Source organism: Drosophila persimilis, unplaced genomic scaffold (genome assembly GCF_003286085.1).
Source record: "Drosophila persimilis strain 14011-0111.01,24,50 unplaced genomic scaffold, DperRS2 tig00000622-arrow-arrow-pilon, whole genome shotgun sequence".
NCBI classification, from domain to species: Eukaryota; Metazoa; Arthropoda; class Insecta; order Diptera; family Drosophilidae; genus Drosophila; species Drosophila persimilis.
In genome coordinates, this window is record NW_020825326.1 from 688,442 (window position 1) to 754,998 (window position 66,557).

At 43.2% G+C, this 66,557-nt stretch overlaps 4 protein-coding genes across 5 annotated transcripts; 3 read left to right on the forward strand and 1 right to left on the reverse strand.

The window, feature by feature from the left end:
- Positions 1–233: 233 nt before the first annotated feature.
- LOC6600233 lies at positions 234–8,332 on the forward strand. The gene is made up of 10 exons (XM_026990819.1): positions 234–1,624; positions 2,443–4,482; positions 4,550–4,800; positions 4,860–5,209; positions 5,272–5,513; positions 5,579–5,769; positions 5,841–6,002; positions 6,084–6,621; positions 6,686–7,059; positions 7,123–8,332. The coding sequence occupies exons 1-10, from the start codon at positions 437–439 to the stop codon at positions 7,295–7,297; spliced, it is 5,511 nt and encodes a 1,836-aa protein (XP_026846620.1). The 5' UTR covers positions 234–436; the 3' UTR covers positions 7,298–8,332.
- A 25,478-nt stretch (positions 8,333–33,810) lies between these two features.
- On the forward strand, positions 33,811–34,387 carry LOC6600234 (cytochrome c oxidase assembly factor 6 homolog). The gene has a single exon (XM_002025176.2). It carries the CDS (start codon positions 33,984–33,986, stop codon positions 34,260–34,262), a length of 279 nt encoding a protein of 92 aa, XP_002025212.1. The 5' UTR covers positions 33,811–33,983; the 3' UTR covers positions 34,263–34,387.
- Positions 34,388–34,521: 134 nt separating this feature from the next.
- LOC6600215 (molybdenum cofactor synthesis protein cinnamon) lies at positions 34,522–37,353 on the forward strand. The gene is made up of 8 exons (XM_002025177.2): positions 34,522–34,711; positions 34,765–35,534; positions 35,598–35,776; positions 35,835–36,104; positions 36,161–36,319; positions 36,390–36,552; positions 36,941–37,039; positions 37,111–37,353. Exons 1-8 carry the CDS (start codon positions 34,681–34,683, stop codon positions 37,252–37,254), a joined length of 1,815 nt encoding a protein of 604 aa, XP_002025213.1. The 5' UTR covers positions 34,522–34,680; the 3' UTR covers positions 37,255–37,353.
- Positions 37,354–37,429: 76 nt separating this feature from the next.
- Positions 37,430–53,370, reverse strand: LOC6600216 (uncharacterized oxidoreductase SSP0419). 2 transcript variants are annotated; one of them, XM_026990815.1, is made up of 4 exons: positions 53,230–53,370; positions 52,950–53,004; positions 37,911–38,695; positions 37,430–37,838 (listed from the first exon to the last, which is right to left on the reverse strand). In XM_026990815.1, exons 3-4 carry the CDS (start codon positions 38,683–38,685, stop codon positions 37,621–37,623), a joined length of 993 nt encoding a protein of 330 aa, XP_026846616.1. In that variant the 5' UTR covers positions 38,686–38,695; positions 52,950–53,004; positions 53,230–53,370; the 3' UTR covers positions 37,430–37,620. The 2 variants fall into 2 exon arrangements, with proteins under 2 accessions (XP_026846616.1, XP_002025214.1); XM_002025178.2 differs by lacking the exons at positions 52,950–53,004; positions 53,230–53,370 and adding an exon at positions 45,399–45,486.
- Positions 53,371–66,557: the final 13,187 nt, after the last annotated feature.

The following is a 66,557-nucleotide window of genomic DNA, read 5'->3' on the forward strand; positions in this document are numbered from 1 at the left end:
GCAGCAATCTTATCGCTAAAGAAGCCAGCCCACACTAGTACCCTCGAGTACCATATTGATGTTGATGTCGATGCAATGTTAATACTATGGTGATGATGGCTTCTCTTCGCTGCGTAGCCAGTGCGTTTGGGGGGAGGGGAGGCTCTGCAAAGGAGCGCTCTCCGTGGCGTTGCTGCTGCCGAAGGCTGCGTGGTGAAAATTAATATTGATTCCGATTCCATATTTTGCAACAGCAGCAGCAGAAGTAGCCGCAGCAGCGGTGGCACCACTGAATTTAAAAGTGGAGAAAAAGAATCCACGACAAATTACTCAAAGAAGAAGAAGAAACGTACAAGTCAAGAAAAAATCTTCAATAGGGAGCATAGAAAGAGGAACGTGTTCCGCATTTAAAGAAAGGGACAGAAGAGCAGTCTGCTCCACAAAACGCCCCTTGAAGATGACGGACGTTGTGGAGTTGCTTAATAGCATGTCCAGCACGTTCAACAGCGACTGCGCCACCACTACCGCGGAGGGGGGCACGCTGCTCAACCTGGATCTGGCCGAAGACAAGACGCTCAAGTGGCGCAATCTGGCCAACAATCAGTTTGCCTGCAAGGACAAGGATAAGAAGCAGAGCCGGGCCTGCGACGAAGTGGGGTCGGAGGAGCAAGCCACGCACAAAAGTGGCCCTCAGGAGGAGCTGCTGGCCAAGCAGAAGAAAGGTGCGGAGGAGGACAAGAAGCCGAGCAAAGCGACGGCCACGTCGGCAGCGGAACTGGTTCCGACAGAGGACATTGAGGACAACGTCAAGGAACTGCTTGCGGATGTGGTGGACGCCGCGGCCGTGAAGCTAGAGGAAGAAGAAGCTGCTACGGCGGTTGAGGTAGAGGCGAAAGCTGCAACAGCGGCAACACCTGAAGGCCTGCCGAATGCAAATGAAGCGTCAGTAGAGGAGGATGCGCCAGCTAAAGAAGAAGAAATAAAAGTATCAGAGACAGCAGAAGTAGGGACGGCCGAGATAGAAGCAGAGACAGAAGCAGCAGACAAACAGGAAGAAGAGAAGAGACCCGCCGCAGCTCCCGCCGAAGCTCCCGCCGAAGCTCCCGCCGAAGCTCCCGCCGAAGCTGCTTCGGCAGCCGAGGGTGACGACGACGAGCGCAATGCCGAAGTGAAATGCATTGGTAATGAAGCAGGCGGGGAGGAGGCGGCAACTGCAGAGCAGGAGCCGCCCGCCAATGGCAGCGATGACAACGCCGCAGCCACAACAGAAGCGGCAACAAGCAGCGGGGTAGCCGACATCAGCCCATTTACGGTAAAAGTGGAAAGGGAGCCAGGGAACATGGCTGCGGATGGTATCAAGACTGAGACCGTGAGGGAGAATGATCAACCTCTGCCAGAGCGGAGGGCAGGAGCGGCACCAAAGCAGAAGGAGCTGGAAGAAACAGCACTTACAGCCGCAGCCACAGCATCATCTCCGACTCCACTTGTTGTCAATTCTGCCAGCCTTAGCGTTGACGTTGACTGCTGCGCTGACGCAACAGAATCGAATTTGATGAATGCTGCTACTGCTGGCAGCAACAGAAGCAGCGACCAGGCAGAAGCAACAGTAGAAATACCAGCAGCCGCAGCGAGTGCTGATAAAAATGTACGTATGTGTCATGTATAAATGTGTGTGTGTCCGTGTGTGCCTCAAACCCGAGCCTCAGCCTGTGTGCTCCGCACCATTTATTTGATTCACTTTCCGTTTTATTTCATCGATGGGCCATCGTGGAGGGTAGCCATCAGGTGCAGGAGCAAGTGGACAGGCCCCGTGCTAAGGGAAGGGGCTCCCCTGTTTCCACAAATCTGAGGAGGGGGTGCAACTGTGCATGTGTCTTTGCGCGTACTGTCTGTGTATCGGAATGGATTGCTGCGTTATCTGAGGAGCTCCAACAAATGTCCGATGCAAGAAAAAATAAAAGCTTTCACGAATCGCCCATGCGAGCTTAAAGCTCTTTGATCGCAGCATAGTGAAGTGAAGTGTACATACATATGTTGATTACAAGATCCACAGTACGACGCACAAATAACAGCTAAGATATTCATATGCATGTACCGACCTTAAGAAACTGCTGTCTGAGATTTCCCTAGGGGATATCGATGTCCTCTATTAATTCGTACATTTTTCTGGCATACCAGATAAACCAAAATCTAAAATGTATTACAATGTTATTACAATTCGGTAAATGTACATATTGGAAGTACAATACATACATACATCTGTATGTATTGGCCCACTCCTCTTTGCCCCTATCTTTCTGTTCGCCTGGAGCAGTTACCGGGGCAACCATGAAAGCTAAGGGCTACAATTACCTCCTAAACTACTAGAATCCCAGACTCCGTTCAGGACAATTAAGTGCGTGCTCGAATAAATTAAGTGCTAGAGGCTCCAGGATTAAATCAGTCCTTACATCCCTTTTACAGGAAGAAGCGTCGCCTGGCTGTACGCGGCGCTCGCGTCGTACTCCTCGACCCTCAGACAGTCACATCCCCATCTGCATCCCCAGCAACAGGAGCAGCACACCCACTCCCAGTCCTGCAAGCGCTAACGAGCCACAGGCTGCTGCTGAGATTGCACCACCCACTGATACAGAGACGGAGCCAGAAGCTGCGCAGGATGTCCAGGAAAGCCCAACTCTGGAGGAGAGCAGTGAGGTGGGCAATGCGAAGAAGGAGTCAGAGAAGCCGCAACCGGAGGATGCCTCCAGCGGCGTGACCACTGCCAGATCCCCGCCAGCACCCAAGCGGGGACGAGGTCGCGCAAAGAAGATCAAACTCGATGCAGAGTCGGATGCGGCCCCATCTAGCGAGACGCCCCCACTCATCGATGAGCCCGTCATCGAGCGGAAGCCGGGCCGCAAGCGGAGGCTGCCAGAGGAGCAGCAGGATCAATCGCAGGGCGAGCTGGTGGTGGTGAAGACGGAGCATGAGGAGGCATTGGAAACGGCTGCCCCAAACGCTGATCTCAAGCGGATGCGACGCAGCGTTCGCCTGGGTAACCGGCATCCCGCGGACGGTCCCGTCTGGGAAGAGGTGAAGACAGAGGCTCTGCCTTTGATGGCCGACCTACTAATGCCTGAGCTGGTCGGAATTTCGGGCGCCGCTGCCGTGCTGGACGAGAAGACGCCACCCAAAAAGCGCGGACGAAAGGCCAAGATACCGCCAGTGCCCAAGACGGAGGCGCACACTTCGTCATCCGTATCGGGCAGCGGCAACTCCAGCATGTCGCTTCCCGTGATAAATGGAAACAAGCGCACCCTGGCCTCAACCCATGGGGGAGGCATGGGGATGGCTCCTGCTGAGGTTCAGCTGCCAAAGCGCTCCAAGCGGCGGATCAAGCCCACGCCGAAGATTCTGGAAAATGACGAGCTGCGCTGTGAGTTCGAGACGAAGCACATCGAGCGCATGACCCATTGGGAGACAGCGGCTGAGGGTGACGCACACTTCGAAACGCCGCTGCCTTGCGGAAGCAGTGGAGGCGGCGGTGGATCCAATTCCTCCACGTCGCGTCAGAAGAGCGACAAGTCGGATAATAGCGGAGTCGATGGGGGCCAGCATCCGGCCGGGACGAGTGCCATCAAAAAGCGCCTGTTCTCAAAGTCGCTGCGCGACATTGAGAACTCGGGAGCAGCCCTGCTGGCCAAAAGCCGCATGAAGCCCTGCCCGGACGTCGATCAGTTCCTCTGCGACATCAAGGCCGCCAGGTTGACCGCGAACCGCTCTCCGGAGGAACGCAAGCTAAACAAGAAACAGCAGCGCAAGCTGGCAAAGCAGAAGGAAAAGCACCTAAAACACCTCGGCCTAAAGCGCAACAACAGCGAGGAGGCCTCCGACAACGACAGCTCTAACACCGACAACGAGTTTGTGCCCACCACCCGCGTACAGGTGGGCAAACCTAGTGTCACCTTGCGTCTCCGTAATGCCGCCGCCAAGGAGCAACTGCCCACAACCTCAGCAGCAGCTGCAGCGGGGGCAGGGGCAAGGGCTCCTTCATTGAAATCGCATCCTCCCCAGACCACAGCGAAACTGACACGACGCTTGGCCGTTCGTGGAGGGGCTGGAACAGGACAGGCACAGGCAGTGGGAAGATCCGCAGCCCTGGACACTGAACAGCTCCACTCACTGAACAGGTCCATTTTGGCGGATGTCCCCGCATCTTTAGACGATGCTAGTGCCGACGCCGATGCCATTCCCACCACCTCCAAGCTGGCACTGGCCAAGTGCCTCTGCCTGTGCCAGAAGAGCTCTCAGTACTACGCCCGCAACGCACCGGACTCCACCTACTGCTGCGCCATCGACAACGTTGACGAGCAGAAGATTGGATGCTGCAACGAGCTCCCTGCCGAGGTGCACAACCTGCTCCGTCCCAGTCAGCGGGTGGGCTACATGATTCTCTGTGACGAGCACAAGAAGCGCCTTCATGCCCACAATTGCTGCGCTGGCTGCGGCATCTTTTGCACGCAGGTGAGAGGCAAAACAATGCAAAGCATTGCAAACACATCCGCCATTAACGCATATGAATTTATTTCAGGGAAAGTTTGTACTGTGTAAGCAGCAGCATTTCTTTCATCCTGACTGCGCCCAGCGCTTCATCCTCAACAGTCCCTACGATGACCAGCAGCAGCCGGGCGGATCAAGGTCAGGAACAGGCAGTAAATTCAGCAGCCCCATGCTGGTACTTAAGTGCCCGCACTGTGGCTTGGACACACCCGAGCGCACCTCCACGGTGACCATGAAGTGTCAGACCCTACCCGTCTTTTTGGCCACCCAAAAATACAAGATGTGAGTGGATTGGTCAGAGTGGAGAGTCAGGGTTCATCTTTCTTACTTCCTTCTTGCAGCAAACCGGCTAAGCTGACCACCTCTTCGCATCTGGCCCAGTTTGCAGGAACCGGCCAGGCCAACGCCAGCGCCAAGCCAAAGGGAAGGACCTCTTCCACAGCATCAGCCTCCACTTCCGGAACGAAGGCGAACGGAACATCGCGCAGCGTCAAGGGGGCTGCCGTGGGGTGCCGAATCCAAACCATCAACACCATCAATTTCGAGCAGCTGATCCCCGACTCGGTGATGAATGTGGTGCTGCGGGGACACGTGATGTCGGCCAGCGGGCGTGTAACCACGGAGTTCACCTCCCGCGATATGTACTATGCGGTGCAGAACGACGATCTGGAGCGGGTTGCCGAGATTCTAGGTGAGTCTCTAGTGCTCTAGTGAAGATCTCCCATGCTACTCCATCTGCTACTCCTCGGACAGCTGCGGACTTCAATGTGCTGACACCGATCCGGGAGTACTTGAATGGTACCTGCCTGCATCTGGTGGCCCACTCGGGTACCCTACAGATGGCCTACCTGCTGCTCTGCAAGGGGGCCAGCTCCCAGGACTTTGTCAACATCGTGGACAGCGAGTTGCGGACGGCGCTGATGTGCGCGGTGATGAACGATAAGTGCGACATGCTTAATCTGTTCCTGCAATGCGGTGCAGATGTGGCCATCAAGGTAATGCTTCTTTCTTTGCCTTATTAAGGAGCTCGAAATTGAATCTCTTGGGTCCCTCCCCTCAGGGTCCCGATGGCAAGACGAGTTTACATATTGCCGCGAAGTTGGGTAGCGTGGAGGCCACGCAGCTGATCGTGGAGAGCTACAAGGCCTCGCGGAACATTACCAACTTCCTGAGCTTCATCGATGCGCAGGACGAGGGCGGCTGGACGGCCATGGTATGGGCCGCTGAGCTCGGACACACGGACATTGTTAGGTGAGTGCGACCGTCCAGAGGCTAGTTTAAATAGAAAGAAGTCGCGTAATACTGCAAAAAATTCCCCACAGCTTGCTGCTGAACCAGGGGGCGGATCCCAACCTCTGCGACAACGACAACAACACGGTACTGCACTGGTCCACGTTGCATAACAATGGCTTAGACACGATCACGGTGCTGCTGCAGGCAGGGGCCGACTGTAATGTTCAGAATGTGGAGGGCGATACACCGCTGTAAGTCTCTTTCCCCCCTTACCTGTCCACCCTTCATTAGCAGCAGCAGGAAGAGAATAACCAATCAAAACAAATCCATAGCCACATCGCCTGCCGTCATTCGGTGACCCGAATGTGCATCGCTCTCATCGCCAATGGAGCGGATTTGATGGTGAAGAACAAGGCCGAGCAGTTGCCCTTTGACTGTATACCCAACGAAGAATCAGAGTGCGGCCGCACCGTCGGCTTCAACATGCAGATGCGCAGCTTTCGGCCCTTGGGTCTGCGCACCCTTGTCGTGTGTGCTGACGCTTCAAACGGGCGAGAAGCGCGCCCCATTCAGGCGGTGCGCAACGAGCTGACGATGTCGGAAAACGAGGATGAGGCGGACACGCTGATGTGGCCAGACTTCCGCTACATTACCAACTGCATCATCCAGCAGAACTCGGTGCAAATTGACCGTCGCGTCTCCCAGATGCGCATCTGCTCCTGCCTAGATAGCTGCAGCAGCGATCAGTGCCAGTGCAATGGAGCCTCCTCACAGAACTGGTACACGGCCGAGAGCCGGCTTACGTCCGACTTCAACTACGAGGATCCGGCGGTGATCTTCGAGTGCAACGATGTTTGCGGATGCAACCAGGTGAGCTCTTTCTCCGATCCCTTATTGGGCTTGTCCTCATTCATTCTCGTTAATTTTTTGCAAGCTCTCGTGCAAGAATCGCGTCGTCCAGAACGGCACCAAAACGCCGCTGCAGATCGTGGAGTGCGAGGACCCAGCCAAAGGCTGGGGCGTACGTGCCCTGGCCAACGTCCCCAAGGGTACTTTCGTGGCATGCTACACGGGAGAGATTCTGACCGCCCCGGAGGCAGATCGCCGCACCGATGACAGCTACTACTTCGACCTAGAGCACGGGCACTGTATCGATGCCAACTACTACGGCAATGTGACTCGCTTCTTCAACCACTCTTGCGATCCCAATGTGCTGGCCGTGCGCGTTTTTTACGAGCACCAGGACTACCGCTTTCCCAAGATCGCCTTTTTCGCCTGCCGCGACATCGATGCCGGCGAAGAGATATGGTGAGTATCGTGTAATTGTGCCTGCCTCTCTCTACATCTCCCTAAGTTCTGCTTTTTTCACAGCTACGACTACGGAGAAAAGTTCTGGCGGACAGAACATCGCTCCGCACTTGGCTGCAAGTGCTTGGCGGACTCGTGCAAATATGCCAACCAATCCCCTAGCATAAATGCATCGCCCACAGAGGCGACGACTGCAGAAGCAGCTGCTGCGGAGTCGGCCGAACCGGATACGGTTTAAACCAAAAATGAGTCCAGCTTCTCCTCGACAAGCACCCACAAAGTCAGACGGACATCATATTGCAGTACAAACGGTCCACCAGCAGCAGCCACAACACGAGATTGCCATATACATATATAAATATAGATTAGTAGTGGGCAGGAGCAATACAATAACATTTTTCTGCTCGAATCAACAGACAAGGGAAACATGTTATTGTATGGGGCGCGACCACTGTTTTACACTGTATGTGTAGCGGCAGCGCAGCAGTATCAGGATAGAGCCGTTCCCGCGCCCATACCGACCGCTGATATAGATGCTATATGTATATATCATTACCAATCACATCATGAATCGAAGTCAGAACACATCCGTTTGTAAGGCAACTTCGCCTGCTAAATGTTTCATGATTTACGCATTTTTTTTTTTTACATGTTCAATGATTGTTAATTATTATGTTTGTTTGAGTTTCTTGCAAGTGTTTTCATTACTTGTATCATGAATATTATTATTGTATGTTTTATATGTTGTATGTTTAAACCAATAAGTGCGGCAAACTGTCACATTTGCAGGCCCCATTCTAAACGCTCCATGTATATATATATTTCTATCTGCGGTGTGTGCGTGGCTGTACTTGTTTAGTTTAGGGACTGGAGTGAAGAGAAGCTCATCTAGTCATAAGGAAGAGGGAGAGCGAGAGAGCTAGCGAGTTAGCCAAACAATACTAAGTTGTGTTTGGGAAACGTTGCGGAAGAAAGGTCTTGGGCCTTAAGCCATCAAAAAGCAGCAGCTACAGTGCGTTTCATAGCTAATCATAGTATAAATACAAGCCCCAAGACGTACAGCTGTGAACCGCATTTTACACACGCTAGATTCACGTGAATGTAACAATAATAATCTGAACAAATTTAAAAAGTTAAAGCGTTAAACCATGAGCAGACCATTTTTTGATAGAGAACATATGAATATTGCATTGCAAAAAAAGTAGAATTATATGTGTACCAGATAAACTGAATGAATCAAAAATGAAACAATATCTATCTACCATATACCATATTATATACAGTCTATATGTATATGGGCAGGGTAAAGTACTGATAGTCGTTAACAAAAAACAAAAAGAGGTAAATTATTGATGATTGTTGTGTATACATATGTACATACATACTTTGTACACGCAACTGTATTTACCATACTCGCACTCACATTAACAGATGAGATCTGGGTTAACTGGTTTCTACCCAACATTCCTAGGCCCCCATTCCGATCCACATATCCACATCAGAATTTAAGATAATTTGTATTTAGAGTTTTCGATTTGCCAAGCCACAAGTGCCTCAAGGAAAAGAGTCCCAATCCCACCCTACCTCACCCCGAACCCAGTACTACCTACATATGTATATATGTATATCCGCGTGATGGCTTCAAGATATAGTACAGATACCAATCGACCAAGATCACAAAAGTGCTATGCATTTTGGGACACACGAAAGAATTGACTGTGGAAATTGTGGGATACTTATGCTGCAAGAATTACTTCATTTTAGTTTGTTCCACCCCTTCCTATCCCACCGCTCGGCATATCCCTGCGTCAGACGATCCACTTGCATGGGCTATATATGTATGTACATACATATACAATACATATAATAGATGATAGATTAGGAAACTGAGTTTGTATGTTTAATATATACATCAATATGTGTATATAAATGCTTCTATGGACAATAGATTCCAATAGTCTAAACAGTAAGTCATGAGTACCCCAGATTATCTATGTTTATTACCCACAGCTCTCCACCCGTAACCGTACAATCGAAGACAGGGATTAAGAGTTTATATTGTATATATTTAATTCCTGCCATCCATGTCCAGGCAAAGTCGTGGGGCACCGCCCATCCCCTCTACCACTCTGTACACAGTCCCACCATTAGGTCGGGATGCAAAGAGGACTTCTAGGGCGTTCCAACTCCGACCGCTTGACTGGGATTTATATACATATTCGTGTACCAATATATAAACAAAGATTTTGATTTATGTACGAGCAATTAACAGCTTCGATGCATCCAGAGATCACACATAGAATTTATATCATAACATACATACTTGAATTGCTATCGAATGCAGGTGCAAGGTGAAAACACTTTGTACGACACTGATGTAGTGGATGTTCTTTCCAAGGAGAGGTATTTTAGGAACAATTTTAAGCACCAAACTTGTAATGCTGATTTGCTAATTCGCCAACATTTAAAAATCACTAGAAGGCAAAAACACATTTTTTTGCAATTAATCACGTTAGTTTTAAGTGTAAGATATTAAATAATTCAAAAAAATAGTTATATGAGCAACAGACATTGCCGAAAGCAAAAATGTCCGATTAATAAAGAATATAAATAATAAATTCATTGTTCAAGCCAATAGATTCCTTCAAGCGAGATCAGTTAAATTTGGCGCGTAGTAGTGTTGTCTGATGTAGAGTAGGGTGGGGAACACAATGTGCTCTCAATTCTATCGATGGTTCCAAAATTAGCCGACCATCGATTCTTTCGGCCAACCATTGATAGTATCGAGGGGGAAAATTGAACATCAGGCAGGCTCCGGTTTTCACTTACTTTTGAAGATTACGTTTTCAGCCAAAACGTTTCGTTTTTAGGCTCTCTGGTTTTCAAAAATATTTGGTTTTACTCAGCGAGCCTGGCTTTTCACATTCACAAAATTTTTCCGATTTACTTTTGACTACACATAAATTGGTGCTCCCGTTTTCACATTCCGCAAGATTTATTCGTTTTCAAAACGAAAACATTTTCGTTGACGAAATGAAAAGTAAACGGCTTTTTATACAACGAAACGAACCTTAATTGCAAAAGGAATAAAATATATGACTTATTGATGCATTAACACAAACTTGACACCTATATCAGGGTAATTTAACTTTTTTTTATGTCTTATTTTCTCAGCGATGCTGGACAAACACAAACGGCTAACCTGGTTGCTTCGTAAATAAATATAACGAGGGGGAACGTTGTGAGTTGCTGCGGACACCGCAACTCTACAGTTATACCCGATACTAAGTCAGTATGGCTCTCCTCCGGCAGACGCCGCTAATATTAAACGAAACGACAAAGAGTGCGTGCGAGAGAGACAGAAAATCAGTCTGAGCGTGACGTCGGGCGCTGCGTAGCCACTGCAAATTGATTTCTTGCTTTTGGCTACAAAAATGATCCGATCTGATCCAGATTCAGCAATAGATAGATATGCTCGTTATCTATGATTCTGCGTTTTTAGTTTTCTCGAATGTGCAATATTGTGGATGCAACAGATTTTCGTCCTTTGTGGGGGCGGAAGGGGGTGGGGCGAAATTTTGAGATATACGTTTTATAGTGAGATCTAACAGGAGTGCGGATACTAAATTTGGTTACTCTAGCCTTAATAGTCTCTGAGATTTGTGAATATCCCCAGATTTGCATCCTTTGCGGGGGCGGAAGGGGGTGTGGCGAAAGTTTGAAACAAACTCGTCTCGGTCCGATATATTAGGAGAGTGGATACCAAATTTGGTTGCTCTAGCTTTTATAGTCTCTGAGATCTAGGCGCTAATGTTTTACTCTAAGCAAAGCCGCCTATGCTACGTGTGTGCTAGAGAGCGACAGGGCGAGAAAGAATGAAATTGTTTTCTTGATTCTGGCTATAATAATAATACGATCCAATTCAGATTCTGCAGTCTAAAAGATATGGTCATTCTCTACGATTCTGCGTTTTTGGTTTTATCGTATCTTTAAAAATGTGGATGCCACAGATTTTCGTTCTTTGTGGGGGCGGAAGTGGGCGGGGCGAAGTTTTGAAATGTTTTTGTAACAGTGACATATCACAGAAGTCTGGATCTAAAACATCGTTGCTCTAGCTCTTGTAGTCTTTGAGCACTAGGCGCTGAAGGGGACGGACAGACGGACGGACGGACAGACAGACAGGGCTCAATCGACTCGGCTATTGATGCTGATCAAGAATATATATACTTTATGGGGTCGGAAACGATTCCTTCTGGACGTTACACACATCCATTTTCACCACAAATCTAATATACCCCTATACTCTTCGAGTACCGGGTATAAAAAATGCATTCATTTTTTCAATTAATTGTTTTGATGCAAAACAACTTCAGAAAGTACGCGATTTAAGAAGATCAAGGCATCTTTTTAGTTTTCTTATATCTTCAAGATTTTGGATGCCACAGATTTTCGTCCTTTGTAGGGGCGGGGCGAAATTTGGAAACACACTTGTGCAGGTGCGATATCACAAGGGTGTGGATAGCAATAGCTTTTATAGTTTCTGAGATCTCCTAGTTCTCAGAGAGTATAAGAGCTAGAGCAATGAAATATTGTATCAAAACTCCTATGATATCACGCTGACACGTCTATTACAGCGTCACTACCCACGATGAGGTCATAGGGCATTGTCCATGACATTCTCATCGAGCAGTGCGGAAAAATCATGCATTTAATGAGCGATGATTTTTGACGAATGAAGGAATAAATTTTATAAGTGATGATTTTTTGGCTAAAATCATGCATTTAATAAGGGATTCAATTCTTTTATTTGAGCGTTGAATTTTTTTGCTCTTGAACACTTCTGAAATGTACTATTCTTTAAGTTATGAAGAGCTCTTCGTATGGCCTTTTCAGTTGGCTCGTTTGGGATTTGCAACTTCACCGCCGCTGAAATAATATGGATTAATTAATTAATTATTATGGTTTTTTTTTAAAGTTATTTTTAGACTTACATTCCAGGACATTATAAAATATCTTGAAACTTCTAAAGGAGCTCTTCCCCTAAGATTCCATCTAAATTATACTCCAAAATCAGCCTCCCGAGCAGCACATTTTTTAAGCAGCTCGACATAGATGTTCCATAATTTGTTTATTTAATAACAGAAAATAATACAAATAAAAAACGAACATTAACTAGCTGCAATAGAAGGATACGCTACTACTCACAAAGAAATCAGTGAGCTCCGGAGTTATGATCGATTGGGGAACCTAATTACTTATAGTTTTAAAATCACCAATAATTTGTTTAATTGTTTTGATAAACCAATGTGCAAATAAGAGCCGCCTCCTATTTTCACTATTTTAATTACCATTATTTCTTTTAGTAATTACTTACTTACTTACTTAGTAATAACTATTTAATTACTTTTAATTGATATTAAAACTATAAATTTCAAATTTTCTTCGTTGAAAATTGGAGTCAAATCTAAGACGCAACTGTGCTTCGGTTTGTGCTTCAAAATGAGTATTGGGGTATATTAGATTTGAGGTAAAAGTGGATGTGTGTAACGTCCAGAAGGAATCGTTTCCGACCCCATAAAGTATATATATTCTTGATCAGCATCAATAGCCGAGTCGATCAAGCCCTGTCTGTCTGTCCGTCTGTCCGTCCGTCTGTCCGTCTGTCCGTCCCTATCACAGCCTAGTGCTCAAAGACTATAAGGGCTAGAGCAACGACATTTTATATTCGGATTTCTGTGATATGTCACTTCTACAAGTATATTTCAAAACATTGCCCCGCCCACTTCCGCCCCCATATATTCGCACAAAGTGCGAAAATCTGTGGCATCAACAAATTCAAAGATACGAGAAAACTGAAAACGCAGAATCGTAGAGGACGACTATATCTTTTAGAGTGCAAAATCCAGATCGTATAATTATTATAGCCAGAATCAAGAAAACTATTTCATTCTCTCTCGCTCTGTCTCTCTCTAACACACAGGTTTCATGGTCGGTTTGGCTATTGGAAAATATGAGTTTAAGAATCTCAGAGACTATAAACTAGAGCAACCAAATTTGGTATCCACACTCCTGTGATATCGGACCTTGACCGTTTTGTCTCAAAATTTCGCCACACCCTTTTCCGCCCCCGAAACGGACGAAAATCTGGGACATCCACAAATCTCATAGACTATTAAAGCTAGACTAAACAAATTTGGTATCCACATTCCTGTTAGATCTCACTATAAAACGTATATCTCAAAATTTCGCCCCACCCCCTTTCCTTCCACACAAAGGACGAAAATCTGTTGCATATCTATCAGATTGCTGAATCTGAATCAGATCGGATCATTTTTGTAGCCAAAAGCAAGAAATCAATTTGCAGTGGCTACGCAGCGCCCGACGTCACGCTCAGACTGATTTTCTGTCTCTCTCGCACGCACTCTTTGTCGTGTCTTTTAATAATAGCGGACGAGGAGCGTCTGCCGGAGGAGAGCCATACTGACTAAGTATCGGGTATAAATGTAGAGTTGCGGTCTCCGCAGCAACTCACAACGTTCCCCCTCGTTTGATTTTATCGTCAAAATGTATCCGTTTCTAAAATTTGTAAGCGTTCCTTTAAGGGGAGTTACTTTACAAATTTGAGGAGACACCTACAGGAGTGGCATGCCGATGACTACAATTCTGGGTTGCACCAAAAAAAAGTGAGCCTCAGGAGAAAAAACAAAAAATTTCCATCACAATGTCGACCAGCGATGTAAAAAAAGCGTGCGTGCAATTGGTGACTGATGAAAAAGTGTCATTTTCGTATTTTGATTCTGAACCATTTAAAGCATTGACTGACCAAATTTTTAACGGCTTAAACATAGGTCTATAGCATCACGGAATGTGATGCAGCACGTCACCGAAAAATATGAGCGCGAAAAGTCTTGAAAGATCGGCTAAAAAATAACATGCTTTCGATAAAATTGACATTGCTTCTCGACATTCTCGACAAAAGCGTTCAGTATTACCGTAATCATGCTATTGAAGTGAAGACATTGGGCATAATTGAACTGCATCGAATACACACAGGGCTCAATTTGAGTATGGAAATCGAAAACATTTTTGCAGAGTTTTCCATTTCAAAGCGGCAAATATACACCATCACTTCAGGCAATGGTAAGAATGTCTTGAAGGCAATCGATTGTTTGAACGAAGACCTCGGAAGTGTGCTCAGCATTGATCTCGAAAATGAGGAGCTGATGGACGACATAAATATTTTTTCGATTTCATCCATCCGATGTGCTGCTCACTCCATGCAACTAGCCGCAAAAGATTTTTTGAATAACGATGCAAGGGATGCAACTGTTGCAAGCGCGCGAAAACTTGTAAAAACATTGCGCAAACCGAAGTTCAGGTAAGGATACAAAATAACGAATTTTAATTATGGCAATGAATAATTTTCTTCTTGTATACTGTATTTAGATTAGCAATTTCTACTACAGCGCTACCCATGCCTGTCACCGATGTGCCCACAAGATGGAGCTCAACTTTTGAGATGCTAAAAAGTGTATGCATATACGAGGAGTTCATCCGGCAACACTTGCCTCAAAACTTGCTGCTAACAGAAAAGCAATGGGCCAACATCAAAGTGCTGCTGATTTCTGGAGCCACCAAAAAGTTGCAAAGCGAACAACTTTTTTTGGGGACTTCTACAAGCTTTTCTTGGACACCAAATTGATGATCAAATCTATGATTAGCAACATCCATAGTGAGGATCTAGCCAAAAGCTTGGGAGTCGAAAAGAAAAGTTCATACTCTCTGAGATTAATTTGGATCCCAGAATTCGGCGGATTCTTCTGAAGAATCCTTTTCAGCTAGCGGCAGCCAAAAATCATTTGGTAGGATTGATGCGCCAAATAATTGCTGTAAATAAACAGGCGAGCTTAATGGAGCCGCCCATATTTATATGAGAATTAGCCAAAATATCGAGAAACCGATTTCCTCAGAAGTCTCAGAGACATCGTTGATTCAATCGGACAATGGCCTTGAGTTCACATCTTATAGCACATGCTCATATTTGAATGCATATTTAAAATCTATTGAGGCTGCATCTGAATGTGAAGAGTCTGAGGAAGAGGACGAACTTGAGCTCAAATTGGCAACAACCGAAATTTATGGGCATATCCACGTCTGTACCTGTAGACACGTCTTGTCAAGGTACTTCAATCTGTACCTGCTACCCAGGTTTCAGTGCAAAGGGCATTTTCTGCTCTTAAACTAGTAATGACAGATCTAAGATGCAACATATGTATCTACAGAATCTGTAAAAAAAATAATGTTCCTGAAACTAAATAAATAAAAAACCTACTAGCATATAAACTGTTATATGTATCTGTGGGTACAGGGAAGCAGACAAGTGTCACAAATGTCGTCATGCGTCGCCAATGAATGCATTTTTTGCATTTTGTGCATATTGTGTCATTATTCTTAAGTTCTCTTTATCTCTTGTACTCTTTTTCGCTTACACATTAGGCGCTGATTAGGCGGTCTGGGCAAGTGCCTAAGCGGATAATTAAATATATGTACATACATACAAATGTATGTACATACATACATACATATTATATGTCATTTGAAAGGTATTAATGCGTATATGATCTGACTCCTGACCTATATATCATCTGACTCCTTTGTTTCAAAAGATATTTGAATTCAATTTTTATTTTCAATTTTTATAATAAAAATTGAAAATAATTTTTAATAATTTTTACGCGCAGAGTTGTGTTGCTATTGCTTATGCTCAAAACCTAACTGTAACGTTCTCACAAAACGCATACATACATATGTATGTATGTTTTGCATTGGACCGTCGCATCGCATGAACCTGCAACTCCTCTTTGATCGACTTGTTTTTATTAAATTAATTATTATTATTATTATTTAATTCATTTATTATTTAATTTAATTTAACGTTTTATTTGCTTTTGCCCATTTGACATTCTGTCCTGAGCGAATTGGAAAATTTTTTAAGTAACCCGGTCAAAATCGCCGTCTTCCAAAGAAAATATTTCTTTGAGTACCGCAGTAAAAGAATAATCAATGTTTATTATATTATAATATACATATGTACATATTAATTTAAAAATACGCCTCGCCAAGAGCACTGTCGTGCGACCTCGTCAGAGACAATGGAGAATGTTTCGGAAGATTTTATTTAAAACGAAAGGGACCGTTGTGAGCTGCTACGGAGACCGCAACTCTACATTTGTACCCGATACTTACTATGGCTCTCCTCCGGCAGACACCGCTAGAGAGAGACAGACGTGCGAGAGAGACAGAAAATCAGTCTGAACGTGTCGTCGGGCGTTGCGTAGCGACCGAAAATTGATGTGTTCCTTTTGGCTATACAAATTATCTGTTCTGATTCAGATTCGGCAATCCGGTATGGTAATTCCTTATGATTTTAGTTTTCTTGTATCTTTAATATTGTAGATCCCACAGATTTTCGTCCTTTGTGTGGAAGGAAAGGGGGTGGGGCGAAATTTTGAGATATACGTTTTATAGTGAGATCTAACAGGAATGTGGATACCAAATTTGTTTAGTCTAGCTTTAATAGTCTATGAGATTTGTGGATGTCCCAGATTTTCGTCCGTTTCGGGGGCGGAAAAGGGTGTGGCGAAATTTTGAGACAAAACGGTCAAGGTCCGATATCACAGGAGTGTGGATACCAAATTTGGTTGCTCTAGTTTATAGTCTCTGAGATTCTTAAACTCATATTTTCCAATAGCCAAACCGACCATGAAACCTGTGTGTTAGAGAGAGACAGAGCGAGAGAGAATGAAATAGTTTTCTTGATTCTGGCTATAATAATTATACGATCTGGATTTTGCACTCTAAAAGATATAGTCGTCCTCTACGATTCTGCGTTTTCAGTTTTCTCGTATCTTTGAATTTGTTGATGCCACAGATTTTCGCACTTTGTGCGAATATATGGGGGCGGAAGTGGGCGGGGCAATGTTTTGAAATATACTTGTAGAAGTGACATATCACAGAAATCCGAATATAAAATGTCGTTGCTCTAGCCCTTATAGTCTTTGAGCACTAGGCTGTGATAGGGACGGACAGACGGACGGACAGACGGACAGACAGACAGGGCTTGATCGACTCGGCTATTGATGCTGATCAAGAATATATATACTTTATGGGGTCGGAAACGATTCCTTCTGGACGTTACACACATCCACTTTTACCTCAAATCTAATATACCCCAATACTCATTTTGAAGCACAAACCGAAGCACAGTTGCGTCTTAGATTTGACTCCAATTTTCAACGAAGAAAATTTGAAATTTATAGTTTTAATATCAATTAAAAGTAATTAAATAGTTATTACTAAGTAAGTAAGTAAGTAATTACTAAAAGAAATAATGGTAATTAAAATAGTGAAAATAGGAGGCGGCTCTTATTTGCACATTGGTTTATCAAAACAATTAAACAAATTATTGGTGATTTTAAAACTATAAGTAATTAGGTTCCCCAATCGATCATAACTCCGGAGCTCACTGATTTCTTTGTGAGTAGTAGCGTATCCTTCTATTGCAGCTAGTTAATGTTCGTTTTTTATTTGTATTATTTTCTGTTATTAAATAAACAAATTATGGAACATCTATGTCGAGCTGCTTAAAAAATGTGCTGCTCGGGAGGCTGATTTTGGAGTATAATTTAGATGGAATCTTAGGGGAAGAGCTCCTTTAGAAGTTTCAAGATATTTTATAATGTCCTGGAATGTAAGTCTAAAAATAACATTAAAAAAAAACCATAGGTTAGGTTAGGTTAAACCGGACGGCCCTCAGCGGGGCCACGCATAGGCCAATCTGGCCCATAGTTATCCGGATAGGGGGGGGGGTGGTGTATGAACCGTCGCGGAAGTGTTTAGGTGGTTTTAAAGTCCCCGAGAATCGAGGTGTTTTCAGCATAGGCCAGCAGTTCCTGTGGCGTCCTTTTGGAGGCATCTTCCAGTGATGCCAGCACTGGGGCGCCCAGGTACTTCCTCCTTGCCCTCAAGAGAGCAGGACAGTTGCAGATGAGATGTTCTAGGGTTCTAGGTTCTAGGAGATGTTCTACAACTGTCTCTGTTTGTGATGCCTAGCTTTGTTGCATGCGCCGCAGCCAGGCAATGGCCCGTTAATATTCCCACTAATAATCTGCAGTCCTTCCGTGGTAGGTGCAGCAGGTAGTGGCTAATTGCGGTCCTTGCACATGATTTTCGAGATTCTGCGGGCGGTGGTACTCCTCCACCTACTTTCGGTTTGTGATCGGCCTGCTTTTCTAGATCGCATTGCAGCGTTCTAAGGGAGACAGGCACGTTCTCGGTTCTCCTATTCTCCAGCTCGACGCCTTCCTTAGCTAGTACGTCCGCCGCTTCGTTTCCTTCGGTGCCCTGGTGGCTGGGAACCCAATAGATCCGCACTGTCTTTGCCGTGCTTAGGATGTCTAATGCCTCCCTGCTCGCCAAGACACTTCTGGAACTGACCGCGGACGACTGAATGGATCTTATCGCCGCTTGGCTGTCGACGAATAGGTTGACCGCATCGTGTGCTCGTTCTGTTAGGAGAGCGACCTCCGCTGCCTTCCCGATGGCAAAAACTTCTGCCTGGAATATGCTGCATTGGTCCGGTAGCTTATACAACAGCCTTATCTCAGGGTCTGTACAGTAAAAGCCCGCTCCTACTCCTCCGTCCATCTTGGAGCCGTCTGTGTATATATTGAGGTGCTCCGTTTGGTCCCTTCCAACTTTCCAGTCTTCAGGTCCCAAAGATGTGGTTGTTTTGACGTCAAGGCAAGTTCGGGGGGTCATGTAATCAGTTGATCTGGTCATGTCCCTGCCAATTGAACTGTGCCCGTATCCTTGTATCGATAGGTTTCCTGATGCTATAAGGCGTCTTATACCTTCGCTTTTGGTATGGACGGGATCAGCTCCCTGTCTACCACCTCCGTTGACCCCGTTCAGCCATCCCGCTCCATCGAACGTGGGCATGGGAGCGCTAGGGTCCTCCTCCATTCGCGAGAACAGTGCCTCGACGAGCTGCGCGTGGACTAACTTCCACTGCGCCGCCGTCATCTTCCCGTTCTCATCGCTGCGATCGATCAAGGCCACAATGAGATGTCTCTTGGACACCTCGCTCATGGCCTTCTGTCTCGGCTTCCTCGACTTCGGCTGGGGGGTGGCCACCTTGGGCCCGCGTTGCCGCTTGCTCGCCGGAGTGTCTTTGGCAGCACTCTCGATCGAGCGTTGCCTCTTGGTGGCCAACATCTCCTCCACCTTGTTGGCGAATCCACCGTTTGTTGCCTTCATCTGGGGCAACTGCGCGTAGTGTTCGCGGCCCTCCTGTACCCGTTGCTCAGCCCAGGCTAGCTTGGACTTCTCCTCTTGGGAGATATCCGCCTTGCCCCGGAGCCGGCTCAGTAACTTGAGGGCCGCCTTATTCTGAGCTTTTGCCTTCATCCCCTCCCTGGAACGCTTCGGCCCTTCCCTACGCAGGGAGCTGGTACCTGGTTCCGGCGATCGGAGAAGGCTTTCCTCTTCGGTCTTGCTAATGGATAGCACGCTCTCCAGGTCCGAGTCTGCATCGACAACGGCACCCGCGCGGCTCACCCTGCAACGCGTCGTTTTGGTGGCAGTAGTATTACAACTGACATGACCTGCTCCCGCCATGCCCGAGGTGTGACCACTGGCGACACGCAGAGAGGATTGCTCCTCCCCGTGCCCGCCGGTGGTAGCAGTCACGCTTTCCACCGACGTTTGGGTTGACATCCCAACCCGTGCTTGCTCCTTATCTGCCTCCATATTTGGCCCGAAGGTCCATACCGGTTAATGTTTTTCGGGGGGACCACCCCCTAGCGTTTTATGCCTGGCCGCCAGGCACCTCTAGCCATGGCCTTGGTTCAGTTCCCCCGACTTTAGATCGGGAAGACGATAGACCATAGCCTTAGCTAGACACTGCATTACCCCGGGCAGGGCAAGCGACAGTGCATTATCCTCGCCCGGGATAATGCAGTGTCCATGGCCCAGCCAGAGGGTTCAGCTAGAGGGTTTTTGCCAGCCAAAAAAAAAAACCATAATAATTAATTAATTAATCCATATTATTTCAGCGGCGGTGAAGTTGCAAATCCCAAACGAGCCAACTGAAAAGGCCATGCGAAGAGCTCTTCATAACTTAAAGAATAGTACATTTCAGAAGTGTTCAAGAGCAAAAAAAATTCAACGCTCAAATAAAAGAATTGAAAAAATAAACAAATGAATGTACTTAATTTTCGTGAAATTCATCACTTTTCTATCCCTTATTAAATGCATGATTTTAGCCAAAAAATCATCACTTATAAAATTTATTCCTTCATTCGTCAAAAATCATCGCTCATTAAATGCATGATTTTTCCGCACTGCTCGATGAGAATGTCATGGACAATGCCCTATGACCTCATCGTGGGTAGTGACGCTGTAATAGACGTGTCAGCGTGATATCATAGGAGTTTTGATACAATATTTCATTGCTCTAGCTCTTATACTCTCTGAGAACTAGGAGATCTCAGAAACTATAAAAGCTATTGCTATCCACACCCTTGTGATATCGCACCTGCACAAGTGTGTTTCCAAATTTCGCCCCGCCCCTACAAAGGACGAAAATCTGTGGCATCCAAAATCTTGAAGATATAAGAAAACTAAAAAGATGCCTTGATCTTCTTAAATCGCGTACTTTCTGAAGTTGTTTTGCATCAAAACAATTAATTGAAAAAATGAATGCATTTTTTATACCCGGTACTCGAAGAGTATAGGGGTATATTAGATTTGTGGTGAAAATGGATGTGTGTAACGTCCAGAAGGAATCGTTTCCGACCCCATAAAGTATATATATTCTTGATCAGCATCAATAGCCGAGTCGATTGAGCCCTGTCTGTCTGTCCGTCCGTCCGTCTGTCCGTCCCCTTCAGCGCCTAGTGCTCAAAGACTACAAGAGCTAGAGCAACGATGTTTTAGATCCAGACTTCTGTGATATGTCACTGTTACAAAAACATTTCAAAACTTCGCCCCGCCCACTTCCGCCCCCACAAAGAACGAAAATCTGTGGCATCCACATTTTTAAAGATACGATAAAACCAAAAACGCAGAATCGTAGAGAATGACCATATCTTTTAGACTGCAGAATCTGAATTGGATCGTATTATTATTATAGCCAGAATCAAGAAAACAATTTCATTCTTTCTCGCCCTGTCGCTCTCTAGCACACACGTAGCATAGGCGGCTTTGCTTAGAGTAAAACATTAGCGCCTAGATCTCAGAGACTATAAAAGCTAGAGCAACCAAATTTGGTATCCACTCTCCTAATATATCGGACCGAGACGAGTTTGTTTCAAACTTTCGCCACACCCCCTTCCGCCCCCGCAAAGGATGCAAATCTGGGGATATTCACAAATCTCAGAGACTATTAAGGCTAGAGTAACCAAATTTAGTATCCGCACTCCTGTTAGATCTCACTATAAAACGTATATCTCAAAATTTCGCCCCACCCCCTTCCGCCCCCACAAAGGACGAAAATCTGTTGCATCCACAATATTGCACATTCGAGAAAACTAAAAACGCAGAATCATAGATAACGAGCATATCTATCTATTGCTGAATCTGGATCAGATCGGATCATTTTTGTAGCCAAAAGCAAGAAATCAATTTGCAGTGGCTACGCAGCGCCCGACGTCACGCTCAGACTGATTTTCTGTCTCTCTCGCACGCACTCTTTGTCGTTTCGTTTAATATTAGCGGCGTCTGCCGGAGGAGAGCCATACTGACTTAGTATCGGGTATAACTGTAGAGTTGCGGTGTCCGCAGCAACTCACAACGTTCCCCCTCGTTATATTTATTTACGAAGCAACCAGGTTAGCCGTTTGTGTTTGTCCAGCATCGCTGAGAAAATAAGACATAAAAAAAAGTTAAATTACCCTGATATAGGTGTCAAGTTTGTGTTAATGCATCAATAAGTCATATATTTTATTCCTTTTGCAATTAAGGTTCGTTTCGTTGTATAAAAAGCCGTTTACTTTTCATTTCGTCAACGAAAATGTTTTCGTTTTGAAAACGAATAAATCTTGCGGAATGTGAAAACGGGAGCACCAATTTATGTGTAGTCAAAAGTAAATCGGAAAAATTTTGTGAATGTGAAAAGCCAGGCTCGCTGAGTAAAACCAAATATTTTTGAAAACCAGAGAGCCTAAAAACGAAACGTTTTGGCTGAAAACGTAATCTTCAAAAGTAAGTGAAAACCGGAGCCTGCCTGATGTTCAATTTTCCCCCTCGATACTATCAATGGTTGGCCGAAAGAATCGATGGTCGGCTAATTTTGGAACCATCGATAGAATTGAGAGCACATTGTATTCCCCACCCTACTCTACATCAGACAACACTACTACGCGCCAAATTTAACTGATCTCGCTTGAAGGAATGTATTGGCTTGAACAATGAATTTATTATTTATATTCTTTATTAATCGGACATTTTTGCTTTCGGCAATGTCTGTTGCTCATATAACTATTTTTTTGAATTATTTAATATCTTACACTTAAAACTAACGTGATTAATTGCAAAAAAATGTGTTTTTGCCTTCTAGTGATTTTTAAATGTTGGCGAATTAGCAAATCAGCATTACAAGTTTGGTGCTTAAAATTGTTCCTAAAATACCTCTCCTTGGAAAGAACATCCACTACATCAGTGTCGTACAAAGTGTTTTCACCTTGCACCTGCATTCGATAGCAATTCAAGTATGTATGTTATGATATAAATTCTATGTGTGATCTCTGGATGCATCGAAGCTGTTAATTGCTCGTACATAAATCAAAATCTTTGTTTATATATTGGTACACGAATATGTATATAAATCCCAGTCAAGCGGTCGGAGTTGGAACGCCCTAGAAGTCCTCTTTGCATCCCGACCTAATGGTGGGACTGTGTACAGAGTGGTAGAGGGGATGGGCGGTGCCCCACGACTTTGCCTGGACATGGATGGCAGGAATTAAATATATACAATATAAACTCTTAATCCCTGTCTTCGATTGTACGGTTACGGGTGGAGAGCTGTGGGTAATAAACATAGATAATCTGGGGTACTCATGACTTACTGTTTAGACTATTGGAATCTATTGTCCATAGAAGCATTTATATACACATATTGATGTATATATTAAACATACAAACTCAGTTTCCTAATCTATCATCTATTATATGTATTGTATATGTATGTACATACATATATAGCCCATGCAAGTGGATCGTCTGACGCAGGGATATGCCGAGCGGTGGGATAGGAAGGGGTGGAACAAACTAAAATGAAGTAATTCTTGCAGCATAAGTATCCCACAATTTCCACAGTCAATTCTTTCGTGTGTCCCAAAATGCATAGCACTTTTGTGATCTTGGTCGATTGGTATCTGTACTATATCTTGAAGCCATCACGCGGATATACATATATACATATGTAGGTAGTACTGGGTTCGGGGTGAGGTAGGGTGGGATTGGGACTCTTTTCCTTGAGGCACTTGTGGCTTGGCAAATCGAAAACTCTAAATACAAATTATCTTAAATTCTGATGTGGATATGTGGATCGGAATGGGGGCCTAGGAATGTTGGGTGGAAACCAGTTAACCCAGATCTCATCTGTTAATGTGAGTGCGAGTATGGTAAATACAGTTACGTGTACAAAGTATGTATGTACATTTGAGTGTCCCTTATTTTTCGGAAGTAAAATTTGAACACGCATACCCTCTATTTTTTACTTTTGTATCCAAAAAAAAATTATTTTGGCTTTTTTTGTTTCTGGCAACTTGTTTGTTACTCGCGTCAAATTTAATTTGTATTCCTTGTTTGACTAAATATAATATATAAAACATATATATACATTTAAAAGTATATGTTTTAAATATATATAACACACATTTATAACAAAAAGGTTAAATTTAAATCACAACGAATACGTTTGAAAGAAGAAACCCGGCAAAGAAAGCATGATTCTTCATTGGACGCGCCTTCTTCGAATTTTGATCTTCACACACAGGTAATTTATATGAAATTATTCTTAATTATTTTTAGAACTTTACTATTTAACTTTGTAGGATGATTCACTGTCAAGCTTGGAAGATAGAGCTGAAAGCTCTCATAACTCCATGATAGCCGAAGTGGTCAGCCTCAAAACATAAAAAGACGTGGTAGCAAAAACTTCATCACTCCGAAGCTCTTGGCTGCCTTAGATAGGTGCCAGCTTAGTGTAAGGGACTCTGTTTACGTTCTTAAAGCTACTGTAGAGGCACTTGTTTACAATTTTGATGAGCTTAGTATTAACAAGTCTACCATTTAACGAATTCGTACAGAAAGTCGGAAGAAACGCGCTATAGCGATAAAAGAGGATTTCAACAATAATATCCCACAAGTTGTCAGTCTGCACTGGGATGGAAAGCTTTTACCAGCTCTAGATGGTCGAAGCTGTAAGGAGGAACGTCTTCCAATTGTAATCGCATTTGACAATACAGAACAACTCATTGCAGTGCCACATCTGCAAAATTCGACAGGTAAAGAGCAAGCACAAGCTGTTTGCATTGCGGTTCTCAAATGGAATCTTGAAGATTGCGTACAAATTCTTGATTTGATACAACAGCTTCAAACACAGGTCGGTTTAACGGCACGTGCGTATTGTTAGAGCAAAAATTTGATAGAGATTTGCTATATTTTGCTTTTCGCCATCATATCTACGAGCTTGTGCTGAAAAGTGTTTTTGAAGTAAAAGTTGCAGAAATAGCAAGATATTCCAGATATTCCCCTTTTTAAACAGCTTAAGGGTACTTGGAAAAATCTGGACCTTTCAAAAATACAATCTGGTCTACAAACTGTGGAAGCGCACTTTAGCCGTTCTAAATATAATGAGTGGTTGGAATTTTTTCAAGCGAAACTGAAAGAAAATTTTGCTAGAGGAGACTTTCGAGAGTTAATTGAACTCTCCATAATATTCCTAGGTGGCGATATTGGACGGGAACAGAAAATAAGACCTCCTGGCGCGATGCATCAAGCTCGATGGATGGCACGAGCAATTTACACCTTAAAAATGTCAATTTTAAGCTCTCAGCTCAAGCTCAGTAAAAAAGAAATCGCAGCTATATACGACCTGTCATTGCTCATAGTATCTACCTATGTGAAACCATGGCTTGAAAGTTCCTCGGCTGTGAAAGCACCGTAACAGGATTTATGCTTTTTAAATCATTGAAAGAATATGAAAGTATTGATGAAGCTATATCAAAAGCAGCTTTGAAGAAATTTTGTCACCATTTATGGTATCTACATGATGAAATATCAATTCTCGCACTTTTTGATGACGACGTTACTTTTGATGTAAAGGAAAGAATGGTCACGAATTTGACTAAAAAAAATAGATCCAGTTTAGAAAAACGATATTTACCATCGGTGGAAGATCTTAACGGTGCACCTTTTGGTAATTAATATTAAAACCTCTTAGTATTAACTCAAATATGCAATTTTTTGTTTTCTTTCCATTTTAGACAAACACATAGACGATTTCATATCTATAAAAAGCAGGACATCATTTGATCGCCTTAAAATTGATGACAGTTTTTTGAGTCTGTGCCCTTCATCATGGAACAGTAACCCATCTTACTTAAAAAGCAAGAAGAGTCTTTCATTACTTAAGGCAGTAAATGATACAGCAGAAAGAGCTGTAAAATTGATGCAAGACTTTCACGGCCGTCTAACAGTGGATGAGGAACAAATAGAGTTTTTGTTACGTTGCGTTCAGGAGCATAGAAAAATGTACCCGGATTGTAAAAAGGAGACTTTAAAAAGAAAATATTCCCAATAAAATGTTAGAATTGCGTACATTGATTAAAATTGTACCTATAATTTATTTTATATGTAAAAATGACAAAGTAAAATATCTCAAAAGCCTTTCACATATGTACACATATCCCACTTTGAGTGGGATTCGGCATGGGTTAATGACAAAATTTTCAAATAATATTTAAAACACATATACTTTAAGGCAAAAGGAAAAAAATAAGAGGGTATGCGTGATTGAATTCGGAAAAAAACCGTCGCGGCAATGTTTAGGGGGTTTTGAAGTCCTCGAGGATCGAGGTATTTTTCGCATAGGCCAGTAGTTGCTGTGGCGTCCTCTTGGAGGCATCTTCCAGTGATGCCAGCACTGGCGCGCCCAGGTACTTCCTCCTTGCCCTCAAGAGAGCAGGACAGTTGCAGATGAGATGTTCTAGGGTTTCGGTTGCCCCAGGTTCGTCACATTTCCTACAACTGTCTCTGTTTGTGATGCCTAGCTTTGTTGCATGCGCCGCAGCCAGGCAATGGCCCGTTAATATTCCCACTAATAATCTGCAGTCCGTCCGTGGTAGGTGCAGCAGGTAGTGGCTCATTGCGGTCTTTGCACATGATTTTCGAGGTTCTGCGGGCGGTGGTACTCCTCCACCTACTTTCGGATAGTGATCCGGCCTGCTTTTCTAGATCGCTTTGCAGCGTTCTGGCGTTCGCCAGCCCGACGCCTTCCTTAGCTAGTACGTCCGCCGTCTCGTTTCCTTCGATGCCCTGGTGGCTGGAAATCCAGTAGATCCGCACTGACTTTGTCGTGCTTAGGGTATCTAGTGCCTCCCTGCTCGCCAAGACATTTCTGGAACTGACTGCGGATGACTGCATGGATCTTATCGCCGCTTGGCTGTCGACGAATAGGTTGACCGCATCGTGTGCTCTTTTAGTGAGAAGAGCGACCTCTGCTGCCTTCCCGATGGCAAAAACTTCTGCCTGGAATATGCTGCATTGGTCCGGTAGCTTATACAACAGCCTTATCTCAGGGTCTGTACAGTAAAAGCCCGCTCCTACTCCTCCGTCCATCTTGGAGCCGTCTGTGCTCCGTTTGGTCCCTTCCAACTTTCCAGTCTTCAGGTCCCAAAGATGCAGTTGTTTTTACGTCGAGGCATGTTTGGGGGGTCATGTAATCAGTTGATCTGGTCATTTCCCTTCCAATTGAACTATGCCCGTATTCTTGTGGCGACATACATATTTCCTGAAGCGATGAGGCGTTGAACGGCCTTTCCTGCAGTCAGACGGGCGTGGATGTCTAGGGGTTCGATTCCAAGTAGGGTTTCGAGTGCTTTTGTTGGGGTTGACCTCAGCGCCCCTGTAATACAGAGCAGAGCCTGTCGCTGAGTCCTTTCCATAAGCTTATGATACGTTTTCTTTCCAGTAGCTTGCCACCACACTAAAACTCCATACAGCAGAGTTGGTCGCACCACCGAGATGTAAATCCAATGCATCAGAGCTGGAGACAGGCCCCATGTGCTGCTGAGCATCTTCTTGGATGCATAAAGCGCAATGGTGGTCTTCTTCACCCTTTCCAATACATTGGGTTTCCATGCCATTTTACTATCCAGAACTGTGCCCAGGTATTTGACTTGTGTTTTTGGGGTTAGCCTAGTTTGATTGATCTTCGGGGGGGTCCATATCGGTACCTTGCACCTCTTGGTAAAGAGGATGAGGTCCGTCTTGTCCGCGTTGATACTGAGTCCTACTTCTTCCGCCCACTCGCGTATCTCCCTGAGTGTTCGTTCCATTAGTGAGCTGAAGGTCGATGGGCAAACACCCGTAATAAGTATGTTTATGTCGTCCGCATAAGCTGTTATTATTGGGGCCTTCCTTTCGTATCTCTTGATGAGGTCGTCGACCACCAGATTCCACAGGAGGGGCGACAGGACTCCACCCTGGGGTGTGCCTCTGTGTGCCTCTTTCACCATGGAAGCGGAGCCCCACTCTGATTGCACCCGTCTGAAACCTAAGAGGTTCCTTATCCACAGGTTGATTGCTGGGTGTGTATTAGTCGCTACCAGGAAATTTGTTATTGCTTCCGTAGCCACGTTGTTGAATGCTCCGGAGATGTCCACGAATACTCCCAGTGAATACTTTTTATTGTGAAGGGCTTTCTCAATGGTAGCTACTACCGAGTGTAGTGCGGTCTCCACCGATTTCCCTTTAGTATAGGCATGCTGGTTGGTTGACCATATATGTACATATAGACTGTATATAATATGGTATATGGTAGATAGATATTGTTTCATTTTTGATTCATTCAGTTTATCTGGTACACATATAATTCTACTTTTTTTGCAATGCAATATTCATATGTTCTCTATCAAAAAATGGTCTGCTCATGGTTTAACGCTTTAACTTTTTAAATTTGTTCAGATTATTATTGTTACATTCACGTGAATCTAGCGTGTGTAAAATGCGGTTCACAGCTGTACGTCTTGGGGCTTGTATTTATACTATGATTAGCTATGAAACGCACTGTAGCTGCTGCTTTTTGATGGCTTAAGGCCCAAGACCTTTCTTCCGCAACGTTTCCCAAACACAACTTAGTATTGTTTGGCTAACTCGCTAGCTCTCTCGCTCTCCCTCTTCCTTATGACTAGATGAGCTTCTCTTCACTCCAGTCCCTAAACTAAACAAGTACAGCCACGCACACACCGCAGATAGAAATATATATATACATGGAGCGTTTAGAATGGGGCCTGCAAATGTGACAGTTTGCCGCACTTATTGGTTTAAACATACAACATATAAAACATACAATAATAATATTCATGATACAAGTAATGAAAACACTTGCAAGAAACTCAAACAAACATAATAATTAACAATCATTGAACATGTAAAAAAAAAAATGCGTAAATCATGAAACATTTAGCAGGCGAAGTTGCCTTACAAACGGATGTGTTCTGATTTCGATTCATGATGTGATTGGTAATGATATATACATATAGCATCTATATCAGCGGTCGGTATGGGCGCGGGAACGGCTCTATCCTGATACTGCTGCGCTGCCGCTACACATACAGTGTAAAACAGTGGTCGCGCCCCATACAATAACATGTTTCCCTTGTCTGTTAATTCGAGCAGAAAAATCATTTGGTAAAAAGTATGCCCCGACGTCTAAAAGCTGTTATTGAAGCTAAGGGCGGCCCCACCGAATATTGAAATCAGAAAAAATTGGGCACCAGTTTTTTTCGTACAAAATAAAAAGTGTCCGAATAATTGTTGTGCGTAAAAAAGTGGCCTTGTTGATACTTTTAATTTTTTGATATGCCAAAGGTTTTTTTTTGTTTTTAGATTTAAAATTAGTAGTAGTAATATCCATGCTCATAATGAAATAAAAATTTGTTGTCAAACTTAAATACTTTTCAAGTGATTTATAAAGAAAGTTGACATAGCCGAGTGTCCGAATAAATGTTGTGCTGATTGTAGTCTTTTAAAATTAGTAGTAGTAATATCCACGCTCATAATGAAACAAAAATTTGTTGTCAAACAAAGCGTCAAACGAAGTTTTAATAAGTGAAATTAAGTAATCTGTGATTATTATTAATATCAGGTAAGTGCAGTTTTTAAATAATTAATAATATGTGTTGTGCGCCTGTTTAATAAAGAAAATTCAATTGTATAAAAAGTTAAATTTATAAAAAAAAACTGTGTTGAAATTATATTAATGTTTCGCGGCATTCACATTATATTTCTTTATTCTTCTCTTATGCTCGGGAATAAAAGAAAAATAAAGAAATAGAATGTAGGTTTAAAAAAAAGTGTAAAAAGAAAAAATATAATTAATTAATTAACATATCCATTATTGTGTCCCTAGTGATCACCCCTCGACGCCTTTCCAGGTATCAATCCCACTTAGGGAGGACTGGGAGATGGGCGAACCAGGACCCGCAAATGCGGCTCACTTCTACACTGATGGCTCAAAGTTAGACGGCCGCGTGGGAGGCGGAGTCTACTGCAGCGAGCTGAACATCAGTCATTGCTTCAGGCTCCCGGACCACTGCAGTGCGTTCCAAGCGGAGGTTGTAGCCATCAAGGAGGCCATTTCCATCGTCTCCAAACTATTTCTAGACACGCACTTAGTGTGCGTTTTCTCGGACAGCCAAGCAGCTATTAAAGCTCTAGGCTCAATATCGTCGAACTCAGCGACTGTAAATGACTGCCGCAGGTCTCTGAACGTGATCGCAGATCAGTTAGACCTCTTTCTTATATGGTCCCAGGCCACAGGGACATCGAGGGGAACGACGCCGCCGACGAGCTAGCAAGGCAGGGTACTACAATTCCTCTCCTTATGGAGAGGGAGCAGGTAGCGATGCCTCTGGCTACGTGCAGGCTCCTCACGCACGAATTGTTCGAGCAAAATGCCAATAGGAGATGGCAGCAAACAGTTTCCTGTAAAATCTCAAGATTGATATGGCCATATCGATCGAAGAAGCGCTCAGCCGAGCTGTATAGGCTCAGCAGAGCACAGTGCTCTGCAGTTACTCTAGCCATTACGGGACACTGGCAGATTGGCACTCATGCCTCTAGACTGTCAATCCCTCATAACGACTTCTGCAGGAGTTGTCGCGACGAGGAAGAGGAGGAATCGGTCCCCCACTTCTTCTGCCACTGCCCGGCCCTTGGAAATCGTCGTCTTCGTTTTCTCGGGGCTGCTTTCCTCACAGACATTTCGGACCTGGCCGAAATCAAACCGGGGACCTTGTCCAGATTCATCCAAGCCTCCGGATGAGACTGCCCTTAATTTGCAACAGCCTGTTTCTCCACGGTTTTTAGGCACTGGGAAGGGGCACACGCCCATGCGGCACCACAACGGACCTTCTACAGGTCCAAGTGAGCTTGGGAGGGTTTCATCACTCCCCCAGGCTACCGCCTGAACCTAACCTAACCTAACATATCCATATTATTTCAGCGGCGGTGAAGATGAAAATACCCAACGAGCCAGCAGATAAAGTGATTAGGAAGGCTATTCACAATATTAAGAAAAGCTACTTTCAAAAGGGCGCAAGGGACAAAAAATACAAAGCTCTGGCATGCTTAAACAATAATTAATAATAATTTTTAATAAATAAAACTTATTGAAAAAAAAAAACAATTGAATGTATTACTTTTTTATATTAAATGCATGATTTTTCGTGAAAAATCATCACTTATTAAGTGCATGATTTTTCGGCAATGCTCGATGACAATGTCATCGATTATGCCCTAGGTCATCTCCATGTTAAAGTAAACAGCTCAGCGTATGGCCGGTCATCAACTATGTCATCGCGGGTAGTGATGCGTTCATCGACGTGTCAGCAGCTGAGTCATCGATGTCATCGTACTGAAGGGATACACTGGAGACACAACAGAGAACAGAAATTAATCCAGCATCAGCATACAAACGCATATTTTTGTCGAAACATTGCACTATGGTCCGAACGACCACTTTTGTTGGCCAAAACCTAATTTTTAAAATTCAAAACTAAAACTTGGTTTTGATCACTCTGCATTAGAAAAAGAGTGTCCATTAAGGCTGCGTACCAGAAATTTCCATAGATGGCGCCACATTCGCAAAATCAGCTGAGCAACCCAACTGTTTTTATCGTAAAGCACGTGAAGTAAAAAAACGCCATATTAATAACCATTTTAGATCTCTCAAAAATTGAAAAACGCCAAGACCTGATTACATTTTTTTAATGAATCTTAATCAGTCGGGTTCTTATTACGTGTCTTGAGTTTTTAACTGTATCTAGTAGTAGTCTTCGTAATTGAAGGTTAAAGTGAGGCCTTCAACATGTGCCAACTTGTAATGAAAACTAATTTTTGAAAAGGTGTACAAAGTGAGTCCTACCTAGTCCCACCCTGAAACCTTTTGTGTGTCGTAGATTAATAAATTCTTGTTGATATGTATCACTAACCATACAGTATATACATACAAGTATACAGTATATATAAAATATGTTATGTACATAAATATTAAAGATTATTACATTCGTATATTGCATGAGGGTAAAATTACTGTTGTCTTAATGTTGTCTTTATAAATGAATTAGAAAATGTATGGGTATTGTCCATGAGAGTATTCAAGGTGCGACCGGCATCTAAATTTTTGCTTTGCAGATTCCCGTCGGAAAGCGCGCAATTGACAATTGATTTGAAATATATATAAAACCAATTCCATATATATTTATGCATATTTATTTAAGTATATATCTATATTTTCTTATATTGTATATTTAGATACATCATTGTTTTAGTTATAATAAACAAAAAAGTCGAGAACCGACGGCGCTTTCATAATTTTTATAATTTATAATAAACCTGCTTAAGATAAGGAAATAAATGTGCAATTATATTTTGCATAATTTGCATAATTGCATAATTTTTATAATTTATAATAATCCTGTTTGAAATAAGGAAATAAATATGTAATTATATTATTGTAATATTTTATATTTTGTGGTATAAATCAAACAAATAACAGCTTTTATTTTATTTCCCGCGCCCTAGTGTACAATACCCCCACCCCCTGCCCATTCTTCATTTATTTTGTGGCGGTAGGTCAGACCATCAAAAGACCCAAAACTAGAACCAAACTCAAATTTCAGTTCTAGCGGCCAGCAATAGTAAACACACACACGCAAAGTACGTGAGAATGCATGTGCACCCATACACTAAACAGAACCAGACCTGAGAGAGTTCAAAAAATCTGAAAAAGCATACAATCACATATTTTTGTCGAAACATATTGCGTGTGTACTAACAAATGCAAAGATGTTCTCTCTGCGCTCTCTCTCTCATGATGACGTCACTCTGGGGTACTGAACGCGCTAGCCAGTGTTTGACGCTTTCGTTGTATGAACTGGCACATCTATATACTGTATGGTTAGTGTATGTATATAGTAAGAAATGCCTCTTTTCACCACAATTATTGAAATTTGCGTATGGAATTCAGATAAGGGTAAAATTATCAATTATTTGAAAACGGCTCTTAAGGCGACATATCATATGAAATTAATAAAGCTTTTGAGGATACCAGCAAGAAAATTTGTTATCGTTTGGCAACATAACGGAACAAATGCCGGTCAAATTCAAAGATGTTTGTACGAAAATATGTGGGTTGGCCACAAGCCTTTATTTCAACACTTTTATCTTTATGCCCAGAGAATGCTAACTAAGTTCGTAAGGCTGTACAGGACCCAGTCGGAAAGCCGGCACATATCTCACCTAACGAGGCGTTAACCTCGCTTCTAGACAAGGATCTCAGTAATAATTTACGGAAACCTTTAAGCAATGTTATTTTTATTTAAATCGAAATTTTTGTAAGCGTGCAACGCCGTTTTCTTAAATAAATTATGCTTAATACGTTTTTTTTTCACTATAACTAATCATTTAAATATGCATTATTAAAAAAAGGGCGGCGCCACACCCATTTTTTTTCTTAAATCCACTTCCTTTTGATTATATATATATCCAATACAAAAAACTAAATAAAAAAATCTTGTTCCGTCGGGAGTTATTAATTTTGGCCAACAAAAACGGTCGTTCGGACCATAGTACATTGTTTGCTGGGATATTGCACATGCAAAGATGTTCTCTCTGCGTTCTCTCATAATGACGCGTCAGTACCCGAAGCCCCGAGCCGAAGTCTCTGGGGTTCTCAGACGGTAACCCGGTAACTCGTGTGACGCTTTCGTAGCATGAACTGGCACATCTATATACTGTATGGTTAGTGGTTTCACTCAAGTAGTATATTTACAGTATGTTTCGGTATATTTTATCGATAAATCTGTTTGTTTTGTAATTTTGAGGTTGGAGGTTAGTTTCTGTGATGAGATGGTGATTTTTCCTGGAAATTGACTTTTAATGTGATTAAATCAATTTTAGCTGTGTAACTGCATTGCTCCGGCATCCCACCGCCAAGTAACCTATTGCCCCGAACTTTAAATGTCGGAGCTCTTCCCACAGGTAACAGGGATAGTCGCATAACAAGCAAAACTACGACAACGGCGAACGGGACGTGACTGGACCAAAGCGATTCACAACAAAGTACCTTGACAATGGGTTTTCCGGATAAGGCAGAGCGAGCCAAGTGCTGGACCACGCGGGACGAGTATTGGAAGTGCTTGGACGCCAGTGCGCCCAAGCACAGCTCCACGAGCGGTGAAAAAGTTCCCAACGCCTGTAAAGATTTGCGCAAGGCCTTCGAGCAGTCCTGCCCCGGCCAGTGGGTGAAGCACTTTGACCGCAAACGTACTTACGAGCAGTTCAAGGAAAAGATGGCCACCGGCTACGACCCGCTGGAGGAGCGTGCCACAGGCGAGAAGACAGCGAAATAAAAGCCGGCACCGGCATGGGTCGGGTCATTTTTAGTCGATCGGTTGTTACGCTATTTTTTTTTATCGTTATAGTGTAGTATATATTAACGAAAAAAAATACAAACTATTTACATATATGGTCTACACATGGGAGATGGCTCAAGTATTTATATATCTAAGTAGTTTTGGCTGTGCATATTAGTATTCTGCGACTTTAAGGAAACATTCATTATATATTAAATTAAACGGCAGCGGCAGTGTGTGCACACCTACCGGATTGGTCGCAATGTCGAAATGTCCTAAAAAATGCTAAAAGCCAACACGTTCCAGCAGTCGAAAGTATCGTGCCAAACGCTTTTCTCAAAATTTAATTGCAAACGTGCCGTCGACATTAGACATAAGCTATAACTCGGAATCGCAAAGTAATGCCAATGACATAATGGATCCAATTACTTTCGGTGTTTTAACAAGTAAGTGGCTTCCTAACCCAGCGGGCCCCAATAACATTTCTCATGTGTGACAGTCAGTGACACCTGTTACAATGACCGCTCGAAGGATCGCAGCGGTCCGCGTTTGGTGTCTCAGATCATGCAGGCCTTCAGAAATGCGCAGGTAGTCGCCAGCGTGGTGCCCGACGAAAACAGCCTCATTCAGAGCGAGCTGCGTCAGTGGATCAACAGGGAGGAGGTTCGCATCATCTTTACCACGGGCGGCACCGGTCTGGCCCCACGCGATGTGACCCCCGAGGCCACTAAGCCGCTGCTCGACAAGGAGTGCCCACAATTGATGACGGCCATAACCCTGGCCTCGCTGAAAAAGACGACTTTTGCGGCTCTGTCGCGCGGAGTTTGTGGCATCGCTGGCAATACACTGATCCTGAACTTCCCCGGGAGCGAAAAGGCAGTAGCCGAATGCTTTGGAACGGTGAAGGATTTACTGCCCCATGCACTCCATCTGATCAACGACGACGTGGCCCTGGTGCAACGCACCCATGCCCAGGTGCAGGGTACGGAGACGGTGGAGGCCCAAATTCACGTCTGCCCTCACCAGACAGGAGTTGGAGACGGCAGGGATCGCCACTCGCCCTTTCCCATGCTCCCCATCTCGGTGGTCATGGATATCATATTCGGAGTGGTGCAACGCACTACCTGCTTGGAAGATGACATCTGGAAAACGACCTCGCCGGTGAATATACCACCCTTCCGTGCCTCTATCAAGGATGGCTATGCCATGAAATCGACTGGCTTCTCCGGCAGCAAGCGTGTCGTAGGCTTCGTTGCCGCCGGTGATGCGGTAAGTACCCACATCATGTCAAGCAGAGCCAGAAGTGTTAATCCTAACTATTTCCTTCTACAGCCCTGCGCACAGCCTCTGCAAGAGGATGAGTGCTTCAAGATAAATACGGGTGCCCCACTGCCAGACCAAGCGGACTGCGTGGTCCAAGTGGAGGATACCCTTTTGGTGAGTCGCGACAAACATGGAGAAGAGAGTCTAGTAGAAATTATGGTGGAGCCAAAGCCGGAATTGGATGTGCGGTGAGTACTACTCATTAGAGCATGAATAACTTATCTTACTCCGATCTAATGCCTTCAGTCCCATTGGTCACGATTTGCGCATCCACGATTCCATTTTCCCTATTACGGATTCTTCACCCGTTGTCATTCAGTCTCTACTGTCCTCTGTGGGCATATCTAAGAGCTTACCCAAGCCCAAGGTGGCCCTCGTCTCCACGGGGAGCGAGCTGCTCGCGCCGGGTGAGCTGCCTGTTCCTGGCAAGGTCTACGACTCTAATGCCACGATGCTGGAGGAGCTGCTACTCTATTTTGGCTTCAACTGCGTACGCACCGTTGTGCTGAGCGACAAGTAAGTGGCGTTAATTCGCTCCTCCTGGCTGACTGACATTAAACATTCTCCTTCAGCTTACCGGAGACCAAAAGATCTCTAGTCCAACTTTTTGAAAAGGTGGAATTTGTCATCTCTACTGGCGGCGTCTCAATGGGCGACAAGGACTTTATAAAGACAGCGCTGGAGGAACTCAACTTCAAGATCCACTGCGGCCGGGTCAACATGAAGCCTGGGTATGGGTTTGTTTCCTTGGCCCATCTCCTCCAACTCTCGCACTAAAGAATTCTTTTCTCCCACCACCAGCAAGCCCATGACCTTTGCCAGCAAGGATAACATGTGTTTCTTTGGACTGCCGGGGAACCCCGTATCCGCCTTTGTCACATTCCATCTGTTTGCGCTCCCAGCCATCCGCTGGGCCGCCGGCTGGGAGAGAACCAAGTGTCCCCTGGCGACCATTCAAGTAAAGGTACGAGATTGCGCAACAGTCATTTAAACAGATGGCGAAATTGAGGACGCCTGCTTATTACAAACTATTCGGTCAGAGTGGGTAGAGGTGTTGATTGGCTGTCCCCCGCTGACTTGCTAGTTCTAGAACATGCATAAATTGCTGTAGGTCGTATCTGTCGGCGCAGAAGCGTCAAAGCCCAGTCCACTTCATTCACCATATACGTTTGCTTCTGAGTGGGCCTTATCTGTTTGTTATGAGTTTTGAGTGTTATGTTTTGAGTGCTGATAAGGAGAAGGTGGTTGAGCCAGTAAGCAAGGGCCTAGTAACCTTGTGAATACTCTTCTAAGGGCGACCCAACATTGTCTGAATGGATTGTCTAATAATAACTACTTTCTTTCTCTGACAGCTGTCTCAAGACCACATTTTGGATCGACGTCCAGAGTACGTCCGTGCTTCGGTGACCTCCAAAAACGGTCAACTCTATGCTAGCGTCAATGGAAATCAGGTAAATTTTCTCCCACGCCTTTTGACAGTTTCTTCATCAGAATGACACTCCACTCCCACTGTTATTTATAGATCAGCAGCCGTTTGCAGAGCATTGCAGGGGCCGACGTGCTTGTACACCTACCGGCACGCAGCTCCGAGTGCTTCAAGGCAAGTGCCGGCGAGTCCTATCCCGCCTCCGTGCTGCGCTACGACTTCATATCCAAGTATGAGTAAGTGGACCTCCCGTTTCACCGAATCCATCGATAGCCCTAAGACCACAAGAATTCCTAAACCAATCGAATGTTAGTAAGGACTCCAAAGCCCATCGTAGATTAGCACAAAGATTTATTTTCATTGTTCGTATCATTCAGTGCTAAGGTATGTTGTCCATGAAAAATGCACCGTCAAATTGTATGCAAAAACGAGTGAAAATATATATATCATATGTATAAAAATCCTTCCAAAGGAAGAAATATCATTAAACAAAAAACATGGTTAGTGTTGTTAGACGACAACAGGAGCAGGAGAAGAGGTTACAGCGGGGATACGTATGTACAGGAGGCAGCTGGAGCTGAAGGTAGAGACCGAGGCGGATCGGATTTACACAGATTGCGTCGCAGACTCGCCTGAAACTGCCGGCCGCTGGAGACGCAACGAAGAGCGGCATGGCAATGTGAATTGGTACTTGTTTTGGGTGAGAAGCGTATAGCGCTCCTGCGGGGCAAAGTCCCACAGCGCCCGCTCGATCACCTGCAGGGCACTGTGGCTGAGCACGTCCGCCGTGTACTGAGTAGGTGCTTCGGCACTCGCTGACATCGCTGTGGAAGAGATGAAAGATAATGTAAACTGAAGCTAGGGAATGGAGCTGCAGGTGCAGGGTTTCAACTCACTTTGTGCTACAGGGGCCTTGTATAGGGACTCGGCTGTCATTCCGCAGGTGTCCAGCGCCACCACACTGACGCCGTACGGCTGCAGCTCCTTCCGCAGTTCTTCGGCGCACTTTTCCACAGCCACGCGCGATGCATTGAAGGCCACCAAACCCTCGCCGCCCGTTAGCGCGGAACCCGTCCGCGTGCCGCTGGCTCCGCCCAGATAAAGGAGGCGACCGCGCGTGGGCCGGAGGAACCCCACAAAGGCCTTGGCCACACGCAACGTGCCAAGGATGTTGGTCTTCAGCATGTGCTCCCACTGCTGCACGTCTTGCGACTCGACCCGTCCCCGGAACACGCTACCGCTGGTGTTGATCACGGCGGCGATGCCCCGCTCGTCGGCGTTCAGGTGGGCGCCCATGGCGACAGTGGCCTCGCGCAGCACATCCTCTCGGGTCACGTCCAGACGCATAGGGATGATCGTGCCAGCGATGGGCTCTTCGCTGTACTCGCGGATCTTCATCCAACCGCAGAGGAGCTTGGCGGGTAGCGAGTCGTGGGCCTCCTTCATACCGGCGAAGACGCGGCACCCCTTGTTGGCCAGGTGGGTGCACAGCTGCAGTCCCAGGGCGGTGTCCGCACTCGTCACCAGTACCACCCGGCTCGGCTGGGCCTCCACGTTAGCCGCCTCGCTGTCCTCGCGCACCTTGCAGATTAGGTAGATGAGTAGCGCACCGGCGATCGAGAAGAGGGCCAGCAGCTGGAAGGCCAACACCAGCATGGTCATTGGCTCCATTATGACATCTCTGGAAATTCAGTATAGAGATATAATATTATAATTGTCAGACAACGAGTATCTTTTCTAAAATTATATCATGAGATGCATGACTTATTACTTAGTATTATTTATTATTATTATTATTCCCTTATTGCATTTACTACAACTTTCTAGATCGGACACTCTTCCTTATTGTGGTATGGGTATGGGTATGGGTATGGATATGAGCATGGGCTGCATATCTATATCCATAGCCATGTCGATCTCATGGCATTTTCACTTTAATTAATACTCGTTAGGCTGCCGACGCATCAGGTAACAACTTAACGCTTGCCTTGCAATGTTTTTCTTTCGTTTTCACATAAGACGCTTTAATTATTGCACATTTTTCTTCAAACTTTTTAACAATTTACTGTAACGCTTCTCTTCTCTTCACTCATCTGGCTGTCCATCTATCTTCCGAAACCCTTGCAGAAATCGAAAAGTTCGCTCGGGAGGAGCGCAGAGGTGGCAGAGGAACGAATGTCTATGGTATCTATGACGCTCCACACATGGATACGGACACGACACGAATGCGACCAGCGAGGCGTGTCCAGTGCGAGCAAGTCTTCCATGCATTTGGAAATAAACTATGTCTAGGTTCCTCTTAGCTTTTCACTGCATGCGCCACCGATGGAACACATAATATGTACATATATATGTACATCTGCACATGCATAAGTAGGTGGAGAATGAACCAAAGTAAAAGTTGGAGCACACTCAGCAGCAGCAGCAGCCGCAGCCGCAGCCACAGCTCTCAGCTCCGTGGAGAGTCAGTATCAGAAACGGAGACGGAGTCAGCTGTGATATATGCCACGAATTCTTTAGATCGGCGATCCGGATCCCCCATCCAACCACTGGGTCCGCGGCTCAGTTAGTCGACTGGGATATTTTCAAAGCCGCTTTTGGACCCCATCCAGGTTCCGGGGGCTTGGAAGCGGGCTTCCTCCCGCTTGGAAAATTTCACCAATGTGCTTTGGGGCGAGGCAGGGAGTGAAGCAGGGCCACAGTTGACATGCGGAAATGGGTTGGCCATACGAGTATGTGCTGCTGCAGTTGCTGCTTTTGGCAGTCGCACTGGGGTCGGTATTTGGGCGAGGAAGCGGTGAGGCGGCGAGGCGGTGCAGCGGAAGTGGAATCGGAATCGCTTTTGGTCAAGCCACAATGCGGCACTGGTGCATCCACCCCGAGTTGCGTCACCAAATAAACTATCAACGGAATCCACCCAGCAAACAAACGACAGCGGCTCCAAATGATATTCGATTGAAAGAAAGCCTTGCCTGAGCAAGGAGCTGACTCCATCCCCTCGACCTCAATGCTATCCTTCGTAATTACACTGACAACCACACTGGGCGCCCGTGATGAAGGCAGCTTTTGCGATGGCCAGGGCACGCTGCTTGGTTAGCAACGGCAGTCGTAACCACGTGCAAGGAGATCTTCTTAGGGAAGCCAGTCTGACAATCCAGCTGCGGCTGCTGTGTGTCGCCGGTTGACCCCACACCACAGCATGGGCTGCCTTCTTGCTGGAAATTGCCGATGCAATCGAAGAAAACGGCCGCCTGTCCGTTCTTGTCGATGCGGCCGAAAATGGTGACACGTTGTAGGGTTAATGGCGTCCCTGGAACTAGATGACGGAGAACATCTGGGCCATACCCCAACATCCTGCGCTCGACAGAGGACACAAATTTAGTTGTATCCTACGAGATACCTATGTACTCCAATAAACCATATGTTCTGAAGTTGGTGGTCTTCTTCATATCTCAATGCTCAGTGCCGGACTGCCTGCATCCTGAGAAATGGTTACCGTGGAGTAGCCTTGGTGATCATCGAAAGGTTGCGCAAGCGCTTGTGTGCTGCAGTTATGTCAACTGTGCGGCAGTTCTAACGACTGTCAATCAGCAGTTACAGTAGCAGAAGATACAATCTTTGGATTTGGATTTGGATACCGCATTCTTTCTCTTTCTTTTTCTATTTACCGCTAGCTCTATCCTACTTAGTGAGATGTGTACTCGTACTTTTCACCCTCAAGCTATGGATTAAGGTGTTTTGACTTTTTTCATAGAGATACATCAATGCAGATACATTTACTCGTACTATGAAGCGGAGTACCAGTTATTCTACCAGGTCTGCAGCGAATCAAAACGTTGCGACTGATTTCATGCTGAGGTCTCGACACTGCGCTAAATAAATGTCACATAAAACCACATCATTGTTTGCCCGACGATGGCTCAGACCGCCGGCCAAAATGAATACACGAGTATTCATTTAGTAGCTTTTGGAAATTTTCGAGAATACACAAGAGTTCCTGATCTTTTACTTTTTCTGAAATGTTTTGCTTGGACAGAAATCTCTCTCAAAATCTGAGAGGTGCTCTGAATAAACGGTTTTTATTCTTCATCAATACACTATACAGGTTTCGATCCACTCCGTTTCCAAGGCAGTGTCCGTCTCAGAGGCAGAAGACAATGATTACCTCTCAGGATAACTATTTAACATACTTAGCTCATCGACCAGAATCTTGCGAATATTGTTCTCCAAGCAACGTGCACCACGCCCCTGTTTGTTCAATGGCCAACATGTTATAATGCGAGTGCGAGTAAGTTGCTACATATGTATGTATATATGTATATATGTATATATGTATGTATGTAGTCATGTATGTATATATGTACATATATAGCATGTATATAGTATATAGTATATAGTATATAGTATATAGTATATAGTATATAGTATATAGTATATAGTATGTGTGCTCACTCACACACATACTCGTATGAGATTGTGTATGTTAATTGCGACATTTGCTTTGCAGATTTGGCTGTGGTCAGGCTCAGACATTCATAAGCTTGAGTTGGAGTTTAGTTTGTGTGTCTGCCTTTTTGCCTTTGTTTTCGCCTCGTCTCTTTTTGAGCATTTTTGCTGTTAGCATTCAACCCAAATATGTCAGACAGTCCGGAGACACGGACACAGACACGGACGCGGACACAGACACGGACGCGGACGGGCCTGGCATCCCAATGGCATGAGATCGATACCCATTAAGTGGACATGTGCATACATATGTATGTACAGTCGTTCAAATTTTCACGACTGCGACATTACCTATACGCCGCATAGGCCAGGCAACGCAACCTGTCCGCGAGCTTAACTAGATGCGATGCGAGCCGATTTATTCGTGGCTTGGGTGTTGGAAATGCAATATTATGAATGTAGTTCATTATAGCTAAGCCATTTTGATTAATGATTCAATTAATGATGAGGATTCATGGAGAAGCAGATAAATTAAGATATTTTCTCAGCCACTAGTGCCAAGTGATAGGCAGGATCAAATTTTTATTTGCCGAATTTTCTTATTCCTGTCTTTGTGTCTTTGTGCCGATATTTTTTAGGGGATAGCTATTCGATGCACAAAATTAGGCTTGGTTAACTCCTTTGATCGTTTTCACTTCTAAATTTGTATTGTGAACTAAAAGACAATTGTCTAAAAGACAACAAGCTGTTCCCACAACATTGAAGGCTAACTTCTTTGAAAGCAAGCACTCTCTTGAACGACTGTGCTGATGTACCCTCAAAACATGCATACAAATCGTAAGCCCAGAGTAAATTCCTTTTGCGTATGATATCATAGATATACATACATATGTACATATGAATGTATGTATATGCAAATTTATGTACATGAGTATGCCCGATCAATCAGTGTGGGCAAACTTATTTCGCATTCTAGTTATTATGGTGTTATAACATTAGACTTGGCCAGTTTTAGTGTTGGGACCCGTCTTTAGTACCGTCTGGCGGATATCAGTCGAAGACTTTTTGTCACTTTTTGTGATAAAATGATTTTTGATCGAAAATCTCTGACGCTGAGCATTACCCATCATCATTCGAAACCAACCAAGCAATAAATGTGGATTTCGATTTGCGATATCCGATAGCAGCCGAATCCGAAACTGATTGTAGCTTGGCCTCTTTCTTCGTCTTCGTCTTCGCCTTTGTCTTTGTCGTTGTCTTTGTCTTTCTTCTTTGATTTGCCTTTGCTGCTTTGCTGCACATTTTCGCCGCATTCGTGGCGCATGCTAAGCAAAATTGTTGGCTAATTGCCACAATTGAAGAATCAATCAAAGAAATAATTGAAAAACGCAAGACAAAAAAAAAACAACACGAGACCGAATCGAGGCAAATCAAGACTTCGAAATGGGCCCAATTAATTTTCACCCCAACGTCCGCGGTCCAACGGTGTGTTCCCTCGGTCCCACTCCTCCCTCTTCCAGGCAGACCGCTCTCCCTTGTGTGTGTCTGTGTGTGTGTGTGTGTGTGTGCGCGCGTCGTTGTCCCACTAGTGGGAGCTCCCACTCGCTTTTACCGTACGTACGCTGTACGAGTATGCATGTGTGTGTGGCTTGGAATCGGTTTTTGTTTCTGTTTTGGGGCATTTCTGCTGTAATTCTTTTCGTATTGGGTTGCTGCCGTGTTGTATGTATGTATGTACATATGTATGTATGTTTGTCTGTTGCTTTGCATTTCATGTTCAGGTGCGATCGAGATTTCCATTTTGCTTTAACACATTTCTGGCTAGCTTCAAGTGCTAATTTGGCCAGAGCCCTGCCCTCTACCTCTACCTCTACCTCTACCGCCACCTCCCCCACCCTCGCCCTCGCCAACACGTTAGGCTGAGGTTGGCCTAAATACCGAAAGACGGTATTGTCAGCAGCAAAAGCTACCGATACGCATTTAAAAGGTGAAAATATGTATGCAAAAATTGTATTTTGCTTTGCTTTATTTTGGGTTTGTTTGTTTAGGTAGCTCTGTCCCCCTCTCTATCTCAGTCTATCCTTCAGTCTCTTCCTCCGTCCCGCTCTGGCTCTGGCTGTAGGTGGCTTGAATTTCAATCATTTTGGTTTTCTGTTTTGGCGCGCTCCAGCCTTCCCGCTCTGGCTCTCCATCTCATGTCCAACAGTACAACCCTGGGGGAATGACATGACTGCATTCATTGCAGTGCATTGCGTTTGTTGGTGGTGGGGATAGGAGAAAGCTATGCTTCGAAATTGCGTTTCAGATTTTGGTGAGAGCGGACATACACGCATACATATGTACATATGTATGTATGTATGTACATGCATATGCTTACAAGTACATACATATGTACCCCGTACTTTCCTTTTCAATATCATCTAAATTTAGCCACACAACAAATTTCCCAAGTCGTTGAATCGCGATATTTCAAGGTGGTTGTGGTGCTGACAACTGACAGAAGGAGAGAGAACGACGAGCGACAAAGTTGCATACATATGTACATACATACATATGCACCTTTTTTTGTCTCCTCTCCAATTTTATCAGCAACAAAACAGCAAAAGCAAAAGCAAAATCAAAGGCAACAGCAACAATGACAAATAACAGCTATAAGCAGTCAGCAATTTTTCTTTTCAGGTGCAATGAACTTTTCCTCAAGAGTTAACCACAAAAATCTTCATCTCCATCTTCCACCTTCCATCTCTGCTTTCCGCTTTTAGCTCCATTTTCGCCGCATTTTATGCCGCATTGTCTTCCAATTTGAACTTCCGAGAGGGCAGGCAAAGTAATTGCCGACACCATCGCCCCTTTTTCACTTCCACTGTATCATCCCCCTCCCCTCCCTCTCAACCACTATCCAATTTTGCAACTCCTCCCCTCCTCCGCTCATCCACTCCTCCACTCCTCCACTCCTCTACTCAGCATCATTTTCAAGTTCAAATGTAAAACATTACAAATGCTGTTGCTCTCGCTGTTGCTGTTGCTATTGCTGTTGCTGAAGCGTTTGTTTCCATTTCTCTTCCATCTTCAGATTAGATCATCGCTTCGAATCGGTGAAATATGCGCGGGCGCCGTGATGATGGCGCACTGGAATACCTCTTTAAGTGGGCAGTAGTGGTAAGGTAGGGGCTATTACGCTAAGCAGATGACACCATTTGCCTTGAATAGGAATGCCGTTTTGGGTGTGGAAGGAGGATTGAATGAGAACCATGCTGTCATCGGACTTGGAAACAGATGTAACTTAACATTTCTGGCACCCTCAGATTATTCTTAGTCGAGGCGACTGCAATACAGAACTTATCGCTTTAACTTACACCCTTTAATATTCTGATGAATAATTTGTGGATCCCATCCAAAGGTTGTACTAAAAACCAATTGCACTTAATTGCTAAGTGCGTCTCAAGCCCGAGGATCCAAAAACCAAAGGATCCACGCCGTGAGTGGACGCAGCTGGGAGATCGCTTCTCTGGCACGAGCATGCAAGACCAAAATACACGAAGTAAGTAAGTAGGAAATAAGCTCCGTTAAGACTGAGTTACGCTAGAAATCAATTTTCACGGCGATTGGCCGACCCTCGAAAGAGTGAAGCTCGTTCCGTTTTATTTTCTGATACCACCGACTGGAAATTGGCTAACTTTTCTTTTCGGTTGCATTTCCCATGTGAATGCACTCATTGAAATTAGGATGATGCACTCGATAAGGTAAGGGCTTCTCACGTCTTCTCATGTTGTGGATTCGATTCGATTCGATTCGCATCGGTTCGGTTTGGATATCACCCATATTCAACGTTCCATTGACCAATCGGAGGCTTATATTTGTCATAATAATTTTTTTGTGTGGACCTAATTTAAGCATTTCTTTAGCTCTCTTTGGCCATTACCTCATCACTCGCTTACCTCGCTTTCTGATGCAAATTTTATGGGGTGCTGCGGGTTGCGGGTTGTTGCTGTTGCTTGGATGTTGGCAATGAAGGCAGTAAGATCTGTTTTAATAAACTTCAACATTTTAGATCAATTTGAAGATGCTCATTGATTCGGCTTGGTTCGATGGAATTCGCTTTGATTTGATTTCTTTTAATTTTGCAAATGAATTCCATTCTGATTCCGTCGGTCCAAAAAACACACGAAATAAATAAATGTTTGGTAAGGAAAAAAATCAGTGAAACAATAGCGAATGCAATGGCGTCATGTGTCGGTCCGTCACTCTTTCATTGTTTCTGCCTGCCCGTCTGAGTACCAAATATAATTGCTTTAATTGGTTTCAATTTTGTATTTTTGTTTTTGTTTTGTTGGCTAAAACCAAAACAGCAACAGCTAACTCCACTGCAATTGCAGTTGAACAACTTTACGCTCCATTCAGCATTAAAATTACTTTGTGCCACTTTCAAAGCTATTTCTGCTACAAAAACACCAGCAGCCTATTCTGTTTCTTCTTCTTTTTGGCCTCACAACAAGTCTTATTGTTTTGCATTGCCTTTTCCATGATTTGGACGCCTTCTCTGAATTTTGTGTCTGCGTACTATGCTGCTTGGAACTGGACACTGGGGCAGGGCAGGTGGAATATGAATATACTCGTAAGTACATACATACATATGTATGTATGTACATATGTGTGCACGTATGGCAAACGAAGACGATGGGGATCCGACAGAGAGAGAGAAAGAGGAATGTCGCAAATGTCACGATTGTCACGATTGTCACGCTTCAAGTTCCAAAGAAGTGAGAGAAAATGCAGAAACTACAAAAAACATAGTACACTGTACCAAGTGATAACAGAGCACAATGCAATAGAACGGAACGGAACAAACCGAACGAAATTGAATGGAATAGAATAGAATAGAATAGAATATTCTACAGCTACTTTTAACGTAAGATAGCATGCTAAAATCCTCAAAACATATTCTTTAGAATATACATATTTTATATGTATTAATAAGTATCGAACAATTGGTTTCCATCGTGCGATGCAAAACTAGCCAAGTTTCCATCGTGCGATGCAAAACTAGCCAAAAATGAATAATGACTACTGTTTCGATAGCTGTTCAATGAAATTTGGCTATTCTAAAGGTACATATGTACAGTGGGGAGCAAAAGTGAGTACATACTCATAATCATTGACTTTAGCCTCCCATAACAGGCAAACGAATAAAGCCAAACAAACCAAATTTGTTCCCCATATAAATACTTGTATTCTTAAAAAATAAACAATAATTACAAGAACGAGTAAAAATTTTTCAAAGAATGAAAATTAAAAAACCAAAAGAACTCGCATGTACTCGGTTTTGCACTTTTTCATAAAAATTAAAGTAAATCATAATATTAACATTTTGCGCATAGACCCATATTAGATATTACTTTTTTAATACGGTTTGGAATGTTCTCTATCAAATTCCCAAAAATATCTTTTGAAATTGGATTGCACTCCGCATCTATACATCCCCAGAGATCGCCTTGGTTAGATGGCGCTGATTCGTAGTGCTCAAGCCGTCGTTTCACGATTGACCGTAGGCTTTCAATCGGATTAAGGTCGGTTCGTTGAGATAACCACTCCAGCAATTTAAAATTTTGATTAACCAGTCATTCTCGAACATTTTTCGCAATTTGCTTCGGATTCCTGTCTTGTAAACAAGTTAGTTAAATTCAGGATAAATACATTTCTCCGGAAAATTAAGAAGTTAGGCTTGTAGAAGTTGTAAATAGTCCTCTCTGAACTGAATAACATAAATTTTTTGTAGAGGACCAACGTGCTACCATGTAAAGCAACTTCAGACCATAATATTTCAATATTTCATATTATTCCTTATTACTATGGTCTATGTATGTACTCTATAACGTTATACCAAAGACTATACAATACCAAGATGTTGCATGAGCGACCAAAAAGCTGTTCTATGGCGGGTCCTAACATTAGAACCCAAAAGGCCCGAGGGAGCGCGCGGGGTTTCAATTCCCTTTTCGCCTGTACTTCGTCTCTACCGCGACCCCGCTGCCCATCGGTTTCGTCTGTTCGGCAATTCTGGACTCTCGAGCCTCAGCACCGTCGAAGCGGTGGTCGCGGATGGCCGATGTCTTTGGAGCGGCACAGTGGGAAAATTCGATTGGAAAATTCTCTATTAGAATTTATCTAAAGCACTCATACAATTTTTTTACTATTTCGGCTGAGTCCCCACTGTGCCGCGCCAAAGACATCAGCGACCACGCTGCCCTACGGTTTCGGCACGCAGACGATTCATATTTTGTTTTTGTATTCTTTCTCTTGAGACACACCGACTCGACGCTGACCGAGGCATTGACGAAGCCGAGTAGCATTTCGGAGGCGAAGGTAGCGTAAAAGAGAATTGAAGTAATAGCCCCGCGCGCCCGTACCATGAAGCGTCAAACGAAAATTGAAAAAGAATTTGTTCCTCATGCAACATCTTGGTATTGTATAGTCTTTGGTTATACGTAAGTATATGTATGTATGTATGTACATACATTCTTCGTTAAGATTCTTTGTGTATAACTTAGCTACTAAGCTCAAAAAGTCGCATTCGGCTGTCGATTTTCTAATCGAGCCACCGTTAATCTATCATACTCTGACTGAGCAACCTCGTCTCAAACATTGCTGACTTGAACGTTAATCAAGAATGATTATCAACAGCAGCAATAGAAATATGTAGCTATTTTCACGGGCTACTAGTAAGGCGGATTGGCTTATCACCTGTCAACCAGATCTGTCACGTAAGCAAAACAAATCGAAAACACTTTCAATATAATTGCAAAAATATTTGAAACCATATTCGTTGCCGATCCATTGGCTCAGCCCCGGTCGCTTTCCTTTCTTGGAGGTGGGCTGCACAGTGCACACACAAGTCAAGACGGAGTGTGGGGTCTGATCTGCGTATGTCCCGGGAATTTTAATCATACGTATATTTCTCTTTTCGTACATGCTTAATTGTTTGTTTTTGTAGCCATCGCTCTGCGTTTTTCCCCATTTTGCTTTGACTGCTCCACGGAGGCCAATTTGATTTCCACTTCGATTCGATAAACGAATGGCGCACGTAAAATATCGATCAACAACGAATCTGGGACTACCCTTGCTCTTAGGTCAGGACCACCTGACCATCCTGATCTATTGACGTTATTGAGTGAGATTTTGATTATTATGAGTGAGATCAGAAAGGGCTGTAAATGAACGTGGTGACTTTTCACTTTAACTCCGTGAAAAAGCGTTAGCACAGAGACGGATTTTCGTGACGATAACTGTAGCAAAAGGAGGAGCTTTCTCAATTAATAAATTTTCCCAATTTTAACGTTCCCCTCAAAAAGCACAGTACGTTTTTGTGGTAGTGGATATTTTGATTGCAGTCGGTTATTTTGTGCTTTATTTTTGGCTTTGTGATGCTAATGTTTTCATGTGATTGGATTGGAATGGATTGGACTGAGATTCCTCAGTTGGATTGGATTAGACTCGATTGATTCCGAACAATGGAACCTACTCAAGCGTCCTATTTGTGGCTGTTGGTGTTGCTGTCGTGGCTCTTTCCGCCAATTATTATGGCGGACAGGGGTCCGTCCCCGTCCTCGTCCCCGTCCCCCAACCCAACCCAAGTCCAAAGTTGTTTGTCGTTTTGTCTTTTCGTTTTTTTTATTTCTTAACATTTTGAAATTGCACTTTTTTTTGCCGTTAGCTGTTAGTCCTAGGATCGTTGGTCCCCGGCCAGGCAGACGATAGAGGGCAGCACCAATCTGCGGAAAAATCAATCCGACTACAGTTCGATCGTTTAATCGCTTTCTCTATGGGCAAAGCATGGCAATCATTTGACTGTGACCCACCAGAATAGACTAAAAATTAAGATACATCAGATACAGCAAATTACATCCAGTCCTTCCGTAACTCGAACTTCCAAATGTAGAATTTCTCCCTAATTCGAGTGCAAATACTGGCACGTGCACTTTGTAAGTCGAAATTTTATGGGAAATCACAAGTTACATATGTATGTGCTATTGAAAATCGGAACTTTCTGGAGATGCTGAACGTTGGGAGCCGCGGTAAATGCCGCTATGCTATCGTAATATAATATATGATTCAGATTCGGAAATCTGCAAGATGCAGTTTTTCTCTACGATTCGGCGGTTTTGGTTTTCTTATACCTTCAAAGTTGTGAATGCCACACATTTTCGTCCCTTGTGGGGACGACAAGAGTGTGTGCGAGAGAGACAGAAAATCAGTCAGAGCGTGTCGTCGGGCGCTGCGTGGCCACTGCAGGTTGATTTGTTCCTTTTGGTTATAATAATGATTCGATCTGATCCAGATTCGATAATCTGGAAGATATGGTCATTCTCTATGACAGTGCGTTACTAGTTTTCTCGTATTTTCAAAATTGTGGTTGCCACAGATTTTCGTCTTTTGTGGACGCGGAAGGGGGCGGGGTGAAATTTTGAAATACTCTTTCAACAGTGACAATTCACAGAAGTCTGGAAACAAAAAGTCGTTGCTCTATCTTTTATAGTCTCTGAGCATTAGGTGCTCTTAGGGACGGACAGGCGGACAGACGGATAGACAGACATGGCTCAATCGACTCGGCTATTGATGCTGATCAAGAATATATTTATATTCTTTATGGGGTCGGAAACGCTTCCTTCTGGACGTTACACACATCCACTTTCACCACAAATCTTATATACCCACATACTCTTTTTGAGTATCGGGTATAAAAACAATTTTTTCTGTAAATCGAAGCCTCCATAAATCGAACGTTTTCAAATTCAACTGTATGTATGTATGTATATACATACATCCCTCTAGTACTGGCGGTGGCGATTGACCATGCCCGAACTACTGATTTGGCTGGTTCCTACATGGGTACTTTCCGGACTTACCCTATGGTAAACAAACGCCGAACCACTCAAGGAAGAGACAAAAAATGTTGCTCTGTATACTCTACAACCCACCGCGCACCAGCCACCGAACTAGTTCAGTTGGGATGCAACGTCTCACCAGTAGACGAAAAAACGAAAAAGCATGAGAGGAAAATGAAGAGAGCAGGTAGCTAAAAATTATGCTGATCTGCTCTTCTCCTTTCCCTTTTCTGTTTTCGGTCATTTCATTGCTAGAATGTTCTTTGCGTTTGGCGTTTGAGCAAATCAGTGCGGCTGTCCAAGTGATTATAATTATTCAATTTTAAACAGTTATTCAAAGCAAATGTATAGCAAACGGCATTTGCGTAGGCTCAATAAAGAAATATAAGACAAATATGCAGCCAAACATAATCGTGCTAGCGGAGAAACAGTGTCGTGCAGTGAAATAGAAAAAGTTGAAGGCCGCGAAATAGGAGAGACAATCGACGAAAATGAAACAAATGGAAAGTGACACTGAAAAATTTAAAGAACTTCTTTAGAGTTTTGATTGGTAAGCTTATATGCTTTTGGTTTTTTTGTATTCCTATTACATATATATGTATTTTATATTTATAGATGTCATAACTGTAGGTACTGGATCAGCTGAAGTCCAGATTAGGAAAGCCCTACAGCTGCAAAAAAAACGTTTTTTCAAAAACAGTACCACCGCGAACAGCAGACCTTAATTAGTAAATTTAAAAACTTAAATGAAATATGTATAAAATAAAATACAAATTTAAATATGAAATTAAATGAAGATTGATAACCTACTTCATGGGTACCCATTTCATTAGCTACTACATGGGTACTCATTTCACTAGCTACTAGACGAGTACCCATATCACTAGTTCGGGGGTAAACGATGTGGTGTCGCTGGTCCCCATGTCGTAGGACATTGCGGGTAAAAATGGAAATGATGAAAAGCATTGTTAAGGGTTAGTAAAGAAAGTACCCCTGGTCTGTTAGGGAGTGGTGATATCACCACCTCCGAACTAGTTCCCAGTACTGCTGGGATATGTTATGTGCATATATAAGTATTCGCTCTCTGTTTCTGCAGTCTAGGCACTACCAACAGATCTGATGTCTTCACTCACCTGTTCCCCACCAAATTCTTTTCGCCTAAGCATGAGACATAGAAAACCTACATAGAAAACAGAAAATACTACAAACTAATTTGAGGGATGTAGCAGAAACTGAGAACATATCGTCGACGCACTTCTGAGAGAGTCTGTGGAGTTGGGCGGGACGGATAAAGTGCTGGCCCCGTGGCTTTGTGTATAAATGAGAGGAGGATGTACTGTTTTCTCCAAAATCTCGGCCAAATACTTCCAAGAATGATGATCTTCCACATACGATGATCTATATGTACATATCAGCATTAGGAACATAAGGAGATCGTATGCAACCCTCAAAGCCAACAATCCTTCATCTTCCGTCACACCATTGACTGACCTATTCAGTTAGCTGAGTAACTCGTTTCCAGAACATTGGCTAAAGTATTTCTTGGCTTTCAATTAGCTCGCATAAAGTCACGTGGAGTCACGCCAAGTCGAGACGAGTCAAGTCAATTTAAGTGAAGTCAAGAGCCAGACCAAAGAGCGAAAAGACTCGGGCGTGAAGATGTTTTTGATGTCTAAATCAGAAGCCCAGCCAGCTCCCCCGACTCAGAGCCAGAGCAATCTCTCTCTGTGAAACCCAACCCGAAACTCATTCCATAGTCGGTCTGACAAGAGACATCAGTCGTCTTAAGACAAACAAACCCAGTCTGAAGCTGAAACTGAGTCTGCGACTGAATCTGTTTCTGAATCTTAAACGTTTTGAACAATGACCTTAAAAGGTTTTTTTGTCGTTGTGGGTCATGTGTGCATGCGTGGAATTTCAGATGAGAGTGAACCACCGGGAATCGGTTGAGTAAATGGAAAATCATAAATTACATAAGTAAACAAAGGATGACAGGGGAAGAGAGTGCGGAAACGGTATAGGGATCGGGGTTGGGATCGTGATCGAGGAGACAGAGAAGATGGGGATCTATAGAACAGGACTGACAGGTCCCGTTCTCACTGACGTTCCCAAGACTGGTAGATACTGGTACAAAATGTCCAATACGCTCCAATCAATGTCATTCCACTCGGCTTACCATTCTGTAGTCCATTCACATTCCCAAGACTTCAAGAACTGTCCCAAAGAATGTAGTTGCTTTTTTGCATAATTATATTTGGCTGCTGATGCTGTTACTTAAATGGAGATTGATAGCTTTGCGAGCGATTCGCCACGAGTGAGATCTCTATGGTATTCCTCAGATACGAGGAGAGCATATACTTAACAAATTCAGATGATAAAACAATGGACAGGGGGCCATCAGTATAGGGCTTGCGGTGCTTGAAATCGATAAGTGGGGAAAAAATCGATGGATAAATAGCTTGAAATACAAACGTTGACATTGAGCCAAACTCCTAGACCAGTTTATACCCTGTTCACACCCAGTTGGGACCAGTTTTAGGCCAATAAATACTCGTCATAAATGCATACGTACTTAATTAAAAATATTTTTGGTTTGGAGCTGCTCACCTTTTCAGCTAGATCAAATGTTAAATTCAAATTCGTTGTTTTTTTTATTTTTTTTCTAAAACGAATGGAATCAAATACAAATTTATTAACTAAATATTAAACACAGTAAAAAATTTAACAGGAAAAAAAATCAAATGTGTCTAAAAAGGGCCGCCTGGGAGCTGCTTTTGAATTGCGGCTCTTCGGTTTCTGTTTTAATATTGTGCCTTCGGTCTTGGGTTGGAGGTTTTAATTTCGATTTCAGTTTTCGTTTTCGATTTGGTCTACCAATTTCACGCACAGTTTGGGCCAAAAGCAATACTACATTCGCGACTCGAGCTGTTTGTCGGAAACTCTTGAGCGGGCGACAGAGACTCTGTGTGTCTCGCTGTCTGTCTGCGTTTTCGTTTATGGCTGCGCCTGCACCTTTTTCTCTGACTGCGACTGGACTGAGCCCGAACCGAAGACTGGCAAGTGCGGTTTTGGCTCGCCTCAGTCGCAGTCGTTGTCGTTGTCGTTGTCGTTGTGGCAGCGATCGAACGAACGAAGCGAAAACGAATACGAGCCGAAGTCTTAGCTGTCCCCCAGTCCCCCAGTCCCCCAGCCACCCAGTCGTCACTCCATGAGTTGCTTGGGCCCAAAGCCCAGTCTTTGCTGTTACGTGCGTGCGGCCCCACACCCCTCCCTTGAAGCTCACTATTTACCTTTGGCCGAACCTCGGCCGATCGTGCTTGTGCTTCGTCTCCTCTCTCTACGTTCCACTGGCTAACTTTTGACGAACCAAAGTCTCTGCTGCTCGTGCGTGTGCCAGTCGACTCTTCTTTTCCCCCTCTTTAGAGCTTGAGTAGCTTTGGCCTTTCGCGTGTGGAAGGCGAGAAAATGTCAAATGATCTCCATCCACTTAGGACCTCCACATCCCAACTGGTTTTACAGTTTCGACTGTGCTTCTCGCAGGGGACCAGTCTGAACGCCTCTTCCTCAGCCCCATGGCAATGATTGAATCAACCTGCCTGCCTGCATCAACCAAATTTGTGCGAAAACAAGGTGTGGATGCCGCATTATTTGAAGGAAAGGTTGAGAAGAACGAAAAAGACAACTAAAAGTAATATTTAAAGCAGTTCTAGCTATCAAACACGGAGTACGATCAATTATGTTATGGGGCTTCCATGTTGCATGCTCCACAGAAACTAGCATAATCTAGGGCACATTTTTCTCCGATAGACCAGGATCTTTTCGGGGTCTCTTAGAATTTCAATTTATAACCATGAAGATTTTACTCAAAATGAGTATTGGGGTATATTAGATTTGTGGTGAAAGTGGATGTGTGTAACGTCCAGAAGGAATCGTTTCCGACCCCATAAAGAATATAAATATATTCTTGATCAGCATCATAGCCGAGTCGATTGAGCCATGTCTGTCTGTGCGTCTGTCCGTCCCCTTCAGCGCCTAATGCTCAAAGACTATAAGAGCTAGAGCAACGATGTTTTAGATCCAGACTTCTGTGATATGTCACTGTTACAAAAATATTTCAATACTTTGCCCCGCCCACTTCCGCCCCCACAAAGGGCGAAAATCTGTGGCATCCACAATTTCGACGATACGAGAAAACTAAAAACGCAGAACCGTAGAAGATGACTATATCTTACAGAGTGCAAAATCTGAGCCAGATCGTATAATTATTATAGCCAGAATCACGAAAACAATTTCACTCTTTCTCGCTCTGTCTCACTCTAATACACAGGTTTCATGGTCGGTTTTGCCAATTGCAAAATATGAGTTCAAGGATCTCAGAACCCATAAGAGCTAGAGCAACCAAATTTGGTATCCACACTCCTGTGATATCGGACCTTGACCGTTTTGTGTCAAAATTTCGCCGCACCCCCTTCCGCCCCCGCAAAGGACGAAAATCTGGGGCAACCACAAATCTCAGAGACTATTAAGGCTAGAGTAACCAAATTTGGTATCCGCACTTCTGTTAGATCTCACTATAAAACGTATATCTCAGAATTTCGCCCCACCCCCTTCCGCCCCCACAAGGGACGAGAATCTGTTGCATCCACAATATTGCAGATTCGAGAAAACTAAAAACGCAGAATCATAGAGAATGACCATATCTATCAGATTGCTGAGTCTGGATCAGATCAGATAATTTTTATAGCCAAAACCAACAAATCAATTTGCAGTGGCTACGCAGCGCCCGACGTCACGCACAGACTGATTTTCTGTCTCTCTCGCACGCACTCTTTGTCGTTTCGTTTAATATTAGCGGCGTCTGCCGGAGGAGAGCCATACTGACTTAGTATCGGGTATAACTGTAGAGTTGCGGTGTACGCAGCAACTCACAACGTTCCCCCTCGTTCACCATTACATTTGGGGTTTTTACTTTTACTTTGGGGAGTGCAAACATAAACCGACTTGAAAAAATTGAAATCACTTTAAAATTACTCAAAATAGTAATGTTATAGAGCTTTTGCTGAAACATAACCTTTAAATGTAAGTATTTCTAAAGCATAGTTTATAAAAGAAGCGATCATTTTTTTTTAACATCATTCATAAGTATGTACATACATACATACACTACTGGCCAAAATAATAAGTACACGCTTATGAGCTTTCTTTCACGTCCTATAAAACTTTTCTAGTAAACATAATTAAAAATTCAAATTTTTCCACTTCTAAGACCCATCTGACCCAGACCATGCCAAATGATTTTCAACGACTTTTTGCATCATCTTCAAAATTTTTGCTCGGAGTAAGGGAACTTTTCGAACTATACGTCCTGTTAGGTCTATATATTGAAGTCTCCGACGAACCATCAGACCTGATTTTTCTTTCCCAATTTGAGCGTATTTGGCCTTGGAAGACATGAACTGATCCTTTTTTGCAAGACTGATGATGCGGGTGTCCGTTGTTCGTAAAGATTTCTTCTTCCATCCTCGATTTTCAATAAGCACTTTAGATTTGAAAGTATTCTGAACCAAAAATACCGATCGTCCAAGACTTTTCGCCATTTTCCCGGAGAATTTTCCTTTCTTTTTGAAGACTTATGGAAAACTTCCTTTCTTCAGGAGTACGGCCTATCTAAAGAATTTTTTTTGACTCTCATGTACTTAAATATGAAGGAACTTAATAAAAAACAACAATCCTTTGACCAAATCCTTATCCAATCCTTTCAAATATATAAATAACACCAGTGTACTTATTATTTTGGCCAGACCAAAAATGCCCATTCTGCAAAAATGTATGAATAGAATTTTATTAAGATGGTTCCCCACTTTAATTTTTGATTTAAATAATTGGCAAGACTGTAACCTTTCCAAATATAAACAATTGGCATCCATACACTTACAAACATTCGAGCTATCCCATAACAAACTAGCACGACACCGATGTACTTATTATTTTGGCCAGTAGTGTATGTATAACATTTTGAAGGAATGCTCATGTGTAAAATCCTATGTATATATTTGGTATATATGTGATGCATTTCCAGATACATAAATAATAGAGTAGTGTTCATACATATGTATATTCAATATATGTATCCAATATAAGATGCAAAGGGAGGTTATAGTATGATTACTTATGTAAATATACTTATGCACCATCGGATGGCCTAATAATAAATTTAACAAAAACCAAACCAAAAACGAGGGGGAACGTTGTGAGTTGCTACGGACACCGCAACTCTACAGTTATACCCGATACTAACTCAGTATGGCTCTCCTCCGGCAGACGCCGCTAATATTAAACGAAACGACAAAGATTGCGTGCGAGAGAGACAGAAAATCAGTCTGTGCGTGACGTCGGGCGCTGCGTAGCCACTGCAAATTGATTTGTTGGTTTTGGCTGTATAAATGATCTGATCTGATCCAGATCCAGATGATTCTGCGTTTTTAGTTTTCTCGTATCCTCAATATTGTGGATGCAACAGATTTTCGTCCTTTGTGGGGGCGGAAGGGGGTGGGGCGAAATTCTGAGATATACGTTTTATAGTGAGATCTAACAGAAGTGCGGATACCAAATTTGGTTACTCTAGCCTTAATAGTCTCTGAGATTTGTGAATATCCCCAGATTTGCATCCTTTGCGTGGGCGGAAGGGGGTGTGGCGAAATTTTGAAACAAACTCGTCTCGGTCCGATATATTAGGAGTATGGATACCAAATTTGGTTGCTTTAGCTTTTATAGTCTCTGAGATCTAGGCGCTAATGTTTTACTCTAAGCAAAGCCGCCTATGCTACGTGTGTGTTAGAGAGAGACAGGGCGAGAAAAAATGAAATTTTTTTCGTGATTCTGGCTATAATAATAATACGATCCAATTCAGATTCTGCGGTCTAAAAGATATGGTCATTCTCTACGATTCTGCGTTTTTGGTTTTCTCGTATCTTTAAAATTGTGGATGCCACAGATTTTCGCCCCTTGTGGGGGCGGAAGTGGGCGGGGCAAAGTTTTGAAATATTTTTGTAGCAGTGACATATCACAGAATTCTGGATCCAAAACATCGTTGCTCTAGCTCTTATAGTCTTTGAGCACTAGGCGCTGAAGGGGACGGACAGACGGACAGACAGACAGACAGACATGGCTCAATCGACTCGGCTATTGATGCTGATCAAGAATATATATACTTTATGGGGTCGGAAACGATTCCTTTTGGACGTTACACACATCCACTTTTACCACAAATCTAATATACCCCAATACTCATTTTGAGTATCGGGTATAATAAGAAAAGATGCTCTTGTTCAGCTATTGGATAAGGTTAAAAAACTTATTAGCAAAAAAATGTATCTTTTCAGGGGCGTAGCGAAAATCTAAAAATTTCAAATTGATTTCTCGCCTTTACTCGTATTTTTCCTCTTCATTCCCTCCCTACTAAATCCCAATCCCCTTGCCCCTTCTCTAATAGCTCCTTTCTCCAATTATTTTGTAATTCCGTTTGTCCCGATTTGCCTCTTTCGAGCTGCACTCTAAGTGAATCGGAATAGTGTCAAATCGAAGAGAATTCTTTCAAAAGTAGAACTGGATCTTGGAATGCCGTCCAATGGCCTGGAACGGCAACAGGAATAGAAATGGGAACGGAATTGGGTACGTTATCAAGGTGGTGACACTCACAACAATAACAACAACAACAACCCCCACTCCTTCACTTCACTTCATGCCACTCCTCACTCTCTCTATCTCTCTATAGCTCCCTTGGAATGCGATTGCATTAGAAACCTGCAAGAAAAACTTTCTGTAGTCCGAAGAGGAAAGGGGAACTGCAATTGGCCAAGTTGACCAAAAACCTGTTACCAATTTAAGGAAAAGCTCACTTTATCCAATAGAGTAAGAAATAGAGAGAGAAGAGGAGGTGAAAACTTAATGATACGTCTTTCTCAAAGTCCGCAAATGAAGTGGGGAAACAAGGAGGTTACAATTTGAGTCAACGCTCGAGAAAAACCAGAAACGAGTTTTTCCAGTAGATGGAAGAGGAATCCGGCTCATCAGCAGCTGCTGGCTGGGGCCACTGAAGGATGATGAGATGGGAAGGGGGAAGAAGGTGAAGAAGTTGTCAAGAATCTCGGATGCGAATCGATCAATAACCTTTAAAATCAAATTCCAACAAAAATATCTAAATATGTACGAGTATGTACATACGTAAATAGTTTTGGTTTTCGACAGGTCTGACCTTCGTTCTAACGTTAATTCCACAATGTTCTTATGATAGCATTGCGTAGAGATTATCATCTGATAAATACCGAATATCGATTTGGAGAACTTTTTATTATGATCTTATAGAGCGTATTATTGAGACATACAAATTGGTGTCTATTGTGTCTCCGTTGAACGGAGAATTATCTGAAATAGATCCAGTCCTAACATTGTGAGTGTAATACATAATATACAGACACCGCACTGACAGTGGACGAGGAAGAAATAGAGAGCGAAAGCGTGGCAGCGGAGGCAGCAATGGAATTTTTGTTTTCAAGCTGGCTATAATATTGATACTATCGGACGCTATGATTCGATTTTAAGCGATCGATTTTCCCATGCTTACCACAAATTTTTGCAACTCAAGGTGCGGTACCAATCTACACGAATTTTATATAACCTGTAGTTATTGAATACCGTGTATAAACATACATATGTATGTACGTATGTATGTACATCTATAAAAATATCTATGAGTTATTTTTCCTTTAAAATTTGACCCTTTTCTTCTCTCGAATCTACTGATGTTCCACATTCATAACGACCGTTCGTTATATTGGCAAAACATGGGACTCACTGGGATATTTATTCACTCGATGAACAATTCCTCGTAGTTCCTCTCAGGATACTGATCTGTGCATTTATATTTATAGTCGTAAATATAGCATCGTAAATAATTAACCCAGCACCCACGAAGGCGTGGTGAATGTTCTTTGCTCGTGTTAGTCATATCAAATGAGTTTTTTTCGCGAAATTTACGAAATTTGCACAACGAATCAATGAGAATGTCCTTTCAGGGTTGAAACGATTACCGCCTACAGTCAATTACTACTGATAGATCGTCAATTATCAGAATTCAATTATCCTGCCATAACCCTCAAACTATCCATATATGTATGTATGTATGCACATTGTACGTACATACATACATACATATGTATGTACATATGTATGTATGATCCTCAATGATCCGCCATTGATTTTCTCCAGTTCTCATGTCAAATTCGACTATCCCACGCACCAAGTCTAACGTAAAAATGTAGAGAAAAAAGACGGAGAGATGTGAAGAGTGTAAGAAGCAATAAATATTTTGTTGGAAAATAAGCAATAGTATGCTTTATGTACATACATATGTATGTATGTATATATGTACATATGTAGCTTTCAGCCATTGAAAAACTTGTTTTAGATTTTTCGAACATGTTTTTAAATGTTTCGGATTTTTTACTTTCCGCCAGTTTTTTTTCATTGTTTGTTTTGTTGTTTTCCTTTTTCTTGTTTACATTTTTAGGCAGCCAAGAGTAAGAAACAACAGACTGCAAACAGAGAGAGAAAGATAGAGAGTGAAGGAGGTAGGAGCAAGAGAGAAGGAAAACTGGTTTCCAGCATACATATATATATATGTACATATGTATGTTTGTATGTATGTATGTATGTATGTATGTATGCATGTGTGTATGTATGCATGTGTGTATGTATGCATGTGTGTATGGTCATTATTGACTTGTGCGAAAACGAACAAAAGCGATTGACTTGTCAGCGGGAAGGGGAGACAATGACACACAGAGGATAGAGCATAGTGGCTGGTTGGGATAGAGGGCTTGAGGAGCGCAAAAGACATCGGGCGCGTTCATCAGCACAATGCTTCAAGTATCATGCATCATGTATCTGGTGTCATGTATCATGTTTTGGAATGCCTATGATATGTTTCCATACTATCGCGTCGTCGTTAAAAAAATTGGCTCAGAACTGATTGATTGTGGCAATGGTCAAAAAACAGTCACATCATTTATGAGTAATTTTTGTAAAATAGAAATATTGTTTTTTTTATTTTTTTGACTTTGTTTATTTCTCTATTTTTCATCGCGACATAGAGCGTATTCTTATCGATATGTCAGCTACCGATATAAGCTAATAGCATGCATAATTTTTACGCTCCATTTTTGAAAATCTGATGGATCTGTGATCCATCGATACGTTCTTTCTTCATCATCCTTTTTCTATTGAAGATTATTTTTCTAAATTAGATTTCATCCATTCTTATCTGGTCCTAACAGTTCCTGTTTCTTTCATTTAAATCCGATACTTTCAATACTTCTCCTTTTTTCTTAGAAATGCGCCACATCCCATCATCTACATACTATGTACATATGTATGTATGTATTTAATCGCGCATACCCTCTTATTTTTTTCCTTTTGCCTTAAAGTATACATTTTTCCTTTCCTTTCCATTACATCAAATGTAACGTCTTCATCAGAAAGTGAGCGTACCAATATTTCATCATGTAGATACCATAAATGATGACAAAATTTCTTTAAAGCTGCTTTTGCTATAGCTTCATCAATAGTTTCATATTCGTTCAAGGATTTAAAAAAACATAAATCCTGATACGGTGCTTTCACAGCCGAGGAACTTTCAAGCCATGGTTATACATAGGTAGAGACTATGAATGACTATTATTTCCATTGTTTCGAAATGGGCAATATCAAACAAATTGTCCAAAGTTTGAACAAAATTCTCTCTACGGGATCTATAGATCAATGAGACTTTTTTTTAGCATCTTTTTGAAGGTCTCTCCAAGCTTGATGTAAGCATAGTAGCATCTTTACACAGTTAGGCAAAGATTTTGTGGGTTCATTTGTTGTTATTTTTACTTCACGCGTATTGTAGAACAGAACCGCAAGCACTTGGAGATTCGACGGAAGTTTTGCGCCAACTTGTTAAAAATATTATATTGTGTTTTATTACTTGGTAAACGCTTTGCCGCCAAAAACACAAAAGTAAAGGGGTCTGCCATATGTTTAATGAACAGTGAACAGAGATGCCACATCACTTTATAAAAACCCACGTATTCGTTGTGATGTCTGTCTGTCCGTCTGTCCGTCTGTCCGTCCCCTTCAGCGCCTAGTGCTCAAAGACTACAAGAGCTAGAGCAACGATGTTTTGGATCCAGACTTCTGTGATATGTCACTGCTACAAAAATATTTCAAAACTTCGCCCCGCCCAATTCCGCCCCCACAAAGGACGAAAATCTGTGGCATCCACATTTTTAAAGATACGATAAAACCAAAAACGCAGAACCGTAGAGAATGACCAAATCTTTTAGACTGCAGAATCTGAATTGGATCGTATTATTATTATAGCCAGAATCAAGAAAACAATTTCATTCTTTCTCGCCCTGTCGCTCTCTAGCACACACGTAGCATAGGCGGCTTTGCTTAGAGTAAAACATTAGCGCCTAGATCTCAGAGACTATAAAAGCTAGAGCAACCAAATTTGGTATCCACACTCCTAATATATCGGACCTTGACGAGTTTGTTTCAAAATTTCGCCACACCCCCTTCCGCCCCCGCAAAGGATGCAAATCTGGGGATATTCACAAATCTCAGAGACTATTAAGGCTAGAGTAACCAAATTTAGTATCCGCACTCCTGTTAGATCTCACTATAAAACGTATATCTCAAAATTTCGCCCCACCCCCTTCCGCCCCCACAAAGGACGAAAATCTGTTGCATCCACAATATTGCACATTCGAGAAAACTAAAAACGCAGAATCATAAAGAATGCCCGTATCTATGAGATTGCTGAATCACCACCTCCGAGCTAGTTCCCTGTACTGCTGGGTGGGTTGAAATTTGGTGTGTTCGCTGTGCGACATGTTCGGTGTATAAACTGACTGCATGTATGCTGTATGGTTAGTGGTTGAAGGTATAAAAGTAGATCTGCGGTCCTTGCCGCGGCCCACAACATTCCCGCTCGTTTTTTGTCCCTCGATCGATGTGAATCGTTTTACCCTACAAAACTCAATGCATTTGATCAGTTTTTCGAAATTTAAAAGAAATTGCCCGACTATTCACCTTACATTACAGCTATTTTTATACCCGATACTCAAAATGAGTATTGGGGTATATTAGATTTGTGGTAAAAGTGGATGTGTGTAACGTCCAGAAGGAATCGTTTCCGACCCTATAAAGTATATATATTCTTGATCAGCATCAATAGCCGAGTCGATTGAGCCCTGTCTGTCTGTCCGTCCGTCCGTCTGTCCGTCTGTCCGTCCCCTTCAGCGCCTAATGCTCAAAGACGATAAGAGCTAGAGCAACAATATTTCAAAACTTTGCCCCGCCAACTTCCGACCCCACAAAGGGCGAAAATCTGTGGCATCCACAATTTCGACGATACGAGAAAACTAAAAACGCAGAATCATAGATAATGACCATATCTATTAGATTGCTGAATCTGGATCAGATCAGATCATTTTTATAGCCAAAAGGAACAAATCAATTTGCAGTGGCTACGCTGCGACTGATTTTTTGTCTCTCTCGCACGCACTATTTGTCGTTTCGTTTAATATTAGCGGCATCTGCCGGAGGAGATCCATACTGACTAAGTATCGGGTATAAATGTAGAGTTGCGGTGTCCGCAGCAACTCACAACGTTCCCCCTCGTTTATTTTTTTTTCATTCTTTCCATTTTCATTTCGCTTTTTGATACCTTTATTCACAACAACCTTACAAACTAGGCAAAAAAAAAGAGAGAAGAGTTTTACCGGCCTGAATCCTGGCCCTAACTCTGAATCATCATTTAGAAATTCTACCAGCTGCCTGCGTAGGCATTGGCCGAGGCCTTGGCATAGGCATTGCTGCCTCCGCCACCACCTCCTCCGCCGCACGAGTTGCAGCCGCCGTTGTTAGATCCGCCGCCTCCTCCATAACTGTAGCTGTTTGCGCTGCTGCTGGCATAGGCTCCACTTCCTCCTCCTCCGCCTCCTCCTCCTCCGCCCCCACCATTGTGGAAGCCTCCTCCGCCTCCACTGGGGTATCCTCCTCCTCCATTATGACCCCCGCCGCCATTGCCGCCACTGCCCCACTGCTGTCCGCCGCCTCCTCCGTGGCTACCACCGCCGCTGTAGATTGGCTTTACCACATAGACATCGATGGTGCTGGCACCGCCTTGGCCGCCTCCTCCATGACCCCCGCCCCACTTCTGTCCGCCGCCTCCTCCCCAGCCACCGCCACCGCCCCAGCCTCCACCTCCTCCAAGGCCACCACCACCGCCGCCATGGCCAAATAGGATCTTCTTCTTAAGCTGGAGCAGAGAGGGCTGGACGAGACCCACGCAGATGGCCAGGATCAGCACCCAGCAGCCGAGTAGCTTCCAGTGCCTCATTGAAGTTTTTATTTCAGTTTCAGTTGGTGTTCCGGTTCCGCTCTTTTGATTCCGCTCAGTTCTGTTCTGCCTAACTTGATGAAGCCAACTAATCGTGGATCCGTTCATCGCATTTCATTTTATAGAATCTTCTCATAGCTACCCATTGTCTGGAACGGAGTGGATCGCATCGATGATGGGTATTGTCGTCATTGTTTCAGCCCCTCAGAGAGGCTCTCAGGCGTTTCATTTGATGGGGGTGGGAGATCTGGGGGGTTTTATATAGACAACAATATCAGAGGCATACCGTACAGAATCAGCGACCTATTAATTACTCAATGGGCCGGAGAAGCTCGTCAGGCTAGATATCAGAAAGTTGAATACCCTGACACCCATGGAAAGGTAGCCATAGGTAACTAAGCCCGTATTAATAATTTATAAAACGATAAAAGATTTTTCCTTTCAGCCACAAACGTGTGAAAAACACGCAGCAAAAAGTCCCAATGAAATACACTCATACGCCACGCCACGGGGAACGCATTTTAAGCATTGCCTGCTTTTGTAGTTCCCAAGTTGTAGTTTACGTACACACATGCATATATACAATGTACATTATTTCTGAAATTTTAAAATTCATTTTTAAATGTTAACCACGAAGAAATATCCAGGCATTGAAAATCCGCTTGAAAAATATTCTTGGAAAAACTTTAAGTTGTATTAAGTTACATTTAATCGTTTGTATTCCATAATAATAGTTTGTATACATTATTTCTTGCTAAACAAATGTCTATGTATAGTTAATTTCTTTTTCCATCTGTCTTCTCTAGATTATCCTGGTTACCTTTGAAATATATAGAAATTAGATTGTATACGAGGTGCAGCAATCAAGGTACACTCATTTTGGGTTAGGGCATCTGGAATTATATGCATGACATCAGCTGGAAAACCCCTCTTAATCATATGCGAATCATGAGAGAATAATACACATAACCAGAAAGTGAGAGAGGCATGGTGAACGCTATGCCTGTGGAACGTGGAGGAAAATGCTAATTATCAAGGAATCCGTAAGATAAAAGCTCAAGTATACTCGTGAATATGCAATTACTCATCAGAATCTGTCTCTTTACTAAGCTTCGCTCAGACCACATCACATAATCGATCCACTCATTCGCCAATGTCTCATCAGTATGTGGCAACCGATTGACTAACGGAGCCACTAAGCACTCTGTCTCTTTGAATCGAAAACTCCCTGAAATCCCCGCTATAGAGAGTCCCATTGGAAAAGCGGATAAATTCGGGCATGCATATGTGGGCTTCCCAAAGGGGATTTCTCCTGGGCCCGCAGCGGAGAGAAATAGCCTCAGGATATAAATATTTGAAGTCTCCCTTGTATTTGAGTAGAAATGGAAAACGATCAAAACTACCAATATTTAATCCTATAAAATCCCAATTGGAATGCGGATGCGCTGTTAGTTACCATTACCGTTCTGGATTCGAGAGGAAGCAAGCTAAACGAGGGTGATCTGATAGATACTTAGCTTAAAAAAGGAAAATTTTGGAAAATTGGCAATTTATTTATCAACATAGTCTCCTTTTAGGTCGATACACTTGACACAGAGATGCTCCAACTCTTTTAACCCATCTGAAAAATACGTTTTCTCGAGGTCTGCAAAGTAGGCATCCGTGGAGGCGTTGGCCTGCTCATTCGACTCAAATTTCTGTCCGACGCACAGTGGGCGAAACGGCCAATCTAGTGGCATTAAATTAATAGCAAGCGTAATTTAAGAGATATCTTAATTAAATTTGTAGTTTAGCATGATGGTTAATAGCCGAATGACTGCTCCAAATTTCAATAGAATCGGTCAACTATATCAAATAGATACGATAGTTCTGGTCCTTCAAAATATTTCAAGATTTTAAAATACCATTCCATAGATAGTTTACCAGTGTAACTTATGTAATTTTAAATGTATTTAAATGCAAATATCTGAACTACCGGAACATAAAATGTCTTTTTCAAAGTTGACATCCAACAGCAAATCTTTAACTTCTTTATCCAACTCTATATTTTCTTTGGAAAGCCTCGATGACAGTTTTGATAACTTTGAAATTAAAAGATCAGATGTAAATAGAAGAGCATGCATTACATCTTCCATCGTATTTTTACGTGAAAACATTCGGGTGTTATCATTTTACTTTTGCGTATCTGAATAAATCGTAGCTTGGAAAAATATTTGCGTTGTAAGATTTAGTTTTCGTTTTCACTAGCTTGTATGCAGGACTGGGATCAGGAAGTTTGGGATCACTGCTAGCACATTTTATTGTTTTTGCCACGACCTCTTCTTCAATGATATAACTTTAGAAGCATTTCTGTCACCACCACTTTTCGAAATGTGAAAATGTTCCATTACATTTTTCCCCATTTTTGCAGCAACGTGCTTACAAGAGTTCTTATCCTTCTTGCATTTCTTTGTGTTGTTCTTGTGAATAATCATTATTATTAAGCATCGAAATATTTGGGCATCCAAATTCACAATAAATTTGAGAATGTGTGTATCAAAAATAATTGAAACCAGATCGCACCCATCTCACAAGATGCACTCCACCAAACAATGCAATATGTTTTTTAAGCAAAACTTTTCCAAAGGTTCACTTCCACAGCTATTTTAAACTAGTACATGTTATTAAACTCATACACACCTCTAACCAAATAGCTACAAGTCTAAAAACTGATAGTTCAGAATAAATTTTAACTACGCTTTGATTTTTTACTTTTTTCACAAATTTTT

Excerpts from the sequence above, each read along its gene's own strand:
- LOC6600233 (XM_026990819.1), top strand. The coding sequence starts at position 437 with ATGACGGACGTTGTGGAGTTGCTTAATAGCATGTCCAGCACGTTCAAC. Across the intron at positions 6,003-6,083 it reads GTGGAGGGCGATACACCGCT|CCACATCGCCTGCCGTCATT; the intron begins GTAAGTCTCTTT and ends ACAAATCCATAG. Across the intron at positions 6,622-6,685 it reads ATGTTTGCGGATGCAACCAG|CTCTCGTGCAAGAATCGCGT; the intron begins GTGAGCTCTTTC and ends ATTTTTTGCAAG.
- LOC6600234 (XM_002025176.2), top strand. The coding sequence starts at position 33,984 with ATGGGTTTTCCGGATAAGGCAGAGCGAGCCAAGTGCTGGACCACGCGG.
- LOC6600215 (XM_002025177.2), top strand. The coding sequence starts at position 34,681 with ATGGATCCAATTACTTTCGGTGTTTTAACAA. Across the intron at positions 35,777-35,834 it reads AAGCCGGAATTGGATGTGCG|TCCCATTGGTCACGATTTGC; the intron begins GTGAGTACTACT and ends TAATGCCTTCAG. Across the intron at positions 37,040-37,110 it reads CTAGCGTCAATGGAAATCAG|ATCAGCAGCCGTTTGCAGAG; the intron begins GTAAATTTTCTC and ends TGTTATTTATAG.
- LOC6600216 (XM_026990815.1), bottom strand. The coding sequence starts at position 38,685 with ATGGAGCCAATGACCATGCTGGTGTTGGCCTTCCAGCTGCTGGCCCTC. Across the intron at positions 37,839-37,910 it reads CAAGGCCCCTGTAGCACAAA|CGATGTCAGCGAGTGCCGAA; the intron begins GTGAGTTGAAAC and ends TCTCTTCCACAG.